Consider the following 72,089-nt stretch of genomic DNA (forward strand, 5'->3'; position numbering starts at 1 on the left):
TTTTAGTTGTTTTTTAAATCGGGAAATAGCAACAGTTCACTAATCGCAATTATTTCACTAAGTACAAAATAAACATCAATAGTTCACTAAGAAAAAACACATACATAGTTCAATAAACACAAAAACAGAAATATTGCACTGAACACAAAAAAACACAAATGCTTCACTGTCGAGCGGCAGCCCTCTTCCGTCTTTTGGTCAGTTCCTACCATCACTTATTGTGTTGGCGGCAGGAAACCTTCCTATTCTGATCCTCCATCACGCCTTCCATCTCCGCACCGTTCCAGTCACTAGCACACAAGTTATTGAGAAGCAAACTAACTACAATCAATAGTTTGACAAGACACTATCGATATATCGATTTTTGGTTGTAGTGTGGTGCACGATTCACACTATGTGCGCAGCAGTAGTCAATTCTGTTTTGTAAGAAGAAGTTCTCATTGTATTTATGTTTAATATTAAAAACGTTATCACTATCTGGCAGTCGATAATTTCAACAGGTTATGGACCCAGACTGCTTGATCACCGCAAATGTGCGGTCAGTTTTAGTGAGAGAACCTTATTTTTGTGAACTCCAATCGCAACTTTAGTTTTGGCGATTTGTTCTTCCGTTCTATGTTCCAAACGGACTAGAAAATGGATTTCCGAGCCAATATTGGAAAACTGAAGGGTGCAGAAAATTGGAGTAGATGGAAACGGCAAATAGAATTATTCTTGAAGCATCACGAAGGGGCCGATGTAGTTCACGGAGGAAGACATCCCGGTATGCTTGCCACGGCTGCTTCTGAAGGTGAAATTACTGTGCATAGACTTGCTGTGCGAGAGTATGAAAAAGCCGACTCTCTGGCTCAGATTATACTCGTGAGTAGCATGGGTGATGCTGATGTTGAATTGACTGCGACATGTGCCACTGCTGAAGAAATTTGTAAGAAGCTGCTGTCAGTATATGAGCAAAGTTCGGGCCAAAGAGTGGATCGGTTGATGGAGAAATTTTTCTCGTCGGAGAAAAAGGAATCCGAAGACATCGCAGCGTAGGTTGCTCGTCTCCAGAAGGACTTCACGGACCTGAATGACGAGCTGAAGCGACTGACCGATGCTGTGCTCCCTGAATTGCTCTTAATGAGAAGAATTATGTCGACTTTGCCCAGGGAATACTTTGAATTTAAAAGTGTGTGGGAGAGTATACCCATTCCTGATCGTTCTATCAATCTTCTGATTGAGAGACTTCGATTAATTGAGATGAGGCTTCCGGAAAATGAAATAGACTCATCTGCTTTTGCTGTGAAAGCGGAATCGAAGAAAGGTAAAGAAGAGACTAGAAAATGTTTTAAATGCCATCAGCGTGGTCATCTAGCAAACAAGTGCCCTGAACAAGGTAAAAAGAGGAACCAACATTTTTCAGGCAAGGGTGCAAGTTTTTTATCTTTCTTAGTTGAGGGTAATAATGTGCCTATAGAAGTATGGCTTGCAAGACACTGGTGCCTCTCAGCATATGTGTAATAATAAGAGTTACTTCATGGACTACACTCCTATTACTAAGCCTGTGAATATCACGGTAGGAAATGGTGAAGTAATTAAGGCGCATGACTGTGGGACTGTAAGTGTGAAGGCATCAATAGACAAAAACCTTGTTTCGTGTGATATTAGAGATGTTTGGTATGTTCCAGAATTGGGTAGGAATTTACTCTCTGTAGGAAGGACTGTAGAAAAGGGATTTCAGTTTAGTGCAGATGCGAGAAAGTGCATCTTCAAAAGAAATGGGCTAGTGAAACTTGTGGGAGTGAAGACGGAGACTGGGCTGTACGAATTAAAAATGACTGTCCAACGTCCACGGGACTCTACTGAAGTCAACGTTACAGCAGTCGATGCTAGTCTTCAATTATGGCATTAAAGGCTCTGTCATCAAAGTAAACAGCACGTGAAGAAGGTACTGAAAAGTAGGGGTATTGAAGTTCAAGCGGAAGAAGATTTCTGCGTTGGATGTGTGATGGGAAAGCAGCACCGCGATAGTTACAAAACTCGAGACTGCAGACCTTATACCGTTGGTGAGATCATCCACACTGATCTCTTTGGGCCGATGGAGACCTCATCGTTTGGAGGAAGTAGGTACTTCTTACTGCTGAAGGATGATTTTTCCAGTTACCGCCGAGTATTCTTTTTGAAGACAAAAGATATGGTTCCTCATTACCTTGAAATATTTTTGAGTGAGGCGGACAATGAAGGTAACAAGATAAAAACTTTAATGAGTGATGGTGGGCTTGAATTTAACAATGCACATGTTAGAAGAATCCTTCAAAAGAAAGGTATTAAGATACGGATGTCCATGCCCTACACTCCAGAACAGAATGGAACGGCAGAACGTGAAAATAGAACTCTAGTGGAGAGTGCAAGATCTATGTTGCATGCACAAAATCTTCCTAAATGACTATGGGCGGAAGCAGTGAATACAGCATGCTTTGTCTTGAATCGTACTGGTCCTTCAAAGGTAGATGGAAAATCCCCTCTGGAAGTATGGCTGAAAAGAGGTCCTGTTAATGTAGATCACTTGAAAGTGTTTGGTGCAGAATGCTATGTACATGTTCCTAAGCAACGCCGGAGGAAGTGGGATAAGAAATCAACATATGCCAGATTTGTAGGATACTGCGATGAAAGGGATGGATATAGGTGCAGGCTGCCAAACTCAAAAAGAGAAATAATGAGCCGAGATGTTTTGTTTAAACCACTAGAAGTTTTGCCCAATAAGTCAGAGTTTAGAATCACTAATCATCCTGAGAAGAGAAATGTGGATGAGAATAATACTGAACCACACAATATTCAGGAGGTCGGAGATCTTGAATCCGTGGACGACTCAGAAGTAGAGGAAGCACCATCTGAAGATGAAGAGATGCCCCAGCTGCATACCAAAAGGCAAGTAAAGAAGCCTGCATATCTGAAGGACTATGTCATGGCAGCAGAGTTAACATCTCCATCATCTTTTAGTGAAGCGATAAATTCAGAAGATGGAGACTTGTGGAAGAGTGCCATGGAAGATGAGATGAACTCCCTGAAAGAGAATGAAGTGTGGACTCTAGTTGATTTACCGAATGAAAAAAAGGTCATCAATAATCTGTGGGTTTTTCGAGTGAAAAGCCATCCAGCCAATTGGGCAGTCCAGTGCTACAAAGCACGTTTGGTAGCAAAAGGTTGTACTCAACACCTAGGTATCGACTACGAAGAAACTTTTAGTCCAGTGGCAAGATTCGAGACTGTACGATCGGTTCTTAGTGTGGCTGCTGAGGAAAGATTGAAGCTTCAACAATTTGATGTGAAAACAACTTTTCTTTATGGAAAACTTAAAGAAGAAGTGTACATGCAGCAACCACAGGGGTATGAAGATGGTACAAACCGAGTTTGTCGCTTAAATCGAAGCATATATGGACTGAAACAGGCGCCTCGCTGCTGGAATAACGGACTGGTTGCATTTTTAGAAAAACAGGGGATTAAGAGGAGCTCTGCTCACCATTGCCTATTTGTGAGGAATAGGATAGACAAAAAACTGTTAATTGTAATATATGTGGATGATGGGTCGATTGCTGGAACAGATGAGGGGGAAATGAGTGAGTTTTTAGAGCATCTAAAGATGGAGTTTAAAATCACTATGGGCACTCTTAGTTCTTTCCTTGGGATGGGAATTCAGCAGCTAAACAATGGTTCAATTTTTGTGAGCCATGGTTCATACACGAAGAAGGTTCTGGAGCGGTTCTGGTTTGCTGATGCAAATGCTGTCTCGACACCCGCCGAACCTGGTGCCTCTGGTGGTGACGATGGCACTGAGGATCAACCCTTGGATGCCAGTATACCATATCGTGAGGCTGTAGGGAGCCTTATGTTCCTAATGGTGGCTACTCGCCCTGGTATAGCCTATGCCGTGAGTATTGTCTCCCAATCCCTTGAGAGCCCCTCAAACAAAGACTGGAAAAATGTGAAAAGATTATTCAGGTATTTGCGTGGCACAGCTGACTATGGACTGTTGTATAAAGTTGATTCCCCAGAGCAAGTGTTGCATGGATTCAGTGATGCAGACTATGCTGGTGATATAAAGACTAGACATTCACGAACTGGGGTGGTTTGTATGTACTCAGGGGGTGCCATTTCTTGGTTTAGTCAAAAGCAAAGAAGTGTTGTATTATCCACCACTGAGGCTGAGTATGTGGCAGCAAGTGAAGCAGCTAAAAAACTGGTATGGTTGAAAAGATTATTTTCTGAAGTGACATGTTTAAAAGACTCACCAAAGTTACTAGTTGATAATATGAGCGCTGTAAAACTTGCAAATAACCCAGAGTTTCATAAGAGATCAAAACATATAGATGTTAAATACCATTTTGTACGGGAAAAGTGCAGTGATGGAACATTGAACATTGGACATGTCGAGGGTTTGAAACAAGTGGCTGACATTCTCACTAAGCCATTGGCAGGGCCACGATTTAAGACTTTGTGTGAAATGCTTGGTCTAGTTGATGCAATAAATTTAACTTGTGTGTAGTTAGTTTGAGAGGAAGTATTGAAAAGCAAACTAACTACAGTCGATAGTTTGACAAGACACTATCGATATATCGATTTTTGGTTGTAGTGTGGTGTGCGATTCACACCATGTGCGCAGCAGTAGTAAATTCTGTTTCGTAAGAAGAAGTTCTCATTGTTTTTATGTTTAATATTAAAAACGTTATCACTCTCTGGCAGTCGATAATTTCAACACAATTGAAGTGTGTACTCCATGGTGCAGTCGTTCGGAGATGGCGGCGGCTGGTGATGGACGAGTCCACTCCCTGGCGTCGCACAGTGGGCTGAAATCGAAAAAAGCTGGCCAAAAATGATTTTTTTCACTTTTTAATTCGGAAAAGACTATTATATTTTCAAATTATAGAATGATCAGTGACCACATTACTGAAATTATTTTATTTTTAACTCATTTTTTTAAAGCAGGAGACGTCTGTCAATTTAATGAAAAGTGATCTCAAAATTTTTTCCCATTTTTTGAAAAAAATTGACTGAAGTTATTTGCTACTGTTGCGTGATGTTTTAAGATGAGTAAATTTAAATCATTCCAGAATAAAAATGAACATTTTTTAAATCCGATGTAGTGAAAGTTTTTACTCTAGCGATAATTTTTATTACTTTTATTTAAATAATTAATAGTCCTATTTTTCATGTATTTTTAACGCAATGTAGAGAAAAACTTTATGTTTTTCACTTAGCTTCACGAAGTGTTTAGCACCACATTATAAAATAAAGTGTCAACTTTAGTAATCAATTGAAAAATCCTGCCCCAATTTGCCACCCCGCCTCTCCTATCAAGTTATGTGCGTGAATGTCCAACCACCCGACGCGGTGGTTAGGTGCTAACATTTGTTCACACTTAGCTGTGGTCGAGGATAATTCACTAAAAGTGAGACGAAATTACACTTGTCTACACGTAAATACACTGCATACAGTTAGCATGCCATATTAGTCTTATTGTTCAAATTTTTCCAAGGACACTTTACGAATTCCTTCATAAAACATACAACGATTTCGCAGATTCTTGTCTCGGGTACTGGGCGGCTGCAAAGCATTATATATTAATAGGGAAATTGCATACTTTTTATAAACAGTATGCTGATATACTACAGTAAACACTTAGTACCGCAATATACTTTTTTCCGCTTAAAATTCAGTTTATACATTAGAAAATGACTCCCAAAAGTCTCCCGAGTTTCGCGGGCTAAAAAATACCGCCCCACTAATCTTACGCCGTGACGTCATAGTTCAGTAGGAGTTCAAGATCCAAGCCCAGTAACTGCAGGTTTGGAAGAGCCACGTTGCATTTAAAGGAGAACATGGCTGAAATAAGGAAAAATTACAAGTGGTGCATTGTTCCTCTGTGCAATAACACCCCAGAAAAAATTTACGTCTGCATTCCCACGGAGGAAATTATAAGAAAAGCCTCGATGCATGCCGTCTGTCTGGATGAGCGTTACGGAAAAATAAGAGTATAATAAACGGAATGAATAAACGGAACGGTTCATTATTGTAACATATCCTTCTTGTCTTTCCATTTGCAGTAATGTTATTACTGCAATATGATATGGCTTCACCTTTTTGGAGTTTTAATTCGTCTCTATCTTTAGGCATATTTTTGCATTTAGATCACAAAGTACAGTACATTAGTTCCTAAGGTGTGTAACTTGTGAAACAAATCTGGCGAATTATACCAATTATCAACATACAATTAATATCCTTTGTTTAGAAGATTATACGCGGCCATCAAATCCAATACTACCTTTGTATTAACAGGAATATTGTTTACTTCATCATTTCCAACATACATTTTAAAGTTATGTGTATAACCATAGCTGGAATTGCATAATTTGTACAGTTTTACCCCAAATCTTGCCCTCTTTAACCTTTTGTATTGTTAAAGAGTAGCAAGCCTGTCAACAAATTTATGTTATACAATGTAAAAATGTTTAATTTAGCATTAAATTCATATCAATGGAATAATTGTTTTTATTCATTCTGTTTTATTAGGGAATTACATTCCCTATAGGGAATATCTATCCCTATAGGGAATAGGTGTCCCTAGAGGGAATGGGTGTCCCTATAGGGAATGGGTGTCCCTATAGGGAATGGTAGTCCCCATTGCCAATTCCCTATAAGGAATTTTAATGGGTATTTTCAATGGGGAATTACAGTCCCTATAGGGAATAACTGTCCCTATAGGGAATGGGTGTTCCTATAGGGAATGGTAGTCCCCATTGCCAATTCCCTATAAGGAATTTTAATGGGTATTTTCAATGGGGAATTTTTAACAGGGTGTCGGGGGCCGCTCTGGGGTAGATGGGATAATCAGGCCGCAATCACGATCAATTGGCCCCCACACCGGCGGGGTAGGTTGCGGTGGTACCTCATCTTCGCCCTCCAGGTCTGATAAGGAGCTGCCAAATATCTCCATTAGCCTGGAGAGGTGCGGACGGGCAATGGGCAGCCGACGTCGATCCATATGCGTGTCGTGAGTAGCATCCATCCCAAAAGAAGTGACGTCTTACAATCTCCAGCGTTTTTTCCATTCCGAGATGACCCACCAAAGGGTTGTCGTGGCAGAGTTTTAATACGTATTTCCTCATGGCCTTCGGTGTGGCGATCAGAAATCTTGCAGTCTGTGTATCAGGTAAGGCTCTGTAGAGAATTCCTTCGTCGTCATAGAATAAAGAGGGGTCGTGATTTCACGCCAATGCGTGATACGGTTGTAGGTCTGGACATGACGACAGAACACGACGTATCATTTCCCTGTCCCAGGTTGGTTCGTGGGTGGTCAGCTCTTCGATGAGGTTTACTCCTGGAGTCATTCTGGAGAGAGCGTCTACATGTGGCAGTTGTATCCCTGGCCTATGTTAGATATCAAATGTATATTCGGAGATCTCCATAATCCAATGCGCAAGACGTGGTTTCGGTTCCTTCAGGGTCAAAAGCCACCGGAGAGGGCGATGGTCGGAGTACAGAGTGAAAGTACGCCCGAGAAGGTAAACGCGGAACTTTTTTATCATCTCGACGACTGCTAGACACTCCAGTTCCGTTGCCGAATACTTCTTTTCTTGGTCACGTAATTGTCGGCTGGCACAGGCCACAGGGTGCTCTCCATCCTCAAATTCCTTGGAAAGAATTCCTCCCAATGCTCGCGTCGATGCATCCGTGCTGAGAATAAAAGCTCTGGAAAAATCAGGAAATCTCAGAAGTGGGTGGCTGGAGAGTGATCGGCGTAGACTCTCGAATGCCTTCTCCTGCTCTTCTCCCCAGTGGAAATCACTGCCTTTTTTAATTAATTTGGTGAGATTGCTAGAAAGACTTGCAAAATTTGGTATAAACTTTCTATAATAACCAACAAGTCCAAGGAAAGATTGCAATGTCTGTATGTTTGTGGGTACAGGAAAATTTCTAATGGCTTCTACTTTGCTTTCATCGGGCTGGATTCCGCCTGCAGATACCACATGCCCCAAAAAGTTGACTCGCTTTTGGAAAAAATGGCACTTGAGGTTTGAGACGTAGATTTGCACTCTGGAGTCTGCCAAATACTTCTCGAAGCCCGTTAATGTGCTCTTCTGGAGTTGAATCGTATCGGATAATGTCAGCTAAATAACGGGCACATCCCTTGTTAATGAGTGACCAGAGGCGCTCTTGATTGGGCGATGATAAGGTAAAACTTCAAGGGCATGAAATGGAAAGACTTTTTGATGCACAATCGTTACTGCTCCGCCGGTGTCTACCAAAAATTCGCAGGATTTTCCAAAAATATTGATTGACAGAGTCATGCCCACTGCAGGTAAGACTGCCAATATTAACTCATCCCCGACCCCGCGGCCGGGGTTGGTCCATTTCCCTGGGCGCTCAATGTCTTTTTAGAGGGACAACCTATGGGACGGTGACCGGATTTCTTGCAGAGGCCGCAACAGACTAGTGCACACTCTTGTGATAAATGCGTGCTTTCTCCACAATTGAAGCAGCGTTCTTGAGCGGCAATTCCGAGAGAAATGACCTTCGCGCCCGCAGGAATAGCAACTGCGACTGGGATTTACTCTTTCTCCGGTCATAGTAGACTCACGAGGACGAGGTGGTGCCGGAGGGAAGTAGAATTGTGAATTATCATCACTGCCAATGCGGTTTACTTGTTTGTGGTGGGGGGCGGGAAAAAATCCAGAAGGGGCTCCGTTTGAAGAGTTTCCATACATGGTGTTCACCGAAGCGTCACGTTGATGTAGAGGTGGATAGTGGGTATCCAAGGAGGCGGCTAGCGCAGGAGGGGGAGGGGTGTAGGTTGAGGTTCCCTCCCACATAATGAGTAATGAAGATTGTGTGCATTATGGAAAAATAGAATAAAAAATAAAAATACAGTGGCTGGAGATGCAGCAGATGTACAAAAATCCAATGTATAAAAATCCAATCAAGGAAAATAGTAAAAGCATTTTGATACGCTTCTTTGGCTTAACATGTTGCGCGTTATTGTAATTTTTTTCCCGAGCGTTCGGGACGGATGACGAAGATTCTCGTCATTTAGGCGCGTCAACCTAAACAATTATAAAGCGTACAATACGTGTTTGTTAGTACGTTTTCAGTTGTTGTTAATTATTCATAATGAATTGATGCATCATAACATTTGATTGGATAAAGTTATATTCTAAACATTAGCTTTTCAACCATGTTTGAGGAGGTAAAAAGTTTTTGCGCTACATCGTATCTTACGATACCCAACAATGAGGAATTGAGGAATGTCTGTCATTTTTAATTTTTGCAGGTGGATCGATAAACCATTGAGAAAATGTTTACGATTTCTAACCTCAAATGCAGTATTCTTTCTACTTAAAATGCTTGAAGGAATTCAGTTAGCTCCTATTGTGTTTGTAAGGGAGGAAAATTCGCTTCATAAAATACGGATATCACTCCTATGTTGTTTACTGCCACGCTCGAGCACAAGTTATTGACCGGCCGATCATCTCCACCTCATATCTCAAATTGGCCACCATATATTAGCTTTTTATTAGCAGATTAGATAATACTTTGATTCCTATTCCCTTCGACCATGAAACTTCATAGTCTACTAAATATAGGCACTACATAAACCTAAGCCTCTTGCGATATGCGTGGCATGCGGCACGTCGGCAATACAAGGGTCCCCGCACCCCCCATCTGTATCCGCCACAACCCAGAATAGGGAATAGGGTGATTTCCTATTATTTTTTATTGCCTAAATCGAAAGATTATTACTCCAGAAGTACGAATTTCATTCTTTTAGATTTTAAAATGACGATTTCTTTTTTGGTGACTAAACGAAAAGTGAAAAATTTCAAGCACGCGAAAACGCGACGGCTAAGTAGGTATGATGGGAAAAAGTCCGTGTGACGTATTTCTGGTTCCCCCTGCCACCTTGTGAGGTGACCTTGGGGCGAGGCTTGAGCGGTGATATGACGCAGGCTGCTAGCAGGTAGCTGAGTACCCTACTAGCTGGTAGCGCTTGGCTTAAATAAGGATTATTATTCCACTATCAAACAAAGGAAACTTTCCGAACTTGGGTATTTTTAAAGTGTGATTATCAAGAGATGTTTCCCTGAGTTCTGTGCTTCATGCATGCATTAGTAATCTCAGACGATGTAAAACTCCTATCTACTCGTACAGAAACTAGGTCCCTGCGATGTCACGTGGAGTGGAATCGCATGGGTGCCAATCTGGCCTTTTTCAAATAAGGTTAAAATTGACCGTTGCCATTCGTCAAAACTAATACACTAATGGTGGGTAAGGAATCACAATCATTGCATTTCGTTTTCTTTGATGAAAGAAACTACCCTATTATGACTGTGCTCATGAAAATCTTGAAAATTAAAACCTCCACTGGAATGTCAACTATGATTACTCTGTTCAGAAAAACTGAATTTTGACCGGGTCATAACAGTCCTGATGATATGACTTTTTCTGTAATTTTGGCAAAAAGCACGATCATAATTCCATTCAAAATAGCAGCCTTGGTCGGCTGATTGTTAAGATGCAAAACAGCGGACTCACATTTGTACCTTATTAAATGAACACATTTTAGATTATACATGCATGCAAATTAAAAAATAACTGCTTTGAAAAAGTATCTACTGGCTATGAAAATATATCTAACATCTGTACGACTTGTTCGAAAAGTGAAAAATGATTTAATACAATTGTGATATTTTAAGCTAACTGAATAGGTACACTGGGTAACATGAAAACTTGATGGGAATCGAACCATAGACCATACAGTAGGTCATAAATATAGAGAATGGAAATGAAAGGCTGCTTACCTTCTCCCATGGCCCCGTCTTCCTTCTTCAAACTTCTCTATTCTCCTTCCGTTGAAGTGTGTGGGTCAGCAGAGCATATCCTGGCACTGTAGGGCATCCGGGAGAGAGAGCACTTGGCATCGGCAAGAACTTGCACCCCTGAGCCGCGACATCCGACTTCTCGAAACAGACGACCTTATCCAAAGGAGACATTGCACTGCAATGAATTGAGGACATGAAATTCATCATGTATGTATGTCACAACCTTTCTAGTAATGATTTTTGTGAAGATGGCAATGAATACGCCAATTGCCGCTTTATGGCAGAAAAACTGAAATCAAAACATACTAAAAAAAGACAGCGATCATCCCTCTACTTACTTAGCCATTTCTTAAAAAAAATTTAATTAAAGCTTGGAAGGGCTTGTCAAGTTGAGGTGGTAAGCAATTTCAGGCAAGAATCATTCTATTTAAGTGAGAAATTTTTTTTTATATACATTGGTCCATGGCTGGCACTTGATCTTGAACTGGTGATCATTTTTAACCATTAAGTTCTTAGGTACCCCACCATTTAGGACATTTCCAAAGAGTTTTACGAAAAGTAACTAGAGCTAGTTCCTTTTTTAAAACTGTAATTGGTGCATACTTCTAATTGTAACTAAAGTAAGCTACTTCTCCTTGGTACTCCACCCATCTCAAAAAATGTCAGCCTAGATCTGTGAAAAGCTAAGCTAAATAGAAGTCCACACAAACTGATTTAAAAATCAAAGTACCTATCACAAATAAAGTCACAAAACTTCTATGGATCACGTGGGAGAGTAAGAGGATTGAATCATATCATTGAAAGAACATATCCCCCAGGTCTCTCACCTTCTTCCCGACAGGTTTCTGAGCACTATTGGAGAGTATTTTATTTAAAAATTCAAACATGGATGTTTATACTGTAAATATCCTCTAAAATAACGATCTTCAAATTTTAATCAATTTTGGTTTCAGGAATGCCAACGTATGCCATGCTAGTGAAAAAAAACCTTAACGCAACATAGTGCCTCAAATGTTGCATTAAAATGTTCTCAGCCTCACCCGTTTAAAATCATCAGTTAATATATAACTGACCACTATAATTTACAAGAGGAACAGTACCTATATATTTAGTCACAGCCACTCCCTTTTCTGACTTTGCCTCCTAAAATGAACCTTTCAAATGTAAAATATATTCAAAACTTGCAAACAATGATTGCAATAAGGCCACTTCTTAGCATGATTTTCATGATACATAGTATGAAGATTTGCAAGATGTTAGAATCCTCAGTTTCATCAAGCTAAATTCGAATTTTTCCAAGACCCTGTGAAAACTTCCCTGCAAAAGAGAAATGCTGAATTCAATGATGTTGTCATGTAAAAGAAGTAAATAAGAGCATTTTAACAGCTAACTCCTAAACACCACCACAAGTTTTCTGAAAATCCCTTACACGGCAAAAATAGTTAGTGTGACCTGTGGGCTCATGCATTTGTAATTTTAAGAAATGCAATTTTTTGTTTATGCACTATTGTTAGCTAATTGGGATGGATCCACATACAGTATGTGATCAAATTTTAAAATAAAATCTTTCAAATTCATATTACCAACATCACTGTGGAAAAAGAAAAAAAAACAATATATTTAGTACACGGCAAATGGGTAAGGAAAATGATTTTTCCTTTGCCTTATTATTATTGCATTAACTAAGAGCAGAATGCCATATCTGTCGAGGTACTATGGTACCACTTGAGTTTCCCCAAATGCTTGACCCCAGAACATTTGGCAAACACCATATTAAGGAGAATCTCAATTTGAATTCAGCCTGAATAAATCCCTCTAAATAACGTAGTTTACCCTCCAAATTAATGCATGCTAAGCACTTTCCATTCACGGCTCATTGCAAGCTAGTGAAAACTTTGTATGCTTTCTCAGGACAGTTTTATACATGACCATGGTTATGTCAAATAGTTGACATCATCAGGCATTGAATCATCCTGTAGAGGTGTTCAAAGTTTTATTCCAGTTGGCTAGTTCAACATGAATTATAAATTCCCCAAAGTTACATTAGAAACCATCTTATCAGTACATGAAACGTGGTTCCTAATCACACTTACAGGTCCCCAGAGTCCAGCTCCCAGCGATAATTTAGACTCTTCCTTGGCAGCGGGAAGGAATAAGAGTCGCGAATGTCAGCAGAGTGACTCCATCGCGATGAGGGTGGGGGGGGGGGAGTGCGAGGAAGCAAAAGGGCCGTGGACGGAGAAACCACAGGTGAAGACGACAAAGACGGGTGGGCGGTGGGCACTGGTCCCTGCAAAAGACAAGTGAAACATGAAACCAGGAGAATTGCCACCGTGGGATTTAAGTGAGGTGACTGAACAAAGGCTTCACAAGAGGGACATTTGCAGGAAAAAATAAGGATAACTTTAAAAGAAGCCTGACAAACACAAAATTTCCTTTTATAAGCAAAGAGGTATATACAAAAATACAGAAATTTATTAAAACATCATTATGGGGAACTGTCATGGGCAGCTGACTGACATAAAAATAATTTTTAACACGCAAAATGCCAATATTTGCTCAAAAAAGCCATATTTGCCTTCATTAAGCATTGTACAAAGTGAAGAAATTGAGTCAAGTGTCATGTAAAATCATGAAGTATTCTTAGGAAACACATGTGGACCTCATCTACAATAAATGGATTTCAAAACAATACCCTTTCTTGAAATCCCTAAAAGAATTGAAACAAAATATCACATATTCCTATGGAAGAAGACAAGCCTGCATGAAGGAATATCATACATACTGGGCCTACTTCTAAGATCTCCGTGGAGATAAATGTTTTTGCTGGTACGTATTTAAGCTTGATGTGCTTTATCCTACGAAGAGTTGGACTCAGCCTTATTTCACTGACATTTCTTGGTTGAATAATTTTTATTAAGAGCAGCAAAGAATTCTAAAAATCAGATGAATAAAGGTTTTTGATGAGATTTTTATGCCAGAATTTCTGATGCCATCGTCACATCCATTTTCCTGCCTTTCATGACTAGATGTTACTGGAAGCATGAGAATTTCAGACGTAAAGAGGAGTTTACCTCTCCTTGAATCCAATTATCTATATCAGAGTAACTGCAAGGACCAGCATTACATGGCTGAACATGTACAGGAGTTCCGTCATTTCGGTCTCCGCCCCGTGAACGGCAATATATGCTTCAGCGACAGCTTTTCCTTCAAGTTTGCACCAATATGGTCGGCCTTGCTCACCAGCTCCACATGTCACAGAGCACTTGAAGGAATCAAATGATGTTAGAATTATAGTCACAGACTCACTGAAGACCTTTCTTTCAAGAAGATTTCAGACCACATACGGTCATCTATCAGTTTTGAAAATTAAGGATAAAAATATCTCATACATTGACTTACTATTTATGTGCTGATAATCTGTAACTCTTAAACTTCACTGAAGCAGTGGTTTGTTACATTGTCAATCAAGGGATTTTTGTGATTTGATTTCCAAAAATGAAAACATTTGCACATGTGACATGAGTATACATTACAATAATGGTAATGAGGATCTGGATGAAATAGTTGTACAAGATGCATATCCAAACATATCAAAGAAAATCCAAGTTTATTTGCTTCGACAGAATGTTCAAATCAAGAACAGTGTGGTTTATCATCCATTTAATACAGAAAATTGAAATGAAAAAGGACAAGATAAGTTTTGGAAAATATTAGAAAAATAATTATGAAGAATAAGATTAATTTCTCTGATGTTCCAAGATATAGGGTAAAATCGGTGAGCGCCACTAGGAATCATAGTAATCATTCTGAAGTCATTTACGCCATAGGCCTTATGGCTCATGAATAAATTTCAGGGTTTTTAGAAGAAGTAGTATATACGTATCTTCTTATCACCAAAGCAGATAACCATATTAGATGCTTAAGACGAATATCTAAGAAGCCTACAACCTGGTCCATCCATTTGTAGGTGCCAGAAATACTCCACCTCTCAACTTTCATAGTGAAAAGCACAGCCCACTTCTGAGAATGTAGCATGAGAAATTGGATGCAATGAGATACATATACATGTATATGTGTATAGATGTTAGTGAGTACATATTTGGCAACTTCAACCTTTGAAATACTGTTCAAGCATTAAAATGTAAGATAGTTTAATGTGTAATGAGTCTCTTTGCTTTTATAATAAATAATATGTGAACCCACATGATGAGAATTCAAAGTCATTATCCAATATTACGGAAATGCGACATGGCGCAGTCGTCATCGCAATTGAATCGGCACCGAAATTGATTAACTGTGAATTAAAAGTATCAGTCCTGGAATGGGTTTATTCTCGTTAAGCATGCCTGCCATGTGACCAAATTTATTTATACATATATGAATATTCAAAAATTATAACTTATCGATTGTACAGGGGTCTGTCGAGGGTAGTCACTTCAAGATTTTTCGGAGAAGAAACGGCCCTCCGAAAGTAATTGGTTAAAATATAAGTGATTGAACTATCCTCGGCCGTTGAACAGTTGAATTTGTTAAACATTTAGTTATGTTAAAGCATGTCTTCTGCATGAGCGTAGCAATGCGGGTCCCGGCCTCCACTGAAGGATCGTAGTTAGGTACTTGCCCGTAAAAATTCGGGGAAGAGCTGGGACCCCCCTAGCTGTTTGTAAAAGATGAGGCTATGTTAAAGTCAGCTACATCGGAGTAGCTGAGGAGTCACGGGGGGGATCATGAGCATGGCGAGGAGCATGAGCGTCTGAGCCCCCTAGAAACATCGGAAGGGGGGGCGGGCCAATCTTAACTTTTCGTCACAGGTTTTGTTATTTCCAAGGAGGGCTGTAGTTAGGGAGGCCCTGTCCCCCTGGAAGGATGGTAGTACCCCTGAAAAATCAGTGGGGGTGGGACCCCTGTAGCTCGGTTATAAATTTAGTTATGTTGAGGCATGTCTGCAACATCGGACTAGATAGTGGGTCAAGAGGGAACCCAGCCCCTCAATAGCTTCGAAGCCCCCCAGAAAAATTCGAGGGGGGGGGGATCGGGTACTCCCCGCTTTGTGTTGTAACTGCTTATTAAAAGAAGAGAGTATCGTGAGAAAATTAATGGCCAGAGATTAGAAATGATTGTTAAGTAACTTTTATCCAGTGTCAGACTTTGTAAATGATTATGTTGTTAAATGATATAGTAAGAATAAAAAGGTTTTCAAAACGGAAGACTTGATTCGCTTATAATAAGCTGTTACGACTGTCATAACGTATAACAGTAACTGCAGGATATGCAGTAGCTAAAGATATGCAAAACGGAATGCTTTATGTTATATAACATGAATATAACTGTTTTTTCATAACTCTTTAATACTTGAGTACTCTAATCTCTCAAAATAACTCGTAAAATCACACCGCCCATCTTTATGGCCTAGTGATACCCACAATGCACTATGTTTGGCAGTTGGCCAAAGTCCGCAATCGCAAATCAATGTAGTGTAATGATTGTATTTGCGTTTATAATAAATATTACGAGAACATACATAGTGAGTATTCAAAGCCATTACTCAGGGAAAAATTTTTGCTTTGCAACTGCTTTGGAACCCTATTGAAACTGCTTTGGAACACCAAAATCTGCATTGGAACTGCTGTGAAACTCATTTTCACTCATTTGTACCAAAAATTAGAAATATGAAGACGTTTGTAACTCATTTGTGATCCCCTTTGGAACTCCTTTGTACAGAGTGTGTTCGTTTGGAACTACTTTTGAACGATTCGGCAGGATTTCCAGACGTCATCATTCGTATTGTAACTGCTGTGTACGGAGAAATGTCATTTGGAACTCCCTTTGAACGAGATGACAGGATTTCCCTGCGTCATCATTCGTATTGTAACTGTTGTGTACTGAGAAGATTCATGTATAACGGCTTTCCATACGTTTGTAATTCTTTGTGAACAAATCCATGCGATTTATATACGTCATCATTTGTTTTGGAACTGTCTTCTACGCGCCAACATACCATGGCCAGGTTCAGTCTGATACGTTTGGTCGAGAAAACGAAAATTCTTTAATGTATGCAATAAAAATGCATTAGTGGTTTAGTAAGAAATAATCGCAAGTCAGTTAATAGAAACGGAACTCCCAAATAATCACTCGAATTAGTTTAAAAATTATTCTATTTTCCTTGTGGCTTAAATCGTATCTTTGGGTCCGATTTGAAATGCGACAAGATTATCTTCACTACGTACCGAGAATTTTGGTTGCGTATAATAAAGGTATTCAATAACAAATTCATAGCGCTCGCGTTTTTTTGCGTTTCCAAGTATATTATTATCGTAAAAATTCAATGTCTATACTTTCAAAGTATAATTCGCAATTATAAATATTGCGATTTTTACGGCATATTTGCAACCTTTTCTTTCATTGCTTTCGTTCTTTGATATTACCGGAAAAGTAGTATTTTGCATAGATTAATATACATAAAACCATAGAGTAAGTATATAATATGCTTACTCTATGATAAAACATACCGATGTATTGTCTTCGCGATCCCTTGGAAATGGTTTATGTCCATATTTGGATCCGTATTTAAGGGCTGAATTTTTTCGCCATGAATCCCTCCTTCGAAAATATATTTAAATGTCGAGGTTGACAAGTTCGATTACCCGGAAAGTGTTATTTGTAATCTGATAATTGAAATATCTTCCTTTTTCGTATGTCTTTTGTTCTTACTTGTACTTCCGGTTTTATCTAATGAAGATCTCACACCTATACAGCCGTGTGTTAATTGATTGATTATCCTACCCAATCCTAACAGGTTATGGACCCAGAACGATTAATTCCGAAAATAACGGCTTAAGTATTTGTAGCACGGTATAGCTCGGTTGTGTGTTTATCATTCTTTTTACGTGAAAAGTACGCGATGGCCGAGTCACATGGCGCGAGCGGTGGCTTGCCGGCTATTGGAAAGCTTGAAGGTCGTGAGAATTTTTGTGATTGGAAATTCGCGATGAAAATGTATCTTATACATGAGGACCTTTGGTCTTGTATTGAGGGATACGATGCGGAAGACAAAACCAGCCCACAAATGAGAGCACGGCGAGATCAGAAGGCCCACGCTAAAATTTGCTTAATGGTCAAGCCGTGTGCCTTCTCTCATGTAAGGTCAACGAAAACAGCCTTAGAAGCTTGGGAGAGCTTGTCGGCAGCCTTTGAAGACAAGGGCCTTAATCGACGCTTGCGATTATTGCGGTCCTTGTGCTCGGTGAAGTTGACGAACTTCTCCTCCATGGAGGACTACGTGAACGAGGTGATGTCCCTATCCCAGAAGCTTGCAGCGGTGGACAAGGCTGTGGACGACGAGTTCCTTGGTGCAATTATGTTGCAGGGGCTCCCGGAAGAGTATGAGCCGATGGTGATGGCTCTGGAAAGCTCTGGGGCCGAAATATCGAGTGACTTCGTGAAGTTGAAGCTGCTACAAGACGACAAGTGGGGCAGTGAAAAGCTAAGTGGTCAATCTGCTCTAGTTTCCAGGGCTGGCAAAAAATCGAAGCCCAAAATAGTGAAGTGCTGGGGCTGTGGTGAAGTTGGGCATGTCAAGCCGGCGTGTCCAAAGAGGGTTAACGCCAGTGAAAAATCAACGCCCGGGTCATCGAAATCTGGCTGGAAAACTAAGGACAAAGCACTGTTCTTTGCTCTTGGGGTCAGTACAAAGTCGGATGAATGGTATGTTGATTCTGGTGCCACCGCGCACATGACTGCACGAAAAGATTGGCTGTGTAATTTTAAAGGGGATGTTAATGCGCAAGTGACTGTAGCTAATGACGATAAAGTATCTGCCAATGGTATTGGTGATGTGGAAGTGAAACTACATGGTAATGATCATTTTACAACAATTACCGATGTTATGTATGTCCCTGATTTGAGTATTAATTTGTTGTCAGTAAGCAAATTAGTTTCTAAAGGGTACATTGTGATTTTTGATCGTGACGGTTGCAAAATATTAGATGATGATTGTAAAATTGATGGTAATGTTGTTGTAACGGCATCACAATTTGGTGGGATATATCGCCTCAATGTAGTAGAGGAAAGGGCTAATGTCACTGTTAAAAGTGAATCTCAATCCTTGTGGCATAAAAGACTGGGTCACTTAAATAGGATTAGTATGGATTTGTTGCAAAATGGAATGGCTACTGGTATCTCCTTTGTTGACGATGTAAAAGCTCAATGTATTCCATGTGTTCAAGGTAAAATGTGCAAAAAGCCCTTCAGGCCATCAAAGCATAAGAGGGCCAGGGAAAAACTAGAATTGTTGCACTCAGATCTATGTGGGCCAATGGATGTACCATCATGGAATGGAGCAAAATACATGCTCACATTTGTAGATGATTACACCCGAAAAATTTTTGCTTTTTTCTTGCATTCTAAAGATTTGGTCAGAAAAACCTTTGAGGAGTTCAAATTGCAAGTGGAGAATGAGACTGGCCTGAGAATTAAGTGTGTCCGTTCTGACAATGGGGGGGAGTATGTAAATGGTGATTTTCAAAACTTCCTTCGAATGAGCGGTATCAAGCATCAGCTGACTATTCCCTACAATCCGCAACAAAATGGGTTGGCTGAAAGGGTCAATAGGACAGTGATGGAAAAGGTGAGGTGCATGATTTTTGAGTCGAAGTGTGACAAGAGAATGTGGGCAGAAGCTGCTAACACGGCTGTTTATTTAAAGAACAGATCCCCCCACAAGGTTATCACTGATATGACACCGGAAGAGAAGTGGAGTGGGGTAAAAGTTGACTTGTCTCACTTGAGAGTATTTGGGTGTATTGCGTTTGCGCATGTACCACGTGAAAAGCGTCAAAAACTTGATCCAAAGGCAAAAAGGTATATTTTTGTGGGATATTGTGATGAGAGCAAGGGTTATAGATTATTTGACACTGAAAATCCTGGAAAAATATGTAGAGCCAGAGATGTGGTATTTATTGAGGACTCGTATCATGATACTGTTTTTTGTAATGACCCTGGCAGCTCATTCAACAAGAGATGCAAAGTTGAATTGGGGGGTGGAAATGATTGTGTTCTTTTGGAAGAAATGTTTTCACCCAGTACAGGAGAGTTGGTTCCGGAAGATGTGAATGGACTCCATGAGGAGACCCAGCCATCAGATGTTGCCATCCCAGAGGTCCAGTTTCAGGCAAACCCAGAGGTCCAGGAAATGGGTGAGGGTGAATCCAGGTATCCACAGAGGGAGCGGCAGAGGAAAGACTTCCCAGATTATGTCCTGTACTACACCTCTGAGGAATCACATGAGCCTGTAACTGTGAGTCAAGCTCTGTCAGGTAAGGACAGTGCCAAGTGGAAATGTGCAATGGAGGAAGAAATAAAATCATTTCTTGAAAATAATGCTTGGACCCTAGTGGACAAGCCTCTAGACAAAAATATTGTGAAATCCGGATGGGTTTTTAAGGTAAAAAGAGACTCTGATGGCAATGTCTCGAGGTGGAAGGCCAGATTGGTTGCAAAAGGTTACTCGCAAAGGCAAGGGGTTGACTTCACGGAAACCTTCTCGCCAGTGGTCAGGCATGCCACCATCAGACTGCTGTTTGCCATGGCAGCTGAGTTGAAACTTGAAGTGCATCACTTAGATGTAGTAACTGCATTTCTGAATGGGGACCTTAAGGAAGAAGTATACATGCACCAACCAGAGGGTTTTGTTGCTAGAGGTAATGAGAACAAAGTTTGCCTTCTGAAAAGGGCAGTGTACGGGCTGAAACAATCCTCAAGGAACTGGAACGATAAAGTTCACGTTTCACTAATTGAAATGGGATACAGTAAATCTGGTTACGAGTCTTGCATGTATTTCAAAATTACTGGTGAAAAAATTGTCATTATTGCGGTGTATGTTGATGATTTTTTTGTATTTTTCAACGACTCGACTGAGGTAACACACCTTAAAGAGAAGTTGATGATGAAATTTAAAATGAAGGACTTGGGGGAAGTAAGTCATTTCCTAGGCATGAGGGTTACCAGGGATAGATGCAAAAACACCATAAAAATTGACCAGAGGCAGTACATTGTAGAGTTACTGAAAAGGTTTGGTATGGAAGATGCAAAGGCTGCTTCGACCCCTATTGAACCTAATTTGAAATTAGAGGCTTCCTCAAATGACATGACTAATTTCCCTTATCAGAACCTCATTGGTTCACTCTTGTATATATCTGTGTGCTCAAGGCCCGACATAATGTTTGCTGTGAATTACTTGAGCAGATTCAATGTTTTGCATGGTAAAGAACACTGGGAGTACGCCAAGAGAGTATTGCGCTACTTAAAAGGGACTATTGATTTTGGACTTGTGTACAGACAAAACAGAAGTGACATAAGTGGGTATGTTGATGCAGATTGGGCAGGTGATGTGAGTGACAGAAAATCTTATACCGGGTATGTGTTTATGTATGCTGGTGCTGCTGTGTCGTGGGAGTGTAGGAAGCAGCGGACTGTTGCTCTCTCGAGCACTGAGGCTGAGTATATGGCCATATCAGATGCTGCGAAAGAAGCAGTGTACTTAAAGGGATTGGTTGGAGAACTGCTAGGGAACTGTGGGGCCATAAATGTATATAATGACAACCAAAGTGCCCAAAAGATTGCCTCAAATCCTGTGTTCCACAATAGAACAAAGCATATAGATGTGAGGCATCATTTTGTGAGGGAGGTGGTATCAAGTGAAGTGATAAATTTACTGTATCTTCCCACGAATGAGATGATAGCTGATGTTATGACAAAGGGACTTCACAGTCCAAAACACATTTTTTGTGTTGAAGGTCTTGGTTTGAATTAATCAATATTGTTGTGCTTGGACAAATTGAACATACTCTTGGTTGTAGTACAATTAAGCTGGTACAATTATTAGATTATAGGGGTGTGTTATTTGTAATCTGATAATTGAAATATCTTCCTTTTTCGTATGTCTTTTGTTCTTACTTGTACTTCCGGTTTTATCTAATGAAGATCTCACACCTATACAGCCGTGTGTTAATTGATTGATTATCCTACCCAATCCTAACAGAAAGGCCTTGTTTCGCATTTCCCATTGCATTTTCAGATATTTAACATGACGGTTTTCAAGAAAAAATATCCAGAAACGAAGGCATTTCACTCAAAAATGGACACTGAATGATCCACACCAACCACGTAAGATCGGAATTAAGCTCTCGATAAGGACTTTCTTGACCACCAAAGTGACTTACCCCTCACTCCGCAATATGAAAACATAAAACTTGTGTTCAGCTTGTCGAACTTGAAGGTCTTTCGTTTATGACTAATGCTTTGCAAAGCATTGGAGCTATAGTGAAATGGCGGTACTGCCGCACTTCAATTCGTAATATTCATCTTGCCTAAATATCCGAAACAGACTAAAATAAACTTCAAGATATTTGAGTACGCCATCTTGAACTGCTACAAAGCAGGTGGCATGGTGTACAAATGAGTTCCAAATGGGTGTCCAAGTGGTACAAATCAGTTTCATAACGGATGAACGAGTGGTACAAACGAGTTCCAAATTTAAATCCAAATGAGTACCATAGCAGTTTCCAATGGAAATCCAAGGCAGTTCAAAATATGTTACAAATGAGTTGATGACATGGTAGGACGCTATGACGTCATGAACTGCTGTGTACCGTGTTTCAATTCCACAGTAGTTCAAAAGCACATACAAATCAGTGGTACAAAGCAGAAAGATGACAGTTCCAAATGACTTACACAGCAGAAATTTTTCCCTGAGTAGTTATTGGTCACCTGGTGAGATATATTTATAAATTCTACAAGATAATGATTTCGTTTATGTGTACAAAGCAACTTTGACGAGCCATAGGCTTGATCAGAAGATTCGATCTATCTTTTTATATAAATACGGATAATTTAAATTTAACAACAGAACATCGCATGATTTTGTGCCAATATGGTGGTTTCTATTATTTTTTTATTGCCTAAATCGAAAGATATTTACTCCTGGAGTACATATTTCACGCTTTTAGATTTTTTAATGGCGATATCTATTTTTCGCGATCAAATGAGAAGTGAAAATTTTCTAGCGTGCGAAAACGCGACGGCTAAGTATGAATGCTGGGAAAACCCCGTGTGACGTCGTTCTGGTTCCCGCTGCCAAAAGTGAGGAGATCTTGGGACGAGGCTTTGAGCGCTGATACGACACAGGATGCCAGCAGGTAGCAGAGTACCCTGCTAGCTGGTAGCGCTTGGCTTAAATAAGGATTATTAATACCTTATCAAACGAAGAAAACTTTCCGACCATAGGCAGTTTTAATAGGTGATTATTAAGACATGTTTCCCTGAGCTCTGTGCGTCATGCATGCATTGATAATCTCAGACGATGTAAAAATCCTATGTACTCGTATAGAGACTAGGTCCCTGTGACGTCACGTGGAGTGGCATCGCATGGGCGCCAATCTGGCCTTTTTCAAATGAGGATAAAATTGACCATTGCCATTCGTCTAAACCGGCATTTCTAAAAAAAAATAATTTGCATATTATGAATACACTAATGGTGGGTAACGAATCACCATCAATGCCTTTCGTTTTCTTTGATGAAGTAAACTACCCTATTCGACACTCCTGTTGCACATGAATCTCAAAAATCACCAGAAGAGCATTGTGTTAAAATCAATTTCAACCATTTAACCCTCCGACTCCACCTGCGGGGTCTTCCTATTGGGCAGGGATGCCGACTTACCAAAAATCTTGGGGGGCCCAAACCGGGGATCCTGCACCGGAGAATTGTATACGTAGAGAATTTGAAGTTTTTTTTTTAAGTATTGTCGAAGAGCCATATGATCAACATTAGAGCCCTGATAACACGAATCCCGATATCTGGACACTCCGGGGAAAATCGACAAGCCTGACACATTTTTTCCTCACACCCATTACGAATTTTTGAGAAGGCTCGGGCCCCATCAGGCCCCATGAAGTCGGCGCCAATGCTATTGGAAAATACGAACTTCTTCAATTAGTGAAGTAAGGAATTCAATCAAAATTAGAAGAAAGTATGGATTTCTCAAACCGTGGATGACAAATGCTTTGAGAGACAGAATTTCTACCCTACTTAGGCGACCTTTATTGTTAAAAATGGGTAAAAGACCCGAAAATAAAAAAAACAATTATAGCTTTACTTCTTATCACGTAAAAACACGTAAAAAACGTGAAATAAAAATATGCATATATAGTTATTATAAGTATTACTATTTGACTACAATGATGGTAATTCTACCAACCAATGAAGAATCTTGAATTCCATAATCGGAGTTAAACCAAGGGATGAATCTCTAAGATTAAGTCTCAAAATAATGCACAAATTTTAACAAACACGCAAGAGATTGTGGACGGATTCTCCTCCAATTTTAAGTTCATTCGGTCAAATAATGTGGAACCTGATACTTATTAATACGTAGATAGTGATAATCATGGCTTTCTGGGACAGTGTTTGAGGGTCTTTATTCTTCGTTCCTACAAACGAACATGAAATTTATAAAAAATAATATCACTCTTGATACCAAAGAAATCTATAGGAAGTGATAGCATTAGCTCCTATATAATTAAATAAAGGAATGACACGATCGCCATAGTCTTCACATAAATAGCCAACCTCAGTTTGCAGGCTAGGATTTTTTCTCGTCCGTTAAAAATAGTAATTTTTATTCCTATTTTTCAAAAAGGTCACAGATTAGATTTAAATAATTACAGGACCGGTATTTTCCAAAATACTAGAGAAAATTGTGAAAAGTAGACTCCTCTGTTTCTTTAATGTTCAAAAGTTTTTCTAGTTATAGATATCCGTTCGGATTTCATAAATATAAATGCACTGACGATGCTACTGTACAATTCCGTTCTCATGTTTATGACGGTATAAAGAACTCAAACTAGGTTGTAGGATTATACATTCATATAACCAAAGCATCTGACTCTGTAAACCACCAAATGTTACTAATAAAATTGAAATAATCTGTGTGTGTAATAGTGGCGGTGCATGCATTTACGCATGTTAGCAAGTGCAAACCCAAAGGAGAATGAATTATGAAAGATAACTATTCCTTAACAAAGAGAAGGATAAAAATCCTGTCTACTTGTTGATGTGATATGAAGCTCCGAACGCTGCATCCATCTCCTAGGCGAATTCACCGCTCTGCAAGTGTGCGATCCAGTGGCATCCCATGGTATATGGGGGCCCCGAGATTCAGGGGATTCAGGGGCGCTCGCGTACTCGCGTGTATCATGCAGCGGCCGGCGACCGTTGGGGCGCTGGTCCTAAATTATAAATAAATTATCCCTAAAAAAGCCGTAAAACTCACCATTTTGAACCATTTATCTTAAAATTCCGCAATTTATTAACCACTCATCTGGGTGTTTAATTTTCCCATGTCCAACCTGCGATGGGTATTTAATTTTACACTGAACCGTAAGTTCTATTTTTGCAGTAAGAAGAGTAAGCACAAACGTTTCATTATTTTTTTCACTATAGTATTAATATTTTCAGTATTCGTTTGAAATGTTGAACGTTTGTGGATTAAAAATTAATTTTAATGATAAACATTAATTGTTTTAAAAAGTTACAAAAGGGAACAATAGAATTATTCGTACTTATTCGAATTATTAGTGATGAATACATTCGCATAGAATGAATATTAACAATTTTTGTAAACATAGTGGCAGCAGAATGTTTATAAAAATGTCAACAAGTAAAATACAATGTTCGAAAATTTTTCATATCAAGGGGCAATGTAGACAACCACACCTTACACATATTTTTTTTTTACTCTTTCCTCTCCTATGGTAAAAAATTTTCAATGATTACAACACTTCATCTCCACTCAAAAAAACACTTAACACTTCACATTAACATCAAATAAACGCTACAAAAAATGAAACTGTTTGAAGTATAAACGAAGAAAAATAAAATTATAAATAAATGGTGCGGTAAATCATGACCATTGCTTCAAATTAGCTCCGCATCTATTTGTATAGTGCATCTGTCTTACAAAAGAACATTTATTTAAAAATTCAATGAATATATATTTTTAGAAATCATTTTGAACATGATATAATCTGAAGCATGGAGCAGGGCACAAGCCAATTGAACAATCTGGACAGCAATATTTTGTTTCCTTCCTTTTCCCCTCTTTGAAGCACACAACACATCTTTTTGTGGGGCACTTTTTGGTTGTTGGGGGAACAGCATCAGGAAAATGTCTCTCGGTAAGGCGAGAAGGCTTAGGGGATTTAGATGGCCTTCCCTGGGGTGCTTAGGCATCTACTGCATACTTTGCAATTAGTATTTCAGCTAGCGAGATTAGAAAATATTTTCGACTCAATTTTCCCTTGTTCTTTTTGTAAATCGCATAGGCATTCAACATTGCCATGTCCAACAAGTGCCGAAAAATGTTTTTATAGTATTTCCTTGGTCAATTTCTGGCAATTTTGTACATATTCATGAGTCCATCGCTTCTATCAACGCCTCCCATGTTTTTGTTATAGTCTTGTACCGCAATTGGTTTCACCACTCTTTTACCCCATTTTTCAGTTTCGGACATTTCAGTTCCATGAAACGTGCTCACCATTATCACGTCTCTTTTGTCCTTCCATTTCATCACCATCTGTTTCCCACGAAATGCCGCCACCATTTCTCCTTTCTTCAATTTGGCAGATTTTACGGATTGAGGAAACTCCTTCCTATTTGACACCATCGTCCCAACCACATCCGTTCTATTCTCGGATAACATGTCCACTAATCTAGGGCTAGTGTACCAATTGTCTACATATATAGTATGCCCCTTACCTAGAAGATCATCGGATAAATCAAGTACAATCCTGGCGGTGATATATTCTCCTTCATATTTGTTGGAATACATTGTGACCTTTCCCGTATAAATAAAAAAAATTCCATATGTAGCCTGACTCACTTTCACAAAGCACAAAAAATTTTATACCAAATTTACTCTGCTTTGATGGAATGTACTGCTTCCAAGAGAGTCTACCCTTCCACATCAGAAGAGATTCATCAACAACAATAGCCTGATTGGGCGAGTAATTTGATGAAAATTTATTTTTCAAGTACTGTAGCACTGGTTCAATTAAAAAAAATTTCTATTGCTGACATCAGCATTGAAAGTTTTGTTGTCCACAAAATGTAAAAATTTCAGAAGGAGAAGGAACCGTTTTTCACCAAAAACTAGAAAAAAAGGGAGTTGCGATGCTTTCTCTTTTAGTAAAATACATCGCATAATCGGGTTTCAGTACAATACCCTGTAGAATAAAAACTCCTAGCAACACTCTTATTTCATTCACAGTTGTCTCAACCCAACTCCGTGCCCCAGATCGCGGCTTCAGGTTAACATTTGCCGGAAGGAATTGCTGAGCATAAATATTTGTCTGCTCCATTATTATCGAGCACAGATTCTCATCCACAAATAATTCAAAGCATTTTAGGATGTCATCCTCAACCTCAACATCCACATTTAATTCAGATTAACCTGAGAAACTGAACTTCTCTCCCACTACCTCTCGTTCACTCCAAACGTAAGGATACCCAGGTTGATTGGTAACCTCCTCTTCCAAAAGATCGTCGTCTTCATCACTCTCGCTATCACTAATATCAGTGTTTACGTAATCGTCATCCAAATACTCAGAGGCACTTTCATCTTCGCTCTCTTCTAATATGCTTATAATTTCTTCTGCACTTGGTTCAGATCGTTTCCTTTTACCAGATGAAGCCATATTAGAAAATGTGAGCAAACATTATGGAAACTATTCTTATTCCAAAAGCGAGAGCACTTCAAAACATTTATCGAAAAACTCACTAATTATTCACACTAGAAATCCCCAAAACCGCGAAACACTTTCCACTCCGAAGCTCAAAGGAAAACTGAGGACAACTTAGGTAGCTTAAATATCAAAATCAGTTACTCCGCTCACATAGAATAATCGAGCAAACTGCGAAGGATTACAAGGGTAAAGAAACAATAATGCCTTTAGAAAAAAAAACACACTGCAGAGTAGAGAAGAGTACGAAATAAAATGAGTCTTTCTTGTGGATTATGCTGTCGAGATAGCATAGAATTTACTTGCCAAGGAAAGAGGCAGCATTTGTATAAAAGTAAAAGATTTCTAACACGCTCCTTGCCGCCGTATTTTCGACCAATTCACCCACTGCGGCGCCGCTTCAGTCATTATGACCGACGCAGAGGAGACTTATCTAGAGAGAAGGCTGGATTACAATACATAGTCTCTCAGTTTGAAAACTTCATTCTCAGATGGTTGCACTTGCCAGCTAATCGTATTCACACCACTTTGTAGTTTATCCTGATATACGGTATGCTACAAGCGGCGAAAAAAGTTACTTCCTTCGATCATATCGACCGAAGCTGCGTGAAGAGAATGGGATCGGTAATTATGACCGAAGCAGCACGGAGCGTTTACAAATAGCAGAGCTTTCAATAAAATACATGCAGGAGAGTAAAAATAATAGATACATTGGCAAGAAAATCGGAGAAAATGAAGGTATAAAAATACGTCAAGGGGCAATTAGAATGCAACCCGCAAACCAGCGACAGAGCTATTCTACGAGACGCATAAGTACATAAAAAAAGGTCTGATGTATCATCTACCGGGCAGAAAGTGACCTCCATGGAGCCATCTACGAGTTGCAGTAGGTGTGTAATGGAATATCACAACTAACCCATTGCAAATGAACATTAAATCGGCGTGGCGTATATATACGGGATACCCACTGAGGGTTAAACCTCTCATGACGAATATATACGGTATACCCAGATGAGTGGTTAATCTTGCACCTACCGCTTATCCTGGTGGGTATTCCACACCCCGAAACACCTCGGTATTAGTTGTACCTCAACCCCCCCCACCCTTAATTTCTGCCCTGTATCAACCTGTCGCAAAGGTGTCAGCACATAGAGTGAAGAATCAAAATGGCGCGTCCAAGTCACGTGACTCCCTTTATCCAATCGGTGGTCACCGTTGTCTGCAGAGGACCCAACAATGGCTGTCAGAACCTTTCATATGTATGGCCTTGGCCGCCACCTACACTACCTGCGCCCGGGATCCTACTGTCTGTAAAAAAAAAGGCGCCCGAGTTTGAGGAGCTCTATCCTCCAAGCGAGCCAATCAATTTCAATGCAACAAAAAGCGCATGAAAGAGAATTTATTTTTACGTTGTATTATTAACTTAAAGAAAAATTTCGCTCCATAGTACTCCCTCTACTTTCTAAGAAAGTACCCGTTTTATGCGAGTAAAATCAAGTTGTCCAGCTTTGAGCACTTGGAATTCTCGTAGTTATCGTATCAATATCATGGAATTTTTATGCATGAAAGCCAGGTCTATTATTAACATTTTTAGATTACAATTGTTTATACCACGAAAATTTACGGATGTGTTTTCAACTACTCAAATTTCTGCTAACTTCGAAACCAATGGGTCAATTGAAAATGAGCTTGAAAACTGATCTTGAAATAATATACATGCATGAGGACTTCCGGAAAGTGTCAAGTGTCGCTGCCCTACTAGGATTCATCGTTGACAATAACATTCAAAACTCATTCAGTGAAACAACTTAACTACTGAAGATTCTTGCGACAATTCCGATGACCACTATTGAAGCAGAGAGGATTTTTTCTACCCTTAAATGTGTTAAAACATTCTCACCTAGCCAGATGGACGAGGACAGGCTCACTGCTTAGGCGATGTTGTCAATTGAAAGAAAGTTCCAGGACGGTATCGGAGGTTTCAATGACAAGGTGATGGACAAGTTCGCTCGGAAGAAGGAAAGGAGAATGAATTCCACCTCCCGTCACTTTTAAAGGTGTGGTTAGAATAATTGTTTTCATTATTATGCTTATATTATTTCTGTTCATGCAGTTTTAAGTGTTGAATGCACCAGTGGGATGTCTTGCATGCTATGTATTCTATTACGACGAAATATGATGCTCATGCATTAGAATAAAAATAAATCATCCTGTTTCTGCTCTAATGCACACCCTGGATAAATAACCTCCAGCCGCCACTAGTGTGCAAGGGGCGGTTTGCCTAGGTCGGCTGGTCGGCGATCGCCTAGGGCCCCGAGCTTTTGGGGCCCACAGAGTCGTCTGGATTGTCGATAATACACTACATATCCCTCATAACCCGATTACCCCATTAGGGAGTAGTTTAGAGAGCTGCCATCTAGAGGACTCTGGGGGACCCCGAGCTTCGGGGGGCCCCCACAACGCTCGTGTACTCGCGTGTTTCATGAAGCGGCTGGCGCGCCGGCCAGCTCCCCAGCCAGCCACGGCGTACCTTGGGGCGCTGGTCGCGGTCTCTTCTCTCTCTCCTGTCCTACGCTTAGGCCGAATACGACGACGAGTTCGCGTGAATCTCCCTCGTGAGAAGAAACCCGAGTGGCAACCGTAGGTGCGACTGTGTGACATGATATTTTTTCCCTTCACTCATCCCAAAGTCCCCAGTTCCGTAGCGAAACCCGATATCCCCGCATGTGTTAGTAGGTAGTCGACACCCCAATTCATCCGTCGAGAAAAAATACGAGATTACAATGGCTACGTATAGTTACATATCTCACTTGCATTGAGTTTTTGACTAATTGTAAGGGGTACCTATGACTGTGGGACTGCCGTAACATGCCTATCTATATTCCATGCCAAAATTAATTAGAAATAGTTCATTCATAGCAACCAAAAGTCTTTATCTGGCCCCAAAATTTGCTTCGTAATATTTTACATCTTTACTTTTGCTTTTTGAAAGAGTTATTCGAAAAGTTTTTTTTACAGGTTTATTAAATTTCAGGGCAATTTCAAGGAACAAATGCACTAAATAGATAATAGAACCATTAAAACATAATTAAGTTTTATTACAGGAAATTTAATTACAGGAAAAACTAGAACACAACATATAATTTATGAATTATAAATGGTGTGTGACCTGAGATGCCCTCAGTCGTCGCGTAAGTTTTCTAAGCAATGTCACGGAACGGTAAATACGTATAGGTGGCAAATGAATATTTTCGGATCCACCAAAGGTTGAAAAAAGGACATTTTAAGATCCAGGAATGAGTGCTTTGCGTCCTGACCAATTTTTTTTAAGTAACGATTTTTTCAAGTCAAATGCCACCAAATCATGAGGGTGGCAAAATTCTCACGACTTTCTCCCTCAGTAAAACCACACATCACATGGGAAGCCCATTCTTTACCTTTGTCACCCCTAGAGGCAGTTAAAAATAAAGCTTATAACACTGTCTCAAAAAGGTAGGGGTGTGCGAGTACTCGAAAATTTGAGTGAAGTCGTTGGTACTCGCCTCGAGTGTTTCGAGTAGTATTACGACTGTCGCGTCGAGTAGTGTCGTTTACAGATCTGTCGAGCCCAGTAGGTTATAAATCTTCCGACAAGAGGTGCTATCATGAAACTCCTGCAGTAATATCGTTTTTAGAGTCGATAAGTCGTCCTTATGCCTTGGTATAGGAGTGTCAGCTCTTTGTATACCTAGCAGTCAATCACCATAGCCAATGGTGCCGACTCCATGGGGCCCGAGCCCCCTCAAAAATTCGTTATGGGTGTGAGTAAAAAATGTGTCAGGCCCTTCGGTTTTCCCCGGAGTGTCCAGATTCGAGTTGTCAGGGTTCTAATGTTGATAATACGGCTCTCCTAAAATGCTTAAAAAACTTATAACTCACTACTAATAACATTTCCCGGGACAAGATACCCGGTATGAAAACCCCCCGAATATTTTTTGCATGTCGGTATCCCTGACCAAAGCAGTCAACGTGGGCGACCTATTCGTCAGCCGCGGCGGCCAACCGTCTTCCAACCTGACGCGCCCTAATCGGAGTGGACCACTGTACCGCTCATATTCTCTCATGCTCATACTTTACTACCTTATCATACTTTCTTTTGGACTATCGCTTTCAAAAGTATGTACACATCCCAGAGTCCCACTTCACAAATGGGTGAAACAAGTCGGTGAAAACTTGTGAGGTTGGCACATAAAGCGACCTGCATCCCTCACTCGTATGCCACCAAGAGCCGACGACGAGGACGGAGGCGGTCGCGACCTAGCTACCGAAGCTGGAGTTAAACTTCAGGAGTATGAGCCCAATTAGAATTAAGATTAGCGGATAGAATTTACTGGGGTAACTCACGTACACACTCGAGTTGCGCGGTCTGAATGTTTTCTTTCGGGCTGCGTTTCGAGGTTTTTCCTATCCTTAGATTTATATTTGGACTCGCCGTTTATCTCTTACTTATGCGGCTCCGTGGCCGAGTAGATCTATACTGTGCGCGGTAGTAGAAGTAAAGTTTTGAGGGTGGGGGTTCGAATCCGAAATTATAATACTTTTTTCACTTTTTTAAGATCTCCTGAACATCAACATAATCTATGGAGATGACTCAAGAAAAAGTTAGTACTGTTTATGTGAACGACTGAAGTTATTTAACTAAAACTACCCTCCGAGGAAATCCGCATTACAAAACTTTTAACATCAAATTAAGGGGGCGCCCTAGCGTTTGAATTTCCCGATTTAACGGCTCACGAAGGCCTCTAGCCGCAGCGCCGGGATATGGAGACCGAAGCCGAAGCGCCTCAAGGGAGAGAAAGGGTGGGGGGGAAAGGCAACTCCCCTCCCAACTTCACCCGCGACGACTCCGAGGAGAAATTTGATACTCAGGATAAACTTGATACGGGTCGTTGGAACAGGGTTCGCAGTCGGAATTGATATGTGACACCTAAGTAGCGGCGAGCCAATTAAAAATATTAGAAGCCAATTTCTGGTTTCTCTCTCATGCGCTGAAAAAATAGGCCTGTGAATGCGAAGGTCCTTTTGAGGTAACACCTTTTACGAAATTGTTGGCGATGATATCTTCATTACGTAAACAGCCATGTCGTCAACATAACACCGCCGACCTCGGTGACGGCAGGATAATGTCCCCGCCTGCCAAACAAGAAATCGCGGGTTCGAGTCCCGCCTGGGTAGGATTCCCCTATCCAGGGCTTGGTTGTTCGTGTATATAATTGTTGAACTTTTTGAACACTCAATACAAAATGGCTCAATTTGAGCTGTATTCGGTGGTTTTCGAATAAAACAAAATAAAAAATTTCAGCATTGAAATGTGGTTTATGATGTTATTTTAACGGAATGTAGAGTCATTTTACGTAATGAAGACATCATCGCTCGCAGTTTTCGAAACGGAAGGGTAAAACTGGTGGCAAACGAAAAGTGGAGAGGTTTCTCATTTGATATATACTTACGTGAAATATATTCAACTACCGTAATTAATTATTAATAAAATGTAACAATATGTGCCAGCTAGCTTGCTTGAAAATCACACTTGGATGCGAAAAGCGATGGTTACTTGAGTTAGAGCTAGAAATATTTTTTTATTAACACCAATGAAAAGAAGCAATAAAACAGAACATGAAGGAAAAAAATCCGTGGGAGAGCCGAAACCTGCATTTCAAGACAAAAGTAGTTCTTAATTAATAGTTGATCTTTGTGTCATCATTATTTCTGATATAGCACTCATCAGAAATCACCTCGCAAACATTTTATATTTTGAAAATGCAATGGAAAGCATGAAATTATATATGAACCATTATAAATTAACAAAAGTATTTAAATCATAAGAAAAAATCAAGAATAAGTTCACCAGCTCCACAACTAGTTTTCATTTGCATTCAAGGGAAAAGTTGACCCCTTAACATCACTTAATCTTGGCATTGTTGCTATGATGCGCGAGGCTGTGTGGTTCAGAAGCCTTTGAAGATCCACTTAAAATTTTTTTCTTCCACTGATGTCCCCTCTGTGTATGAAGATTTTTTTTTCGTCTAGCCCTATCATAACTAGGATAAAGCTGATACCCAAGGATCTTGGCAGTCTTATGAATAATTTTGGATAGAAATTTTGTTCAATTGCCGTCAATAATCAGCGATATTGCTTCTTCATGGCGTCAGTTCATTTTGAATTGAAGGTATTTTCCATAGAGGATACCTCTATGGTATTTTCCTCCATTTCTGTAATATCCGTTTCCCTCGGGTGGGGGTGGTCGTGGTCATTTCCGTGATTATCTTCGCTGCCGCATCATTCCCTTGCGAGCGCAGTGTCACAGTTGTGGCTAGCGATAGCTCAGCTGCTGTTGCTTTCTCGAACCAGTCACTTTTCTGCTCTTATTGTTAGACCTATCACTAGACCTCTTAAAGTCTTTCATAGGCCTTTCTTTGCTGCTTTACCCAGAAAAACCAGGAATTAGATAGCAATAGTGACATAAAATCGCCTAGGAGGAAAGTAAAGCCAATACGAATACGTTAAACAATAATAGGTTACAAACTGTGCAAGGAGTTTCAAGGAGATTATTATGCATGTCAGGTGGATATACCTTTCTCTAACCAACATCGACGTTTTATTTCAAACCTGTCGCTGGTTCTCTTGCATTCGTCCCATTTCTGGAAATACGTATTGAAAAAGTATTTGTTCATGACATTCTGCATTACTTCCTTCGTCTTCACTTCCTGCTCCCAGTTAAACTTATTGAGAAGATATCGAACGGCAAATTTACGTTTTGAGGACAACGAATTTCCACTTCCATTAACAATAACGTCATGTATTTCTTTTCGTGTTACTTTCATTCGCTCAATTTTTCTTATCCGAAATATCAACAATCTGAATCATCAAAGATGAAAATCGAAATTAGAATATAATACCCTGCATAATACAACACACGAAATCAGTGAGATATTTATCTTGGAAAACATGGGAACCTTTTTATCGTTGCGATATATCCTCCAGTAGTGGTAGTTCGTCCTCAATGCTGAAATCTCACGCTCTAGGGAAAATAGATCTTGGTTCCTCGCTTCCGTAGCACAAGCACTGTATCCTTTCACACTTACTAGTAAAAGTTGACTAATTTGCTCGGTAAAATCGTGAAAGGAATGTTGTTCAAACAATTGGGAAGAAGCATTTGCGGAAAACTCCGTGCGAGCCACCTCGTAGAAATCACCTGTATCGAAGATAAGCGATCCTCAAAATGGCAAAAAACCTTCATATAACGAGGCAATAAAGCAGTTAGCGGCATTTCTACAAACGGACAGTTATGCTTTTAGTAGAAAACTTTTTAAACGCTAGATAAAAATCGTAAGACTGAGGTAGGGTTTACGGTCACAATAGGGGTTACCGCTGTGGGCCCGCCGCCATTCTTCAGCCCTTTCCAATGTTTGAGCTGATGGGAGCTATGAAAGACATAGGAGAATGTGGTAAGCAAAATGCGGGTGCATTGCGGTGAGATATGGGTTCTCCAAGAATAAGAAACTATTTCCTTTCAGCCGCGCCCTTTCCGAGACAAGCTTCTGACTTGCCGACGCAATCGTCGAGTCCGTAACATATATCTCATGAATAAAATCGTAATTTGTACATTAAAAAATAAAAAAATAACACATATGGAATTTATAATGTAAGCAGTGTAGAAAACTGTAATGTCGTCTCATCTTTAGCGAAATATCCTCAACTATAACTAATGCTGAACAAATTTCCTCATCTATTCACCGCGTCGGGTGGTTGGACACTCAGGCACATAACTTGATGGGAGAGGTGGGGTGGCAGGTTGGTGCAAGATTTCTCTTTTGAGAATCAAAGTTGATAATTTTTTTGTTATGCGGTGTAAGATCATATGCCTAGCAATGTGAATTAACATGAAGTTTTTCTCTCACCATGTTATCAAGACGTGAAAAATAAGACATTTTCATCGTTTCATAAAAAATAATAGAAACTATAGTAGAGAAAAAGTAAATATTATAATATATTATTATAATATATAAGCTTCAAAGAACGACATGATATAAGTTACTTCGTGGAAGTCGATGATAATATCTACTTTTTCTCTACGTTTATGTAAAAAAAATGGGCTGAAAACAGGCTCCGCCATTTTGTTATATATCTATGGTTATTGATGAAACAAAATCTTTAAATTCCTTTCAAATGAAAGAAAAAGAAGTGTCAAGTACGATGGTATAACAGTGTTGTCGATAAAACTATTCATGAAACCACTGTACGAGGATAAATTCGGCAAGTTTCGTAAAAAAACGAGGGTGGAAGTTTTTCGCTAAATTTGTTCAACTTTGACCTCACATATATTGTTAACGTGAAAACACAGGAAAAAAATAATCTGGAAAGTTATGCAAAACTTATTTGAGAATATGTGTTCGAATTTTCAACTTCCTAGCTTAAAAAAATCGATTTTGAGGTTTTGGCCAGCTTTTCTCGATTCTAGCCCACTGTGCGTCGTTTCCCTTGGGGCTTGCTAGACACTTCCATCGCACCACAAAAAGAAATACGCAAAACGAAAGAACGACGATGCGACCTCAAAATCAAGCAGCCAAGAAAACTTATGACTGCCGATGTTGCTGTTGAGGGGAGGGCCTGCGCGCCTCGGAAGGGAGGGCCAGGAGGGGAGGTAAAGAAGTGAAGAATGACTCGCGGAAGGAGGAAAAGTGTTTAGGATTACTCAAAACGACTGCGCGTTATCGAAAAACTGGCTGCAAGGTCTCACAATTTCCCAAATTGTAGCTTTGATTTACGACGTGTGGCATACGTGCAGCCTTTGCTTGTAGTTGAAGGATTATATTATGCTTTGGCTGGTTGGATTTTCTTTACGTGATTTTTCGCCGTGGTGATAGTCATTGAAAAAAATCGAAATTCGTGAAATTAAGCGTCAAGTATCTCCTGTAGGAAACCTGGTAAAAGACCCGTCTTTGTCTCAAGGCACAGATTTAAGCTTTAAAATATTCTGAGTCAAGAAACCGCTATGTACCTATAATGAGCGAAGTACAAACTGGTTAATAGAAAGGGTCTGCATCGTCTTCCGCGACCGTGCTAGGGCGCCCCCTTAAAGTAGTCAATTTGCACAAACCGATCAAGTCAAATCGATCCCCAGTAGACAAGGAACGCGTTAGCAATACACGAAGGTCGACTTCGGAGAATAACGGAGACGGCTGCGCCGGGTATGTGGACCGACTTTTGAAAGTGACTGTACATCAGATATGGCTTCCGATCTCCAAGAGTACGAAGTAATGGTGCAAGAATTGAAAATGCTTGAGAAGAGAGGAACTCCATGAAGGGCATACAACGAATGGCTGTTTCGCTGATATTATGTCACAATAGGTGATCAAGTTCCAAATTATATTCCTTTTCTCATTGTAAAATCGAAATTGTTAGTTGTCACGCATCATGTTCATACGATGGCATGAAAAATTGTAGGTAATTCACGATGAACTATAATAGCTTAAATACTATTAATCGAACGCTTTCATTTTGGTGATTTTTCAATTCGGTGTGATAATGTGATTTTTCCCTAATTGTCCTACATATCATGATGCATGTCACCAAAGGCATCGTCTCAATATCACTATGGCATGCCAAAACCATATTATGTTTCATTGAATGTACCCAGGCATGCATCAAAATTTGTCGACGTGGTTGGCTATCTAATTGCATTGCATTATAATTTTTTTCCCTTATTCTCCAATTGATCTTCATGGATTATACATTTCACTGAATTTCGTTATTTGAATAACATCCAGAACGCGTTATGTTTTTATCAACGACCCAGAGCTGTTTGCTAATTATTTGTCAAGTTTTTCATTTTTTAATTATTGCCACTATAAATCTCTATTTATGCGATAATTAAGCTAGAATGACGCGACCAATAACCACGTACTATTTCAGGGAGAGCGAAAATGACGGCTCCAGTTATGACTCTTCCACGTAATCATTTTCAGAGGTGGCCGGGATGATCACAGTCCCTATTTCCATCATTTTTTTCCATTGAGTTTGCCATCACAGAACACTTACGTGGAATCAACCGAAGTATTTTTTTCAATCAAATGCATCGAAAATGTAGGAAAAAGACGAAAAAATAGCGCGAGAAGTTCGTATTTGTAGCCGTGGGGCGCTGGCCAGAGCGTCCCAATCCATCCCCATGCGCAGTTATATGGAGAGTGGTAGTGGTGGGGGCTGCTGGTGCTATGACGCGTCTAAGCTCGTGCCTTATGTAATTCTGGGGACGCCGCCCGAGCATGCGCAGTGCGAAATATCTAGTGAGGTGACATCGCCGCGGCGGTCGTATAATCTTGGCATGACAGTGTTGCAGAATACCTTGTTTTGGTGATCAGTTGACTTATAATGTGAAAATTGTTTTATCGAAGGAGTGATTGGTATGTAAATAGGCTTATCTGTAGTTGGGTTAATCGAGTTAGTGATTGTTAGTGTTTTAGTATTAGTTAGAGAGTAATAAAATAAAAAAATCAGCGTTTCAGAATCAGCATTACCAATTTACAATAATACAGGTAGTAACTTTAAGAATGAGAAATATCAGTTGAGTCATAATTTCAAAGGTGTTCAAGATTCAAGTCATTGGTGAGATAATAAAATCTAAATAATCTGCAGTTCCATTTATCAGGGGTATAGAGCCTAAAAATAGCTTAATCGACAAGAGCGAATCCGATATAGTTCCGAATCGCAAAAATACAAGTTCCGAAGTAATAATCGTGGCAGTGGTAAATTTATTTTATTTTATTTTAAAGAAATATAACCACATACAGCATATGCCATTTTATAGTGGCCAGGTAACAATACATAAATTAGAGGACGAAGACGCAATATAACATGTAGAAAACAATAATTACATTTACAAAAACAAAAGGACAACAAGAAACTGCAGTGACAGACTACTTCGGTGACAGATAGGATAGGAAGAGGCTTATGAAGGATTTCAATGGAAGTGCAAAGGGGTCGATGTGTGGAGGGAGTGAGTTCAACACAGAAGTAATGCGGTAGAAAAACGAACGTTTAGTGAGTGAAAGTCTAGGAATGGGCATGTGGATTAGAATTGCCGTAGTTTAAGAAACACGATTCCCGATTTTCATCCTTTAATTCGTTTTACGAAGTGAAACGTAATTATTGGATGTAAATAAAAATAAAACTTTGTAAGGTTCACTATTATTTTAATATAGGCACGACCAAGGTTTCGTGACGTGGTTACATCATCGTGGTGCGTCACCTGACTGTAAACAAATTATTTGGTTTTAGTAATCCCAGTTTAGACGAATGTTAATGGTCAATTTTAACCTCATTTGAAAATTGGCGCCCATGCGATGCCACTCAACGCGACGTCACAGGGACCTAGTTTCTAAACGAGTAGATAGGAGCTTTACATCGTCTGAGATTACCAATGCATGCATGAGGCACAGAGGTCAGGGAAATATCTCTTAATAATCATCTATTAAAATTGCCTAAGGCCTAATGTTTCCTTCGTCTGATAAGGCATTAATAATCATTACTTATGCCAAGCGCTACCAGCTAGCAGGGTATTCTGCTACCTGCTAGCATCCTGCGTCGTATCAGCGCTCAAAGCCTCGCCCCAAGGTCACCTCACATGCGGCAGCGGGAACTAGAACGACGTCACACGGAGTTCCAATAAAGAACTAATTTTAATTTATGATCACATTCAAATATGCGTTCGTAGGAATCAATGTGATAAGAAATCAATTTTTAAAGTGATTATAAAGTTCACAAACGTCTATTTTCACATCCTTTCAGTATGAGAGCAATCGATCAGAGAGCAAATCCAATAATTGATTCGGATATCCATAAGAAAGAAATTATTTAAGCCTTAATTGGACATCAATTTTTCCATTACCTTAGTCAATTCGACCTCGCACTTCTTATCAATTGCATTGCATTCAGTTGTTCCTCAGAAATCCTAAGCATTCTATTACCTAGCATGGAATATTGAGAGAGGCATTTAAATATGAATTGAAAACAGACAACCTATTTCTCGGAGGTTTCAAGGTGGCTCAAATATATAATTTCATTGTACTTGAGGGTCTCTTCGAGGTTTTCCCTTGAACGGAAGAAAAACGTGTTTACCTAATTCAAGTCATTACAAACCGAAAGTGGGGACTAAATAAACAACGGAAAACGTCGACAGTGAAATATATCTAAGACTTTGAAATAGCATTAGTTGCATGATAACAATGAAATACTTAAAAAATGTAGGCATACGCAATGCACAAATTGCCGTAAAATTTAAGGGCAATAGGGAAGTGCAATAATTTTTTTTATTGCCGAATTTGAAAGTTTAGCCTAAAAAAACAAACATTAGTATTGTCACTTTTATTTCCTGCATCTGGGGTATGCACTTTAAAACGTTTTGAAAGTCGGAAAATTTCATGTTGCGCTGAAACACAGTGCCTCCATCTTTATTGAGATGTGACGTCACAAGGCAGTAGTCACCAGTGGAGTATCGCTGTATTCCGTCGCCTTCTTTAGCGTGGCGAGAGTTCCCGGGAATCGGTGGAGTTTGCTTCCTAAAATGTCGGCTAGTACGGAAAACATTAATTAAAAAAAGAATTATGAATGATTTTTTGTTCCAAATTGCATCTCGACGTCGAAACGAAAGCCTGGAAAAGATATTCATTCCCGTGCCTTAACCACAAGCTATACGGAATAAATGGTTCAAGGCTGCTCCTGACTCTTACCTATCGATGAAATTCTGTTTTGAAGATCATTTGAAGGTATTGTAAGATCAAATTCATATTTATATTATAATTATTTACTTAAAAGGTAACTCATTCATATCAGAAAGTGTGTTGAGTCAAAATATAGCATTTTCCGCGTAGACCTATGTAATGTATAAACTGAAAGTAGTTTGGTTAAAGATTTATGGCGCGACTGTTATTTTACACGACCGGGAAAAATGCGTACTTTGCCCATGATATTCGCATGTATGATAACAAACGTTTTTTGTTAAAGTTAATCTTAATTTGTTGAATTAGTACATTTATAGGTGATACAGATATAAAGGTACACGACAGGTCGCGCGGCGTAATTTATACTCCACTGGTGATGGGTTCCTCTTGCTGATCTAAAAAATTAGCTACAATACCTCGAACTTTGAAAACTCGCAATAGAGGCAATCTAAGTACATTGTAGGAATACACAAGACCATTCTAGCCCAGAATGTGCGTACAACGTTGAAATCCTTGGTTTTCAAAAATTGACGTATTTTATACGCCAGCGCGCCCGGTCCAGGGTTATCAACTTTTATTTCATCCTATTTGTTAATTGAAATTATAATTCGGAATGGTTCTTTTAGCACATGGGTACTGTGTAAGTAAACTCCCTCTGGAGTAATGTGAATTACAAGTGTTCGAGAGATTGGCATTTTATATTCGTTTTGTATTCTTATTAATCATGTCTGTACGCATATTGTTGCTCGCCGCAAGCCATTAATGGCATGTTCTCTTGCATGAGTGGTTCCCATTTTTAATGTGGAAGTTGGTCAGTATAAGTAAAGAAAAAATTAACATTTTAGCGGACGCCAACCCATGTAGTCGTCGTATCTCTGCGTTTGAAATGACACTGCTTAAATACCTAAACGCCATTATGATGATAAAAATTTTTTCTCATGTCTATGAATGCTGCAATTAAAATTAACGATAAACTTGACGCCGTATGATCAAAATGAAAACAACAAAATATTCTATCATTACGAAGACTTGAACCCCAGCCCATAGGGTGGGAGTCGTAAACGCTACCACTACCCCACCTGACCCATCTATTACTAGAAGGTATTTTAAATTTATATATCGTTTGTGAAAAGTACCACATGAAAATTAATTAATTACAGCGTAGCTAAGGCCCAAACAACGGAACCACTACTAGTTCAGAGATGTGTTCACCATTCCGAAGACCATAAAAAATACGCCATTGAAAAAGGCGGAGCAAGGTACTATCGTTTTCAAAAGTATGCTGACACCCACGAGCCCCACTTAAATGATGTGGTAGGGTCTTTAAAAACTTGGAAGGTTGGCACATGAGTTAGCCTGCATCCCTCACCAATACGCCAGCAATAGCCGACGAGGACGGACGCGGGGGCGACCGGGCTAGCGAAACAGGAGTCAAACTACAAGCTCAAATGCCCCAGTGGATAGGAAACTCACGTCCACGCTCATGTTGGGCCTTCGGTGTGTTTTCTTGCGAGCTCCGTGGCGAGGATTTCCTCTCTTCAGGTTCATATTTGGACTCACCGTTAACACGGAATGTGTCTATGGCTCCGTAGCTGAGCAGGAATACTTCACGCGCACTGAAGTTATGGGGGGGATTCGAATATGAACCAATTGTATTTTTTTATTTTGTGAAAGGTCAATTGATAACATCAATATAATATAGTATATAGTTAACTCAATAAAATATTAACACAGAATTTTTGGTGACTAATTTTTTAACATAAAGACACAATCTGCACACATTTATTTCTAAGCAAGTTTATTCAAAGAGGGGAAATAAGCAGGGGAAGTGGCAGAGGTTGTAATTTGTCCTTGCTACTGTCAAATTTCCATTGATAAAAATCTCTACTGATATTATGGACAATACTCAATCAATAGCCAGATACACTCGTTGTTGAAATCAGAATTATAGCCGTAGATCATGATGTTTGCAACTCAATCGATAAAACTGATCAACCAAAAAATATTTTTTTCTGTTCTAGACATGTTTTTTGCCGATCCTCTGGTCTTTTTCGGGCTGATTCCGAAACTGGGCCCAGATGTTTTCTACGTTTAGTTTTTTAGGACAATCGGATTCAACGGGGATTCGTGGGAGTTTAAGTTAATAAATTGTGAGTTGAAATAATGTGAAAAATGGGTACTCACTCGTAATATTCTCGGATATTTAGCTTCTGTCGAATCCCTTTTCAGTGTCCACCACTAATCTGATAAAATGTAGCTGAACTTTTGTTGGTGCCGTTCGTGTATCAGTAGAATATTCTGGTGGAAACACCTATCGTGTTGATCACTAACGACGCCAAGGTTTGTAGGAAAAAAGTCCAGGTGTGAGCCAATGAAGTGATTTGTTTTGAATACGCAGAGCAGCCCATTTTTTTTGCTATTTAATTACATCAACCACCAGATGGTGATGATATTTAGCCATTCTCTTTCCTAGAAAATCTTCAAATGCATTTTTGAATGCCTTCAAAGCGCTTTTTTTGTGGAACTCTTGTGGTCAAAATTACGAATTCTTCAGCGCTTCTTAAAAAAAATCTGTGGCCCAATACAAAATCCTTCTATTATCTGTTTTTTACTGATTTTTAGGACATTTGTTTCAAATAAGTAAAAACTGAACCATTTTTACACATATCTTTCACAAAAGTTTTAAAAAGCCCTAATTTAATACTTAGAGGTGGCAAAATAATATTTTTAGGATCGTAAAAAAAGATGAAAGGACATTTTTGAATCCTGTAACGAGTGCTTACCTTATAGCCCACTTTTTCCAAGTAATGATTTTTTTCTGTCTCTGCTAGCCCAATCGCAGAAGAAGCAATAATATTTCGTGCAGTCAAACTGTATGCGTAGTAAAAATGCAGCTACTTTTAATTTTCCACAAATTTTGCGTAATGAAAAATTTACTACATACTCTGGTAAGATCCTTTCATGTCAGTTCCATGAGCTAATGCTTTCGAGGGGAGTTCAATTCCTTTATGTTAGAAAACAGCCTTTAAACTGTCGTTACAGGAATCAATGAACCTCATCATGTGTTGTATTCAAAACGAAGAGTATCCATAACAGGGAGAACTGTTGCATCATTGCAAAAATTAAGATTGTTTTCATGAGAAAAAAGAAAAAATTATTTAAATTCGTCTTTGATATAGATAATAAAAATTTATGACTGCATGGATATCATCCATTTCTTCAACGGACAGTAGTAAAGGACAAATTACAACCTTTGCCTCTTCCCCTGCTTATTTCCACTCTTTGAATAAATTTTCTTTGAAATAAATGTGTTAAGGCGGATTGCGTCATTGATTGAGGCGGATTAAGGATTTTAAAAAAATTAGTCGCTTAAAAAATTCGACGTTTATTTTTTTTTAGTAATCTACATCTCTTATGTTGATGTTATCAATTGACCTTTCACAAAATAAATAAAATACAATTGACTCAGATTTGAACCCCCTCCCCATAATTTCAGTGCATCAAATGCGCGTGAAGTAATCCTACTCAACTACTGAGCCACATACACATTCCGTGTTCATGGAGAGTCCAAAGGGCATAGCCGGATAGGAAGGTGAAAAGTTCCCCCTCCCGGATTTTTCCCGTACTTGGGGTATGCAATTGGGGATCAAATAGGACAAACCTCCCCATATTTCCAGCCCGCTATGTGCCCACCAGGGCCGGCTAGATCGAAAATACGATTTTCACTCTTTTTTAAATATCTCGGTCAAGAATGCATATTTTTTATTGCAGTTTGCGGCATTTGAAACCTTATTTAATGGCACATATTTCCAATTGTTTTCAAGAACTTCGAGCGGGGCAAGAAGATATGGCGTCGATTTGAAAATTTCTAATGCACGTTTTCATAAGATTTTCTTGAAAGGGCCAAAAAGAAAAAAAACGTTTTCTGGAAGTGTTTTTTAATACCTTTCGGCTGGCGTATTGAATATATAACTTTTAGGTGGTGGAACATCGCGAAAAATGCTATTGAAAATATGCGACTTTGGCCATTTGGCTCTATACTCTGGCCCTCCATAACACCCATTTTTAGTTATTATAGTATTGTACCGATTAAGGTGCTCACCATAGGGACAGAATTGTATTGATACTGGTGCCGTAAATGACTTCAGGGCCTCCGAAAACTGCCGGAACGTAAGAATTTAGATTAAGAAAATGAGCTCGATTTGAGTTCTCCCCGCGTTTTATCTACGCGTGTTGTTTCATTTGTGGATATAGCGCTACAAATTACCTCCATCGTGTTCCCGTATAAGCTAGATTGAAGGGGGTGGAGTTTGATAATTTCTTTCAAATATGTAGTCTGTAAAGGTTATCTACATGATAAGCGGTTTTTACCTATGAAATTCCCACTTTCCGTATCTACTGCAAAAGTATTTCCTTGCATGTTTCTAAAATTCGTCTATTTGTGGACAAAGTCGCATATTTATCTAACCGCAGTTTGACGGCGAAACTTAGTGACTTCCTTTTTCTAGAGAACTGATTGTCCGCGAACTTTTACCGGTTTGTCATGGGACCAAGTAACAGAGTTAGTGTGTTAACGTTGACGAGAAATTCGAATATTAAGTCAGACACTCAAGGGCTGATAGTTTTTCTTTTTAAGCTCCAAACCGGAAACATGAACAGTACTAGCTCCTCTTTGTGAACCATTCCCTATTTTTACCCTAGATGGGTTGTGATTGTTATGCCCGGACCCTTTTTGGCCATTCAAAATGATGCCGATTCTCTAAAATAAATCTTGCAATCGGCATATCCAGTGATAATTTCATGAAAAAAGGTGGCATTTTGATCCTGGATAGAGGATTTCGGGATGTTGTGTCATATTTAGAAGATAATTTAGAGTTGATGCCGACGCTGAAAGGCATGCAAGCTCAATTAACGACTAAAGAATTGAATAAATTGTGATTTCGTGGCTAAATTAAGACGGGTAGGTATTGATAGCAATAAGGAAAAATATCATTAAAATATAACGAACTATAATTTTTATTTAGAATATACTTACAGCGAATGGCATCGTATGGGGCAGCATATTGAGATATTTCTGTGACTGTGGTAATGGAATAGAAGAATAGGGTGTTGCGCTCATATAGCAGCAACAATTTATTATTTATCCTACGGGCAGTACCAAGATAAAATCGCAAGACCATGGTTTTATTAAGTAATATTAAATAATATTTTAACTAGCATTTGTTTTGACGGACAACGTAGTAACATGCATCAATGAATATTCAGAGGATGACGAATAACATTTCAAGAGCGATTTTCATTGACATCCTGGAGTCAATATAAAATTGTATGGTGAAAATTCATCTGTTCGGCTAGTTACTGTTCACCAGATTTTTTTTATTTGTATGCCAACTGGGAAAAAGCTGAAACCCATAATTTTTTTCATTTCAGCAAACAGCTATCATAAACTTATCATGATATCCACATAGTTTAGCATAGGTGAGGTAATTTAAATGAATTTATATCTTATAAGGACATTGAGGAAGTTCAACAAATTCTCATTGAAAGGAATGACGGAGGGGGTTGGAAGACGGGAAATTCTTTTTAGCTTACTCGGGCGTTTTCAAGGGCCCTGAAGGCATTTTCGGAACCAGTATTAATACAATTCTGTCCCTGTGGTGAGCACCTTAATCGGTACAATACTATAATAACTAAAAAGGGGTGTTTTGGAGGGCCAGAGCATAGAGCCAAATGGCCAAAATCGCATATTTTCAATCGCATTTTTCGCGATGTTCCACCACCAAAAAGTTATATTTTCAATACGCCAGCCGAAAGGTATTAAAAAACACTTCCAGAAAACGTTTTTTCTTTTTGGCCCTTTCAAGAAAATTTTATGAAAACGTGCATTAGAAATTTTCAAATCGACGCCATATCTTCTTGCCCCGCTCGAAGTTCTTGAAAACAATTGGAAATATGTGCCATTAAATAAGGTTTCAAATGCCGCAAACTGCAATAAAAAATATGCATTCTTGACCGAGATATTTAAAAAAGAGTGAAAATCGTATTTTCGATCTAGCCGGCCCTGGTGGGCACATAGCGGGCTGGAAATATGGGGAGGTTTGTCCTATTTGATCCCCAATTGCATACCCCAAGTACGGGAAAAATCCGGGAGGGGGACTTATCACCTTCTTATCCGGCTATGCCCTTTGTATCTAAAGAGAGGAAAACCTCGCCAGGGAGCCCAAATGAAAAATCTCCATACGGCCAAAACGTGTGCGTGAGTTTCCTCAGTGTATTCCATCCGCTTGGGCTATAGCGCCTGTAGTTTTGACTCCTGTCTCGCTAGCCCGGTCGCCCTCGCGTCCGTCCTCGTCGGCCCTCGTCGGCTCTCGTCGGCGTACTGGTGAGAGATGCAGGCTACCTTATGTGCCAACCTTCCAAGTTTTTACCGACCCTACCACATCATTTAAGTGGGGCTCCTGGGTATCTACATACTTATGAAAACGATAGTACGTGGTCTCCCCTTGTTAGCCTTAACGCATCGCATCTCTATGGAGCGTTGAGCGATCTCCACGATGAACGGCGAAGCCGTTCCCAGGCACTAGCAGATCTCCGTCAGAGGGCTACCTCAATATCTGGGCGGCAAAGCCGACCCCTGACGAGGAACGGCGAAGCCGTTCCGAGACGTCGGGCGTGGGACGGCGAAGCCGTCCGGTGGGGGCAGCCGGCGAAGCCGGATGCGGGGGGGTTTTAGGGGGCGCAGCCCCCTAACGAGCGGCGAGTATTAATATATTACGCAATGATGAAGTCATGAACTCATAAGAGAAGCAGCCACATATATATTCTGAAGATATTTAATGGCAGCAAAAAAACGGATATCCTCAAATTCAGTTATTTTTCTATGCAATAATAGTGATAGAACTAAAAGGCGCAGAAGCTGCCTTCTGCTACTGCCTTGTGACGTCACGGCCAGTATTTAAAATGGACACCCGTTTTAGCGGCCTTTGAATATTTCCATATTTCGGACAGTTATCTCGAATCAAGTATTCACTGTTATGATTTAAACTGTGGTTTTACGACATTATGTTATTCTGAACTCTAATTTAAAAAATGTGTTTGGTGCATTTGATACACTAGTTTACTTCCCTATACCAACATTGCGTTAGGTTAATGTTTACGATGACGATTAATACTTGCACACAAGCTCAAAGTTTCCCAATTGAAAATTACTGAGTTTGGGCGGCTCGATATTCTGCCTTCACTTAGCACTGCGCAACTTCCCAGGAATTCATTTTCCCTTGAAATCAGGGAGGATGAGTAGACCGTGAAACATCGCACATGCAGCGAATGTTAGGGGCCTTGAAGGCAGGTCGGACGACGCGGAAAAGATAGTCAAAATTCGCTCCACAGTCACTTCTCTGCCCCGATGGTTAAGCAAGATAGGAGTTGAATTTCCACAAATGAATAAGCGCGTAAGAATTCGATAGCCTTGTATCACCCGCTGGATCTCGTGCTAGGTGTTGCGAAGTTTTAAGATCAGAAAAATGTCCACAGTGTGTGTGCAGCATGTAATTATTCGTCACGGACACCTGATCTGTGTAATCTCTGGCTCGTTGCATGAAACTTTACCCTCTACACCACCGGAACGATAGAGCCCTTAAGCATTTCCAATTCCCATTACGCCGAGGGTGTTCACAGATTCTAGGAGAGTCGTTGGCGAACATAGGGAAGAATTTGCAGCTGGATCTATTGCGCGTTGTCATAATGCGACGGATGTAATTATATACCGGTATTAAGGCCATAGTTTTTAAACCGGTTATATGACAGCATTACGAAAAGACAATTTTGGAAGACAATCAATTTTTCCGTTACCTTAGTCCATTCGATTTCGCATTCCTTAGCAATTGCATTATATTAAGTTGTTCCATAGCAATCCTCAGGAATCTATTATTTAGTATAGAGTATTGAGCAAGGCATTTCAATGTGAATTTAAATCAGACAACCTATTTCTCGGAGGTTTCAAGGTGGCTCAAATATATAATTTCGTTGTACTTGAGGGTCTCTTAGAGGTTTTCCCTTGAACGGGGGAAAAAGCATGTTTACTTAAGGCAGAGCCGGCCTTAGGGCGGGGCGACCGGGGCGACTGCCCCGGGCCCCGAGCTTTGGGGGGCCCCGCGTTCGTGAAAAAATTAAAATATACGATTGTTTGAAAACGCATTTTCAACTATTACTGTATTGTTAAGTCCGTGCTAGACAAAAACTAATATTATGAAAAAGGAATAATAATGCAGTAATTTAAAGTAAAAAGCGCGCTTTTTATGTTTAATTTACGTTATAATTTTATGAATAAATATAATTATAAATTTAATTTGCATTATACTATTTTGAACTCAACTGCGTGATGGTAACATAACGGCGTAATTACGAAGTCTGAATTTGGGAGGGGAACACATACTTAGCCAGAGAGTGGTAGGGATTCAAAATGCTCGAGTTTGTAGATGGGGTGTAGAGTTTAATATTTTAAGTGAAGGGCCCCGCACTGAAGGTTCGCCCCTAGCCCCGCACCTGCTAGCGCCGTCACTGACTTAAGGGGCCTGGATACCTCGTCCGTAAGTGCCGTTTGCAGGACGCTACCTTTAACATCGCTAGGGGGGCATTTTTACACGTAACGAGGAACCATTTTCAGTAAAATTCATGGGATACATGTAGCCATAGTGTAAGTGTTTTCACAGTTACTCATGTGGAACGATTAAGGAGAAAAAATTGCTAACTTCCCAAAAAATACCCTTTTTCTCGCGAGAATAACTCCGCTCCAAATAGAGAATCAGAACTGATCAAACATCTGCACAAAAGCTGTGTCTTTAATAATTTCAAATATATATACCAGTAGAGCGTGCATGCAACCAGATTCGCGTAATGTTGTAAAGCGTGGTGGATGTTTTGGCCTTTCTACGGCTCGACGACTATCACATTGCCGGCGGGGACAGGCGCACAGGCGAACAGGCGGTCTTCCAGAGAAGGATCCCCCCACCTACACTTCCCCTCCCTACGTCGGGGTCTTTCCTTCTCCCCTCTCTCTCCCACTGCCTCTCTCTTGCCTTCCTTCTCCTCTGCTGCTTCGGGCTTCGGTATCGTAGCCGAAGAGGAATAGAATTTTGTCTAGCGAGACGGGCGTGTTCAATAGGGCGGATCGGAAAAATCGATTTTTTTCAAATCCATCTGGCCCATTGAAAAAAAGTTGTGGGACCGATCAAAAATAAGGCCTGAAAAATTTGAGACCTGTAGGTGAACCCCTGACCCTCGCTCAAATGCAATTTAGGGGGGGAAGGTCGAAATTCGAAAAATATAGTATTTTATGGTCATTTCCTATAGATTTTGCCGAGTTACTGCCCTTTTAGGGCAAAAATTTCGTGCATTTTGACGTATCTGCCACCGTTTAGCCACAAAATGCCTAATTTGAATCCGCGCCCGCGGAGATAATATTCCAACGCCCACGCAGCGTCGCGGATACAAGAGCCGCAGGCCGATCCCCTCCCCTCCCCGCTCACTTCTACCCCTCCCACGCCTCCAATACAGCAAAATGCATCCCGCGTATACTGCTAGGAGGTCATTTATCTTTGATAATATAAATCGGAAGATGGTAGAAGGTAATAAAGGAAGCTTAGTGAGACGACTTGTCCCTTATTAGGCGCCTCGTCGGGGTTAAACAAATCGATGTTACCAACTTTTAGAGAAGTGATGAAATATTTTTAGATCCGAGAACGCAGGAAAGGAGCCTACGGTCCATGAAAAGGCCTCTCGAGTGGCTATAAAGGTGTGCTACCTTCGGATATGCGCTCCAATTTCGGTTTTGTCCGACAGATATGATTAAATGGATTTTGTGCAAAAGCCGCTCGCGTCCCCTCCCCGCAAGCTTCTCCCACGCGCCAAATGCACCAAAATTCACACCAAGTGCGTCTTACTTCGTTAGTCTAAATATTTAATGTTTCAGTATCGTCTGTGGATGAACAATCACTAAAGAATTTTTCAATTACCTGCTTTCCAATCTGTATTTCTTATATCAGTGTCATTCCTCGTCTTTTGCTGTTGTCAACAAAGTTTTTGTGAATATCTTCACGAATCTCTCGTCCGTATCTATAATAAAAAGAAATATTTAACTTCAAATCTGAAAGTTCATCAACAGATTTTTGAAAATCCACAGCCCTAAGGTCAGATGTAGCCGGAGGTACTGTGGTCTCTCTCCAATATGTCATCAGCGAGTAGTCCTTAAAGTTGATATTAAAATCCAGCACTTTAAGAAATCTCGGATCGGCCGCCAAACAAATACTTGCAACAACGCAAATTCGGTCCTTAGATTGCCCTCCCAATATTTATGCCACAAAGCTAAGTCAAATTAGTGCAATTAGCAAATAGACCTCTGTAAGGGATGAAATATGATTTGATACTTTCCCGGCGAATGATGTGGGTAAACTCTTCTCGGGATTCCACGAAATTTATCCCTGATGATGAGTCCCGAGTCGGAGCTTGAAACGTTTGTCATTATGGAAAAATTAACCCGGTGGGAATCCCGAGAAGAGTTTACTCACATAGCAAGGGATGTTGGAATTATGCTTGTAGCATAGGGATGATGCCTCCTTTTTGGGCGGTATTCACCATCGCATTCAAATCTTTTATTTTCGTGTATCTAATTTTCACTCGGAAAGGAATCGAGAATCGCAGATTTTATAACTTTTGCTAATCCTACGACTGGGGAGGCGAACCCAAAAGTGGGACCCTGTTTCTTCAACTAACATCACACATTCCCCTCTAAACTTGGATTGATAAGTGCTCTTGACTTTTTTCATCAGACAAAAGTATAGTCTTTCACTCCATAAGAATGTAGCCCTTTGATGACACCCTTTGATACCTCTCTTATCGTATTCACAATAATAAGCATCTTTTTCTGTCTACGTAAGTAATTCTTGCAAACTACCTTGGATGTTTCTTACGAAGTTATGATTTTTGCGTCAACTAAAGTTGCGGGGACGATAATTGCTGTTTCTTGGTTCTTGCATATACCTCTATCGCATTTGGCAGACGCATTTTCCTCGCAGAAGTTCCAGTTTGAGTTTAGTCCTGAATTTTTATTTGATGAGGAAAGTAGAGATAAAAATCGGATGATATCTCTTCAGTTTAATTTTCTTCGGATGAATTGATGAAGAAATTTTTTGATACTATTTTCCCATACAAGAATTGACGATGTTGACTCAACACTCTCCGGCGATTCTCTTTTTTTTCCTCAGTTGTCGAGTTTCTTTAGGACTCAATTCTGCAGCCATCATCTTTAGTTTCGTCCGCTGGTCTCTCAACATACTTCTTCATTGGGGGGAACACTATGCTCCTTCTTGCACTTACACGCAAAAATATCCCATAATTTCAAATGTTCTTTCCAAAATGCTTCAGGTTTGTACTTAAGCAAAAACCCTACGTTTGGCCTATTCGCATTTTCCGTAAGTTTTAGTACTTCCTTTTGTACCGCTAAATCATTTAGTCACACACATAATGGAAGGGAAGGGTCACCATAGTTCGCACACCTTTATAGCCACTCGAGAGGCCTTTTCATGGACCGTAGGCTCCTTTCCTGCGTTCTCGGATCTAAAAATATTTCATCACTTCTCTAAAAGTTGGTAACATCGATTTGTTTAACCCCGACGAGGCGCCTAATAAGGGACAAGTCGTCTCACTAAGCTTCCTTTATTACCTTCTACCATCTTCCGATTTATATTATCAAAGATAAATGACCTCCTAGCAGTATACGCGGGATGCATTTTGCTGTATTGGAGGCGTGGGAGGGGTAGAAGTGAGCGGGGAGGGGAGGGGATCGGCCTGCGGCTCTTGTATCCGCGACGCTGCGTGGGCGTTGGAATATTATCTCCGCGGGCGCGGATTCAAATTAGGCATTTTGTGGCTAAACGGTGGCAGATACGTCAAAATGCACGAAATTTTTGCCCTAAAAGGGCAGTAACTCGGCAAAATCTATAGGAAATGACCATAAAATACTATATTTTTCGAATTTCGACCTTCCCCCCCTAAATTGCATTTGAGCGAGGGTCAGGGGTTCACCTACAGGTCTCAAATTTTTCAGGCCTTATTTTTGATCGGTCCCACAACTTTTTTTCAATGGGCCAGATGGATTTGAAAAAAATCGATTTTTCCGATCCGCCCTAGTGTTCAAGCGTGCCACGAGAGTGAGACTGTCTGTAAAAAAAGGCTGGGCGCCCGAGTTTGAGGAGCTCCAGCGTCTAAACGAAGAATTCAATTTCAATACAACAAAAAGCATACAAAAGAGAATTCATTTCTACGTTGGATCACACACTTTTAAAAATATTTGGCTCCATAGTATTTCCTGTACGTAATTCTTTCTCAAAGAATACCAGTTTCTTGCGCGTAAAATCTAGTTGCCCAAATTTGAGCGCTTGGTATCCCCGTAGTTTTCGTACCAATATCTTTCAATTTTGTTATAATAAAGTCACATCTAGTATTAAAATTTTGTGGAAAACAAATTGTTAATGCCACTGAAAATTGATTGATTTGATGTAAACTACGCAAACCTCCCATCGCTACCAATCAATTTTCAATTGACCCATTGGTTTCGAAGTAAGCAGATATTTGGGTGTTTTTACGGAGACGTATCTGAAAATTGCATCGGATGCTTGATTGTCTTATAGTGAGAACGGTTATAAAGATGCTATTTTCGAAGGGAATGTCATACACACGATTTCGGTGCTTACGCTTCAATGTTTGGTGTTTTTTTGTGGTGAATAATACATTTGAATTTCTCTCGCGAACTGATCAGTGCTTTTCTTACAGCCAGTGTTTTTTTTCAGACTAAGACGCCGTCATCAGAACGTCTTCTACCTTGATGTTAAAAAAAGTCTTCTTGTTCAAGCACCTGATGACGTCCGTCATGCAGAAACTTTGGCTATACAAAAAGCACTCATCTGTGCCCGAGAAAGTTCTTGTTATTTTGATTTTTGTTGCATATACGTGCGTGCAAATGTGTTTACACTTGTATGATGTAAATACATGGTAGGATATTGCATTTCTAGAATCGGAAATAATTATATCTAAAATACTGCGATCAAATAAAATTCGAGGTGTAACTCACAGTTCTGTTTCGTTGAGAAAAATATATACATTTCACCGTTCAATAACATTGATTTTCTTGCCTTCTATGGCAAATAACATCTTGTAAGGGTGTCGCTTGCCGTCTTGTGTCAGCTCGGTTCCGCTCTCGGGGTAATGGAAGAATCGCAGAGTCACGTTCGAGTGATGGGTCCAGTATCTGAAACTCATAACACGTTGCAACCTCTTGCGTGGGATCCATCCTCGTGCATGACTCTGACACCCTACTCCGATTAACAACTTGCTCTCGCGTGGGAATTGGTCTCCGCGTATTCCTCCAACACTTTATGCCGTAACACGTTGCAGTATCTTGGCGTGGGAAGGCGTATGATGTGCATGATCTTGCGGCCTTTTCCAGCCAATAGGAGGACGCCGAGAGGGTCACGGGATGGACGCGACACGGAAGGAAGCCTCTTGGAGGGAATAGACACGGGGAGTCTTACGCGGTATCTCGAAGGGGGAGTTTGTAACTGTGCTCTGAATTAAACGTGTGGAACCAGACTTCTCATCTCATTCTGCCTTCTACGAACCTGGCCCTTCCTATAAGCTTAGTGCTTACAATCTTTTATAGCTATGGTGATAACCCTTGTCTCAAACTCGTGGTTTTGTAGAAGTACCGTCATATGATTCGTACATAAGAAAGAGACTAAAGAAGGTTAAGTACTAGGGTGGTGCGAAAAAAGTCAAGTTGTAAATTCAGTGTCGTAATAGCGCGGAAAAGTTGCGATACGTTAGTACAAGAAAAACAAAAAAAGAATTATTAAAATCGGACATCATCTTCCGATCCCGCAAAGCACCTGAAAAAATGACAAAAATGAAAAAAAATGTTTTTTTTTTGGTTGTACAAAAAATTAAATAAACTTTATATTTTTAACGCTATTGCTAAAAATAATTACAAATAGTATAGGTTATTAGTAATATATACATATTCATGGCTTTAAACAAATATATCCGATCGCGAAAAATCATTAAAAATGTATAAAAATTGCAAATTAGCCGATTTTTCAGAGTTGTGTAATAATTACTTGAGGTAATATTTTAGTCTAATATACATGTTTGATTATGCAGCTCTTCCTTTACCAAGATATGATTTAATAATATTTAAACATCCCAGAACTCTCCGGGGGGAGGTGGCCTTACTTCGGGTTCAACCCTTTCCCTTCCCTCAATCCAACCAATTTGAGTTAGTGCTACTTACAATATTTACATTTTTGGTCCTACTTTTAGCTTTTAGTTTTTGAACCCTACTTTATACTACGATTTGGTGGTGAAGTCTGACATAATGGACCTTGATTTGAATATAGCCCTAATAAATCCATCTCTGGATAGATAACCACAAAGCTTAAGGGAAACCTCTGTCACCAATTTCACTCACGACTCCACTGCTTGCGTGTGACATGGGAAGATTTAAAATCCCAATCTGTTTTATCACCTGATTCAATGAAGGAAGCTATTTCTTAATCGATCATTCTCCGAGGAAGAGGTGGAGTAGATATTTTTACTATATTCCGGTCAATCAATTCCATATATTCAGTTGCTTTGAATTCCATGGTAGGAGTAATTAAGTTTCCGATGGGTTTGCCTTTTGGTTAAGTCTGCGGCTTTTAATACTCTTTTTAGCCCTTGCTCTCTAATGTGCCTTCTATAATAAAAAAACCATCGCCATCAATACGTTCTCTGGGTGAGCAAAGTAAGAGTTCCGTTCAATAACCGGGAAAACTACTTTATTTTAATCTTAAGTCAAGAATCAAGAGGTTTCTATTGCTCTGTACACACGAACAGGCATGTAAGGTTTAAAATAAAAGTAACTACGTCTTTAAAAACATCTGAGGGGTTTTCGGTACTTACGTGAAGTCGGAGAACTCGATTTGGATAGGTAAGCCATCTAGCATGTGAAAATGGACCTGGATCACGGTTTGCTAAGTCATTTGGAAAGTCACCACAAATAATTGCTTGACTTATGTTAATAAGGTATCTTTGGCCCTTGCTCAAAATTTATCCATCCACTTGTAGAATTTCATATTCAATTGTTTGGAAATGCAGTATTGGAAGCTTTCCATAATAATTCAGTTTTATAATTCCCACTTAAAGATTTTTGGCCAGTTAATTCACCATCCAAATACTGAAAAACATGGCGGAAAAGTAATAAAATGAAATGAAGTAAACAAACTGCCCACTGCAGAGGATGTCCAATGTGTTCTTCGATCTCTCTCATAGTGCCACCTTTATATCCAATGTTGGTGCTGTGCCATCACAGCAAACTAAATCTAAGTACTTCAACGATACTCCTTGATCAGAGAAATGAGATAATATGAAGGCCAAATGTCTTTAGCAGACCCGAAGCTTGGATAAACATGACTTACATACATAGAGGACGGTTCTTTTATTAGGGAATGGTGTTCCTCTTTAACTGTCCAGCGGTACTCCTTCGAATCAATAATTTCTATTACTAGGGTATCGTCTATCCTTCCCTCCAAGTATTACCCGTGTAGTTCACCTAAATCAATTTGCAATCACAATGCAAAGCTGTAGTTTGTAATTTTACCCGTCTGGATTCACTGTAAATCGCTTTTAGTATTTCTCCTTTCCCTTCTAATATCACATCATTCAATGAACTTGAAGTATCTCCTTCAGTTATAACACCAATGTCTTCAAGTGCACTTGATTCTATAACAGCAGCTGCACGGTCACAATCACAATGCAAAGCTGTAGTTTGTAATTTTACCCTCATTTGCCGTGGTGACAAATTTTTCTTGGATGTACTAGACATTTAATCTTCAAAGTCATCAAATTGCTCCTTGATTGTTAAATTTTGCGTGGCGTCATTTAAAACCTCAACATCTTCACTCTCGATTTCAACAGGGCTAACATGCTGCCTTTTTAAAGCACAATTTTGCCTTTCAAGTCTAGTGGTCAGCTATATTGTCTCCTTTTGATCTAATGGATTAACTAAAACTTCACTAAAATTTGTCATAAGTAATTATTACATAACTCTGAAAAATCGGCTAATTTGCAATTTTTATACATTTTTAATGATCTTGCGCGATCGGATGTAACTGTTTAAAGCCATGTATATGTATGTATTACTAATAATCTACACTATTTGTAATCATTTTTAGCTATAGCGTTAAAAATATAAAGTTTATTTCATTTTTTTTTACAACAAAAAAAAAACAATTTTTTTCATTTTTGTCATTTTTTCAGGTGCTTTGCGGGATCGGAAGATGACGTCCGACTTTAATAATTCTTTTTTTGTTTTTCTTGTACTAACGTATCGCAACTTTTCCGTGCTATTACGACACTGAATTTGTAACTTGAGTTTTTTCGCACCACCCTATTAAGTACCCTATAACTCATTGCCATGCATATTTTGAGGTAATTATTGTATTTTTTTGTACGCGTCACGACGAATCCTAATACTGAGTATTGAACATGCAAATTCACGCAAAAAAATCTAAATCGTGTAGTCAAATCTTCATGAATACTGTTGATTATCTTATTTGGGAGAGACCCTAGTGTTTTTCCACCTCAGTGTCGAATGTGATAGGATTCTGGGAAAATAAAGAATGGAACAACTGACTCGTTACGTGAAGTGGAGTTCGGAGAGTAACCGGCTAAAGATCAGGAACTTTTACCCTCGAAAACCATAGTAAATGTAAGATGTTACACTTTCCCGGCGAACAACATGCATAAACTCTTCTCGGGATACCGCGCGGGTGATATTGTGCATTGTAGCCGTGAGAATATGTAACGAGTCGGTACCCGAAACGTCGGTGCTCTTACACAATCTTACCCGCGCGGTACCCCGAGAAGAGTTTATGCATAGTAAATGCGACATCTATAATTGCAAATGGCCCAATGAAGGAGAGGAGCATTTGATCCCTCATTTCATCAGTTGCGGCATATAAAGGATATCTATCTCCCATGGGCGTACCCAGCGAGCGGCAGGAGGGGGCAGCTGCCCCACCCCTTTAATAGCACAAACCGCAAATTTCTTTAAGAAAAATAATATTTTTTCAAGTAAATAATTTTAATAACCATTAAAGAGCTGTTACAGTTTCCTTAAATTCTTCGTTTAAAGGCCACCCAAAATCTGACGCGGCGACATAGCCCAAAAGTTTTAATTCAACGGTTTCCTTAAATGTTGATTTCAGTCACCTTTTCCTTGCTTAAATCTTACCTGCTAGTCCTGATGGGATAATATCTGATGGTTTGGTGGAAATCAAGAGTCCCTATAACTATACAAATACTCCTAAGAAAGGAGTTAAAAATAAAAGAATTAACTTAAGAGTAAAAGAAGGAAATTACAAGCTACGCAGGAGAAGCAGATATTTCTACCAAGTGCAGGAACAGCAAGAAATATCTAATAAAAAATACATATTGTGATTTTATTTTGTTGTATCCTCATGGTATTTCAATTAATAGAAAGCCAAGGGAAAATCATTTTTGGGCCACAGAAATGGTGGAAAAATTAAAGGAGTTTTACGTGAACTTTATGTCACCCAAAATACGCCAGAATGCATCAGGTTACAATAAATAATTACACTGGTATTGATGCTTTTTCATTTGAACCGACACTTTCCTCTCAAATATTTATCCCTGATTTTCAACATGCCCACAGTGTACCGGAGGGAAAATGTGGTGACATATTTATCCCTGTATATCGGGGTGCGGCCAACAACAGCCTCCTGCCCCCGCCACCGGTTTTTCCCGGATAATCGCAAATTTGGCATAGCTGTGAAGGACAAATTTTTTTCACCGCCAATTTTATAGATTACTTAAAATTGTAACAAATTTAAGTACGACCTTCTCTCCATGAGCGCTTACAATATGCACACTAATATACACTGGAATAATTATCAGCTAACAGCCGCGCGAACCACATTTTTTTGCGATTCACATGCGGGTCAAATGTTTCCGGACATGGCCTTAGAAATGGGTCTCTAACAGGGTAATGTGATCGCAATATACGAAGTTACTAATACCACCTCTAATTAGCCTCTACCAATTATGAACCGAGTCGAAATTTTTCTCCTAGAAAAGAAAATGCTGAGTCAATATTTCTTCATGCGCAAACGAAATATTTTCGGTGAGTAACCAAGGAAAACAAAAAGAGTAAGGGAAACTTAGATTCCTCGAGAAGCAGAAGTGGCGCAATTAACTTTTTCCTAAGACTTTTGAAAGTAACTGCACATGAAGAAAGTGCTATATTATTCCCTTCAACAAACATGTGATATTTCCACGACATCTCGCCTGCCCTACTCAATTTTATCCCCCAAATATTGAAAGTTCTCGCATCTTGATTCACGGCATAGCTAAAAAATAAATCAATGAATTGAGAACACAACAAATTCTAACGCAGTTTACTTTCAAGGAACCTCAAGCAAAGTATTACACGGTTATCTGTCGTGGGCAGGAATGAAAACTTGTAACCCCGTTCTATGGTGTAAAGACCCCTAAACTGATGTCATATTTCCTCATCTTCTACATACTTTTAGGAGCGTATTCTACACTCAATACTTATACGTCTCATGAATACACTTGATCTAGCCACTGCCAACCCAAGAACAAATCATGGGTTAAAAAACCCACGACACTAATGGGGCTGGGTCAGTGAAAACTTGGGATGCCGACACATGACGCAATCTGCATCCTTTACCCTCACAGCACCAACAGTCGACGAAGACGGACACAGACGCGATTGAGCTACCGAAGCTGAGTCAAACCCCAGAAAAAAATGCCCGATCGAAATTAAGATTAGCAAATGGAATGCACTGAGGTACTATCGTTTTCAAAAGTATGCAGACACCCAGGAATCCCACTAAACTGATGGAGCCGGGTCGGTGAAAACTTGTGAGGTTGGCACATAAAGCGACCTGTATCCCTCACTCGTATACCACCAAGAGCCGACGAGGACGGAGGCGGGCGCGATTTAGCCACAGAAGGTGGATTCAAACTAAAGGAGCATCGCCCAATTGGAAGATTAAGATAAGCGAATGGAATGCACTGAGGTAACTCATGTCCACGCTCGCGTTGGGTCGTCGCGTCGAAGTGTTTTCGTTTGGTCTGCGTGGCAAGGTTTATTCTTATCTTACGATTCTTATTTGGACTCACCGTTTACCTCATACCAAAAAGGGACTCTGTGGCCGAGTAGGTCTATGCTGTGCACGGCAGTCACGGTTAAGTTCTGGGAGGGTTCAAATCCGAATACATTATACTTTTTTCACTTTTTAAAAGACACATCTTAAACGTCAACATAATCTATGCAGATGACTCAAGAAAAGGTACTACTGAATTTTGTTTTAAACGACTGAAGTTATTTAGCTAAAAGTAGCCTCCGAGGTAATCCGCATTACGAAACTTTCAACATAAAATTAAATTATGAGCGGTAACGCCGAAAAAAAAAACAAAATTACAAACCGCTTACTTCAGGGAAAGCAATTAAATCAATTTAATACATACTGCCTGTATAATTTGCCCACTTAGTGCATAAGCGTAGAAAACAATCAACCAAAAGCCAGTCTACAAAATATTACATCAATTTTTCCGTAGTTAATTGCCGCAGCATTAAAAACAAGAGCGCAAAAATTGAGCATAAATTTCAGGACGCATACATGGTGATAGGAACAAAGAGTTGGATTGTAGAGGATATATAAGCGACAACGAAGCTTTTCCTTAAGGATACAAAACTTACAGATGCGATCGACACGATAGGACTGGTGGCGGAGTTTCTCTATCAGTTAAATCTCATTTACACCGTACTCTTCACGAAATTACCGGCTATGAAGTAAAAGTGTATGGTCTTCAATTAAACAAAGAAACAAAAGGAGTATATATAGTTGCTATTTTTTTAGGCCTCCTAACTCCGAAATCGATATTAGTTAACCATTAGATTTTCAAATATCTGCATTTACTTTGAGATTCAGCTAAGGTGTAATGATTAATTGGGGTAATTTTTATCTATCATCACCAAATTGGGATTCTTACTCTGCAAATCGAATTCAAAGTATAGGGAGATTAATCAGCATAATCTTACTTAACGCACAAGCAATTCACTCACACAACTTCAGTGGACCTTGGATAGTTCGAACATCAAAGGACCAATTAAAAACTTTGATTTATCCAAAAATTTGATTTAAAGAAGTCCTAAATTAATACGTCCGAAAATATAAAATTCATATTTCTAACCAAAACTCTTTATTAAATTGACACTCTTGAAATGCTTTGATAAACGCCTATTATCAAAATTTTAATCCACCTTAAAACAGGAATAATTATTTCAACAAACTATGAAGTCGGCTTGGAACGGTTGGCGCGGCGGGTGGAAAGGGAAGGGTGAGTCATTAGACTCTGCGCTGGCACGCATTTTGTCTAACACAAACCTTTTGACAAAAGCGTTAATAAAGCATATTTTCCGATGGATTCAAAATTATTTTGAGTCGCAGGATATAATTTATACCTTACTTTGACATACCAAAAATTTGAATTCTCCAAAATAAAATTCGAATTATCCACGAATTTGTCTGCATTATTTGAATACAAAATGTTAGGGACTAAAATAAATATTAGAATTAAAGAATATTTCGAATTAAAGAAGTTCGAATTATCCAGGTTCCACTGTACTTGACAAGTATATAAGAGGAAATAAAACAGTATTTTTAGGAGTAAGCCATCATGAGTTGATAAAACAAATCAATATAACTGACCATTTAATTGATCACAAATTAATTTTTGCAGCCTTAAAAATTGGAGTAGATTCATTCGTAAAACCAAAACTGAGTACTTATTTGATACGTGAAATTTCATTATATTTGGCAGAGAAGCTTGAAAAATCGTACACGGACTTCGTAGCTAAAGCAGACAATAAAAAGAGTGACGTATCAAAAGAAGATAATAAAATCACTGACGTATTAAGTAAATACTTCTTAGAAATTCTACGTCAACTAATATATTCCGTAAAAACTGAAAGTTTGATAGCAAAAAAAACCTCTGTGGTACATCAACGATGTTAGGAGGTTCCTTGAGAAACAGAGAAAGCTTTTTTTAACGGTCATTTTTATTTATTATTAACGGAATAAACAAGATTTGTTCATTATATAGATAAATGACCCATGCCGCCACATTTCTTGCGAAGGTCGTCCAACTATCCCCATGTATGTGCAGTGGATAGTCACAACATAAAAGCGACAGATAAAGTGCAGGCAAAGTTCTGAAGAAGTCAAAATTAGTCAATCGTATAGTGAGAATATTCTCGGTCGAGAAAGTAAAAGATAGGTGCTAATTCGCACTCAAATACTGCTACGGGCGGACAGAAAGCGTTTACGCAGATGTTAAACGAATTAGGTTGGGAGCCACAAGAGGCAAAAGAGGCTACGCGCTAGACTTAATTACATTGCTTGAGCAATGGTGAATGTATATCTTTATGAGCGACGCGGAGAACATCACATTAGGGCCTTTACGACGTTCCCAGGTCCCGATATGATAAATAAAGAGACATTTTGCCGAACGAATAGGTATGGGAATTCGTTTTTCACTCGCACAAAAAAGGACTTTAATAAATGGTAGGCGAAATTACATAAAAGTAATTATTTAAGTGGGTAAACGGCAGGTTCTCCTAGAACCCCCGCCAAACACCGATTGAGGCGGCTTGCAGGGTAGTAAGAAGATGTTCATGTTCTAAAATGATGATGAAATACTATTAACAATTTTACACTTGCGAACGCAATTGCTATCCCCCATATCTTCAAACTTATTAATGGCGGTCACCCAAGAGTTTGCTGTGATATATTTAGGTGAGGTGAATGAGCTGACTACGGCGTTTTTCTCAAGTTGCCAGGGGTAAAATGTAAAGATATCAATTTATTTCCACCTGGTTCTTATACTAATTGTGGTTCGCTCTCCTACTGAAATCGCTTTTAATCACATTATTTCTCACGTTTTTTTGACAAAGAACTAGAAATGTAAAAACTATGACTATCGATCGAACTACAATTATTTTTCATACTCTACGGTCAAAAAATGATGATTTCAAATACCAATGTATCTGATTATTTAGAGAGAATTTTAATTACTGTGGAATGTAGGAAATGATATCAACGGAGATTTGACAGTAAATAGCAGAAAAAACGAAGGCACATCTACTTTCACCCCCCTGATTATTTCTTCTCCGTGAATGAAACTGTTTAGAAATGTGTTAACGTTGTATAAGTCATCATTTTAATGACTTAAGCCTTTAAAAAAAATCAGCACTAACTTTTTCTTGAGTCATTTGCATAGATTAATTTGATGTTTACGATGTCTCCTTTAAAAAGTGAAAAAGTATGATATTTTCGGATACGAACCCTCCATAGACTTTACAGCAACTGCCGTGCACAGTATAGACCTACTCGGCCACGGAACCACGTATAAGTTAGAGATAAACGGTGAGTCCAAATATGAATCAAAAGATAGGAAAAACCTCGAAACGCAGCCCGAAAAAAAACACTCAGACCACGCAACGTGAGTGTGTGCGTGAACTACCCCAGTAAATTCTATCCGATAATCTTAATTCTGATTGGGCTTATGTTCCTTCAGTTTGACTCCACCTTCGGTAGCTAGGTCGCGTCTGCCTCCGTCCTTGTCGACTCTTGGTGGCATACGAGTGAGGGAGAACGCTGAGATCATGCGTAAAAATTGTTAATTTTTTTATGGAAAAAATGCAACTTTAAGGTTTTAGCGTGCAATACAGGTTTTCGTGGTGTTCGGTGTCACAAGTGGGTGCCATATTTTAGCCTTTTTGAGTACTACGTAGGAACTCCCGTTGTTAATTTTTAATTTCTCCTTTATTATGTTTGGATTCCTTCTTGAACTTACAAAAAAGAGCTTCTATGATTGATTAAACGAAGCAAGAAATGAAGTAAAAATGTTTTGGTCTACAAAGCTAAAGCTAAGTTCTATAGTTCGTTCGCTTCGTCCACTTAAATTCCATTTAGATTAAAAAATTCCCAAGGTTGTCAAATCTTACGAAAGCCTTGAAATTGTAATTGACGAGCCACAAAAGTGTGATGCAAAATACAATTCTCAGCAGGCAGTAATAATGAAAGGTGGAGACGCCGAAACCTGGGCAAAACCTAAAGACGCCTGGGCATATAGAACAATTTGTTTTCCTGCATGAGAATTTGAAAGGATCAAATATTACATGATTTACTTCCGTATACATTCTATATTTAAATTGTGCAAATTCCTTTACTGAGGGCTCTTTTGAGCAGTTTTAATGCGTATATTATTTAAATTGACGACATATTACTACAGGTTAATTAATGTCAATTATGCTTAATGAACTTTTTTTGAGGAACTGAAAAGACATTGATTTTCATCATCTCAGAATTCTGACAAGATTTACAACAACTTTCCTCATTATCTTTTCCTTTTACATCAAACTAAGCATTCAGAGTAGAAAATGGGCGATAGAAAAATTGGAAATATGTTGGACTATGCATTGCTGTATTGCTTGGTTCGCTATTTCCATGCTCGACTCGATACGCGCGAGTAGTTTTCAACTCGACTCGAGGTTAAGAAGTATTGATCGCAAATACCTACAAAAAGGGAGTAATGTTCCGTCTTTGAGCCTTAAAAGTAATTTCAGCGCACACGTAGCAAAAGTCATTGGGATGGTTCACGCACTATCTAGGCATGATAAAAGCTAAGCCACCTTTCAGCGATCACAATGTAATAAGCTGTAATTTCATGCGAGCAACAACTTTTCTCAAACCATCTTCAGAGAAAAAACAAACTTCCTCACGTGCCTACATTCGGTCTCATAGTGCTGTGGAGTAGCAGCTGATTCAGCATTGCTTTGAACAAAACAATAGGATAGTGCAAGTTGAAGCATGTTTTGAGAGAATAGGAAGGCCTGACATCATAAGACAACATGTTTTGACTGTAAAGTTATTTTCACATGCTCATGCCATCATGATATACAAATGAATTGAATCACTTACTTTCGTTAAAGAAAAAAACATACATTAAGCTGTCCTAAGGACTAGACATAATAGAAAGAATCTAAGCGCACATTCGGAATCAGCGAAAAAATTACGCCTATAATCACCCAACAACGTCTTTAGGATAAAATCTATGTTGACCAGTATAAATAATAAACAGTAGGAATTAAGATTAGAGCGGGTTGGCAGTGCATATTCTGTCACAACCGTGGTTGCCGAAAGGAGACCGCATTTGAAATTTCCTTATCTAGTTCCTGAGAAAGACATACCAATTCAGAAGGGAAAACAATTTTCCCGCAGAGCGATGGCGGTGGCACAAATTTTGTTAGGATACTTTTTACCCCCGCAGTACGTATAGCGTATACGGCTTCCATAGGAAACGAGGTATAGAGGTCGCTCAAAGAGATGGTATTCGAATGAAGAGATAAGATATACGCTCCGCTGGTAGATATTGAGGTGACTGCTGTACGAAGGAAGACGTTGGAATGGCATGTAAATAATTGTCTGGGAACAAAATTGCCGAATATGACACCAATTATTGAAATTTTATCGCAGTTTTCCGCTCTCACTGACTCCAATATTTTTTGTTGTATATATAGTTCGAGTGTTTATTACATTTTATAAACATAGACTATATTATAATGCAGCTTTTTTCACGTACGCTCAACGAATGACAATTTTTAAGTAATTCGTTGTACGAGCTTGCAATGTGTTGCGAAATACTGAGAACTTCGTAAAACCTCAAGGGTAATGAAAGCGGAACAAACTCTGGCGCTTCGTAATGTTAAAAAAATAAAAACATCGGGTCCGAATACTGTATGCAAAAGCTCAAAGTATTCGAAGTTTCTTTTCGTCGCACGTGCCTTCATTATCTCATTGGCCGGTGTGAATATCGCCATATTGCTTCCAAGACCATAATAGAGTTTATTACAATACAGAAATTATGCACACAGCAGGGATTATTAACAGTTGTTATGGTAAGAGAGTCACTGACTTTTCTGTCCTTAAAAAGTATTGTTTCATAGAATGAACTAACAGTTCTTACACGCCACAAGGAATTAACCACTTAGGTTTCTGTACCCAAGCTAATAACGGCCCTAAACGACACAGTAAGAGTAAATTTATTGAGGGAAGTTACACTTGGTAAGAGAAAGAAGACATAAATCTCGAGCCACTCTTGTTAGCACTTGTGAATTTCAAACTTTGACAATTAAAGCAAATTCTCCTCGCAGTAGCGTAAGAATAAGGCTTGTAGAATATTTTAAATGGAGGAAACTTTTTGCTATCATTAGTTAAGAAATTCCCTCCGTCCTTCAATGCCCCGTTAAAATCAACTTCAACAACATTCCTATGCAATCTTAGCAAAGACAAAAAATATCGTTTTAATTTTATTTGCAGAGGCCACACCACGGCGTAGATTGCTCGAGCAATTGAAGTAGATATTTTGCAGGGCGACACGGAAAAGATCATGTTAGAACCGTACTGCATTTCCAGGCCCCACAGAAACGGTAAATTAAGAGAGATATTTCGGCGAACGGATTGGCATGGGAATTCGTTTTTCCCCGATAACGATAAATGACACAATAAATTATAAGTAAACAATAAATTCAAGACGGAACTTCGTCAGAGTGTGCCCTTTTTATCATGAAAGTAATGCGTAAGCCAAGAAAACCCTTCGATTTAAGAGAAGTCTCATGGTATACATCAGCGTTGGAGTTGGGAGAGGGAAAATATTCCTTTTTGAACGGAGTGTTCTGACTCAAGGCATCGACACAAAAGAAGAGTGCAACTAAAAACAGACGAGGTTTCCAGGAGGTTTACTAGAACTGCGTGGACGGAAAAAAATCTAGACAAGCAAACACCAAAAGAAGTCCATGCAGAATAAGAATTATTGGAAAAAATGAAATTATGAAAGGCAAGGTCATCGGGCTCAATTGCTCAAGCAACACAACTTCAAACAAAATAATATATAGGAAAGATTTTCTTGGGAAATGACGACCGAGAACTAAATGCGTAGAGTATTGGCAATGGAAATAGGATGTACTTCTAAAAAACACACGAAAAAGAAGGATGAGGTTGAAAATAGAGTCCTTTTGGAAGTCGTAGCTGCAGTAACAATGTCAATTTAAAAAAAAGGACCTTAATAAACCACGTCTTTTGAACCGCGGAATCAAGCTTTGTGAAGACTAAAATTCAAGCCAATGACTCTGAATGTCAAAGTCTCTCTTTTGAAAAGGACTAAGCAACGAAGTCACAATTATTTGATTGTATCTTGGGACCATTCATTTAGCATGTCATTATATTTTCTTTTCTAATAACGGAAACAATTTCTTCAAATCTGAAAATATGCGACACAAGAATTTCCGTTGGAAATACTTTGGAAAACAATAAAGTGACGATAGGTTTCTGTAGAAGTTTTCTTAACTCGGAATTCTCAACGAGCTTAATTACTAAATGCATTCCGAAGAAGTGAACGATTAAGTTAAGGGGCCTTTACAATGCGTTTAACTATACCGCAGAGACCAGCGGAAGAACACATCAAATGCTGTTGAAGCTGCCAAAGATAAGCACACTTTTTGGCATACGACATGAGAAAAAGTAGTATAATATAAAAAAAAATAAAATTTTGCTTACCATTCACCCCTGTGAATCCCTCTCCGCTGTAGAAGAATTCCGAGAAATTTCACTCGTAGGTATAACTGACACAGCACTAATTTCACACGGGATAGACTTACTGGAAATAATAAGAAAGAGGCACAAATTAGCATAACGCTGCCGTAATGCAAAAAACAAGAGTACGATGAATTACGAATGAAAAAGATGAATTACGAAATATGATCGCAGCAACGTCCGGCCACTACGAAATTTCGATCGGAAATTAAATAAGTAAAATATGGTAGTTAATCCACTAACTTAAACAATCGATTGCTATGGACAGTAATTCAACGGCCGAGAAGAGATAGTTCACTGAGAAAACTGGGAATGCGACGAACACGAGAAGTTATGGTTGGTTGAATTCCGACGAATTTCCCGAATAACTGTCATTTAAAGCGACCACTTGTCGACAACACTAAGGAGAGGCCTCGATTTCAAATCTCAGCACGGAATATTAAGAAACGATTGCCGTAGGCTCTCCGCTCAATGACTTGTGACGGACAACAGCAAACTATAGCATACCGCGGTCAAATGGGACAGTTTGACGAAAACTCCATTACCTTGGCGACAAGCACCCAAAAAATCAATATTTTTGCGTAAGAGTTACGAAGACGTAAAAATTCAATCACAGTCGCTTACAGCCAAGGATGGGGAACAAATCTTTGAAATATGTAAGCTCACCTCAAACTCTCCAAGAGATCAACTGACTAGTGAGAACAAACGTCCTTGGGGAACGCACTTCGTAGGAGATTCACTAATTATCAAATTAGCTCTAATTAATCATACTTAATAGGCATCAGAGACAAAATGATCACCATATGACCAATGGATCGCGGCAAGGGACAATTTACAAACATCTTCTATGTAAGACTTGCTGCCAACATAACTGATGCTAGATTAATACACACGATGATCAATTCATAAGTATCACGATAGCAATGGGACCCGTGAAAATAAATAAGCAATGTCTGTAGGGGACAGATCGGAAATATTAAACGAAATACCCCCACTATCCTTGTACCTTTGGCAGGAACAATGGCAACAACATTGGCGAAGAATTCACAAATCACTACCTTCACACATTGCGGTTCTTTGCAAAGGGTAACACATGATCGAAGGTGGATGATGCTTACAGAAGCAGTAATATCACGAATTATTATCGGATTAAATAACAGCAAATTTACTGATATCTTAAAAACTAAACGAAATAGTAATGACATAGGTATGACACGGTAAAAGGGAAAATTATACATGGCTGGCTTACTTACCTCTTCACCCCACGCCGGCTACCGCGAAACTAAAGACGATCGCAGCTGCGCGGGAGCGAACAGTCACGTCAGTGAAGGACGTTTATGACGTCACGAGAAAGCGAGTCTAATTTATTGTCGTATAAACACTAAAAATTGAGAATCGGAATCAAATTAATGAATAGGATTAAATTTAAATTAATTTTAAAATGCAACATTTTTTATCATTTCGTTAAAAATAGTTTAGTATTCCAAAATGCTTATTTCCATAGAGCCACCGATTGCTTTTGTTTTCCAGTCGCCTCGCCTACTTCCCTCGCGTGACGCAACAAGTTCGGTAGTTCGAGTGCCTGGGCGCTTTTGACTGTCGGACATTTTCTTTGCCGTATTCAACCAGGTGTCACCTCATTGCATTTAAAACCCTCTCCCCCTCCTAGAGTTCGCGGTACATCAATGTCCCCCCCCTCCATAACGGCCTTGTTAACTGTCAGCAGACTATGACTCGTTCTTTTGTGTCATTGCAAACTACTTGCTTGCTAGCGTAACATTGTCTACATCAGCGGACCACCGACCCTAACTCCATCAACATCGGCGTGACATCCAATTGATACACAGTTGCAGCGACGTGACTATTTGGGGCACCCAGGGAATGTTGGAGAAATCTAAAAGGAGTGAAAAAATGCGTGAATTTGTGGTTACAATTATAGGTATGCTTGGAGCAAACTGCGGCTTGCTGAGTCGAAATTCACGGGATTCAGTAAGTGAGTGTTTAATTGGTGGTAATATAGATTTTTTTCTATCATAATATGCATTCCAATGCTCGGTGCGCCGTTTTTTTTTTTGCAAATTTCTATTAAAATATAACAATATAGGCGATTGTTGCCATTCTATGATACAATTTCACTGGTAAGCAACTCCTCAAGAAGTGGTAAAAATGTGGTCAGTTATTGATATTTTCTGGTGCCATTTGTTGTTTAATTATCTTATCAACATATTCCCTGTAAATGATATAGATGGCCATAATGCTCTAAAATGTATTAAAACTCTCGGATCCATGCATGATCAGGTATACCAACTTCCAAACCCTTTTTCGTGTCGTTTTCTTTCGCTTAATTTTGCAGTAACGCTGAACTAAGCGGTTTCTGTGGAATTGATCCTAGTGTCCGTCGAGGATGCTGTCACGAATATGAGCTTGAAGTAACTGGAAACTTTGTGGCGGGCACACGGCACGAGTATGACAGCAGAGCAGAAATTTACGGGAAAAATCGTGATAAGGTGAGTGAAAAATTAATTTTCATGTTCATTCAAGTGAAATTCCAATGTATACTGGGGTGCCAACCGCCTCCCTGGACGACGACGACGCGTCGTTGTCCAGGGAGGCGGCTCACTCTTACAAACCTGACGACTAAATCCTCCAAAAAACGACAACATTTCCGATCGTTGGGTGATTATCCAGTAATTCATCGGGACCTATAAATATCTCAGAGAATGTGAGGCTGGGATAAGAGGGTTACTTCATACGAATCTGCTTGCGAAATGAATTTATCTCTACACATGTTCTATTCCTGTTCCTCTATTAACTTTCAGCATATAATACTGAGGTTTGGGTTTCAATGTTAATTGCGTGGGTCTAGTATATTATGGAAGAAAAAGGTCGAAATTTAAAATGCATTCACTTTGACATACGTCCTCCGCCAATGCAATCCATTTAAATAAAAAGTGACTACGGACCGATTTTCTTCGTTCTGTTCTTCGCATATTTATGAGGAACCGTTTGAGCCCCCACCTCCAAACTTCTTCCTTACACCATCCTTCAACCGACGATGACCTCAACTTTTAGGGAATAACCTTGCCTCTAACTTAAAATCCCCGTTTGTCTCCGACTAATTATGTACATTCTTTCGAAGCACTGTAGAGCATTGCTTATCCTATTCGTTACGGACAGAAGTCCACTTTATCGAAAAGTATGGGTACCTATACGCAAAGAGCCAAAAGAGAAGTGATATCATTGATACCATAACAAACACTTCGAAACAAAATGCCGTACACAATTGTTTTGTGGCCATTTAATTACAACAGGGACATAAAACCATTTGATATGAACTTGATGCGTATTATTTCAAAGAGACACTTCTTTATATGTATGACTATACTTTGTAGTCACCCCTTCGTAAGTTCCGATACATAGTAATACACAGTACTCAAGTTCCAATACTCTGACATTCGGCTAATTAATCTCTACTCTACTTCTTATTCCACAAATATACCCGTAAATTGGAAGGGAAATGTAAGCACTATATTATAAAGAGAGAGACATCAATATACGTACTTCAGACTTTCAAGGTTTTTAGATAAACAGCATGTTAGTGTTTGGGGTAGAAATTAATAAAAGACACTGATTTGGATGTTTAAGGCTACCAGGTGCTACTTTTCTCGGGCTGTATGAAATGCACATTCATAAAGGTCATCAATATATATGAATTAATGCGAAATCATCACGTAGTGTTTGATCCTTGCATAAACATATATTTATAGATACATGTAAATCATAGGCTCGTCAACTTCTTTTTCTCCGCGTGCGAATCCTGATTTTCGTCGTCCGTATTAATGACACTATGCTGTACTGCAAAGCCAAATTCTCGCGAGATTTGGCTTTGCACAATTTGTGTACTTAGTACACTTTTTATACAATGTACACAAAGTTGTGTACATTGTACAAAACGTACATAACTGTAAAAATTGTCTATTAATGTACGCAAAGTGTGTCAATCCAAATTGATGTACAATATTCGCATTTTTTATGCAAGTTTTACCAAAACGGTGGTTTCCTATTCACGTATCTGAGTTGCCACTGCTAATTTCATGCGAATTTATAGCTTCTATCAACTAATGACTACCCTAAGCGGGGTCAGTGGGAACGAAACCCTTAGGACGGGCTCGCGGGATACACTCCTGGGGCAGGGACTATAAGCGATTAGCTTTTCTCCTCTGCCACCAGAAGGGGAAGGACGGGAAGGAGCAAGGAAAGGAGGCGCCGCCGCGATGAGAGCCCGACGACGCCTCCAGGGGAAGGACGGGGAAGGAAGGGAAGGGACGAGGAATCCTGCACCGTCACAAGGCGGGCAGGTCCTACCATCAGCGAAACCAAGCTTACGCAATTAGTATGCTACCAATTTTAGTAGATTTTCCTATGAGGAAGAAAAGTCTATCGATCAAATCGGTAGACCTAAGCGGGGTCATTGAATTTGTTAAAGTCGATGTTAACCAACATACTCTCTTCAAGAATTTCATCCCACAGCAAGTTTTATCTGGAAATGAGAAAACGCCGGTATGATAAGCAATATATTCCATGCGAATATTTTGACCGTTAGAAAACCCTCACTTACAATGTACCTAAGCAGACTATTTTAATCTGTGGACGTCTTGTAAACAATTTGTTGATATGGACATCGGCGGATTTAGAGGGAGGGGCACGTCCCCCTCCCCCAGACGCTTATGAAATAGAGAAGATTTTAAATACGGTACCATTACGTTTGAAAATTGGTCTATCGACGTACTGTGTGATCTGTATTAAAAAAATAACATTTTTGAGAAATCGATTTTTTGACGCACACAGATTCCAAAAGGTAAAAGCAGTTGGCAGTTATGATACGC

Source organism: Ischnura elegans, chromosome 2, assembly GCF_921293095.1.
Source record: "Ischnura elegans chromosome 2, ioIscEleg1.1, whole genome shotgun sequence".
NCBI lineage: Eukaryota > Metazoa > Arthropoda > Insecta > Odonata > Coenagrionidae > Ischnura > Ischnura elegans.